Source organism: Cupressus sempervirens, chromosome 1 (assembly GCF_028749045.1).
Source record: "Cupressus sempervirens isolate cs-2001-9-10 chromosome 1, ASM2874904v1, whole genome shotgun sequence".
Classification (NCBI taxonomy): Eukaryota; Viridiplantae; Streptophyta; class Pinopsida; order Cupressales; family Cupressaceae; genus Cupressus; species Cupressus sempervirens.
Window position 1 is genome coordinate 618,490,770 of NC_143118.1, and position 72,089 is coordinate 618,562,858.

At 35.8% G+C, this 72,089-nt stretch overlaps 1 protein-coding gene across 3 annotated transcripts; it reads right to left on the minus strand.

The window, feature by feature from the left end:
- Positions 1-4,189: 4,189 nt before the first annotated feature.
- LOC149579429 (uncharacterized) lies at positions 4,190-29,529 on the minus strand. Of its 3 annotated transcripts, none has more exons than XM_089832660.1 (4): positions 29,063-29,529; positions 25,124-27,374; positions 4,815-4,895; positions 4,190-4,511 (listed from the first exon to the last, which is right to left on the minus strand). In XM_089832660.1, the coding sequence occupies exons 2-4, from the start codon at positions 25,269-25,271 to the stop codon at positions 4,354-4,356; spliced, it is 387 nt and encodes a 128-aa protein (XP_089688786.1). In that variant the 5' UTR covers positions 25,272-27,374; positions 29,063-29,529; the 3' UTR covers positions 4,190-4,353. The 3 variants fall into 3 exon arrangements, with proteins under 3 accessions (XP_089688786.1, XP_089688796.1, XP_089688776.1); XM_089832670.1 differs by having other exon boundaries at positions 25,124-25,817; positions 29,063-29,527; XM_089832650.1 differs by having other exon boundaries at positions 25,124-25,925; positions 29,063-29,526.
- Positions 29,530-72,089: the final 42,560 nt, after the last annotated feature.

Below are 72,089 nucleotides of genomic sequence, written 5' to 3' on the forward strand. Positions count from 1 at the left end.
ATTAACAGTCACCTCTAACTGACATGGTCTAACAAGTGCACCCTATAATTCACATCATGAGAACTCATAAACTTAAAACTCAATACCACAAATTTACAGATAATAAAAGTAGCGAGAAGGATAGAAAAGGAATATTATAGCCACGATATTGGTAGTTGTAACACCAAGGTCATTGTGGCAATGAATTGAAATAATGGCATTCTTAATGCCTGGAGTATTAACTTTGATTCCTGCAATCAATTCGTAGCATTCAAAAGGAAATAAATACCCCACAGTATCGCCAATGCCAATAGTGGTGGCTCCTGCCTTGATTACCTCTCCCAATATCTTGTACAAAAAAATTGGATCAATCCTGCCAGTAATTAAGTTCATCAATTTTTGTGACTTGATACCTCCACACTTTAAGCAGCTCAATAAGCTACATACAAAAAACTTGAGCAAGCCTCAACTAAAAAGTAATCTGTGTATAAGGGACTCCACTAAAAGTAATTGACATGTGGCACTGAATGAAGAGAAACAGACAAAGAGATCAGATTAATAGGTGAACACCAATAATTTTAGTTTGGCTACACCCACATGGTGGTTTCAATTTCTTAAGATGCCCCAATATAATCTAGGTATGAATATTTTGTACTGTATTTGTGAAAAGTCATATCTGCATCCTAGGCAATGCATTGTTTAAGGATGAAGGAGATTTTGATTTCATGTTGTTCTTGTTAAATACACATTGAACAACATGAATGAAAGCTTGTATATCTCTTATGATCATCCTACAGAAAGCCTCAGCCTTGATTAGTAGTTTGATTCTTATGAGTTCAAGTCCTTCAGAGTCTTGATGATTACAATAAAATAAATTGCATGAAAAGCGTTATGCACCCTCTTAAAAAATCCTCAAAGATTAGAAGTCTCCTAGTGAAAAATACTTCCGTAATGATTCAACTGATCTACATAGGTGTGGGTTATGAATTTGGTACTACTTATGCTTTAGGCTGCCTATTAATATGAACAATAGTATTACACACTCCAAAGCATGTAATCTTAGAAGATCATCTTGAAAGAAAAAATCTCCCAACAAGTGATCTGAAATAAATAAAAATGGCTAGAACCACCCAAGTGATTTTATTCTCATATATGAACAAAACCACTCACCGTGGGAACCCTATAATTTGATAGTTTGCAATCCTCCAGTGTTGAGCCTTCAAAAATCCAACTCTCCCAAGCATCAAAATTATGACTCACAAAGGTAAGCTCCATTTTCCTATCTACCTGTAATAAAAGTACAGCCAAAGTTAAATAAATTTTACATATTTGCATTAGACATTAAATCCAGAGATATTTTTCTAAGCAAACATAATCCAATTATTAGGACTGACAACATCTTTAGAATACAACCTATTATAATGCAACATAGATAAACAATAGCATGAAAAATATACAGTGATATACCTATTGACTCTGATCTCCAATGCTATAGGGTATTCAAAAAAAAAAATTATAACAATTCTAGGTTAAAGTGTGGTACCAAGATTAAATTAAGGACAACACAGAGTTCCAGAAAAGCTTGTCTGATAATATGATATATTGATTAATTTCTCAATATTGAGTCCTTAATGCATAGTAACAGCTGCAACATAATATAATAACTAAAACCAACAAAAGGTTGTATGAAAAAAAAACCCAAGAGAGAAAATAACAAAAATGATGGAGAGGTCACATTGGTTATCCAAGCAAAAAGAAACCAGAAGCCTAATAACACTAATGACTGCAAGTCTCATCTTGGGTGATTGCATTACCAAATGAAAGCACCTGAATTATATCAATCCTAAGGCCTTTTACCTAATCACCTACCAATTTCTTTGCATAGATATCTTGCACAGTTGCACTAATCAAAAGTAATTTTTTTACAGGAAAGTTAAAAACCATGTAAAGATTAAAAATGCCTATCATACGATGGGTGGTCCATAAATTCTTTCCATAGTGGAGTTCTTGTACAAAAAAGAATCAAAAAATGCCTACTAGAAGATCAAATATATTGTGCACGGCACATCAAACAATCCACAATGTACATAGCCTATTAATCATCAATTGTATTTAATAGATTAGTTTCCCAAATATGGAATCAGATTATCATTTTGATGTCAGTACTATGTTGATAATAATGGCAAGATGTTGCATGCTATAATGTTTAGTTGTAATCATACTATTCAAGGAACATGAGATTACTTAAATTGTAATACTAATAAGTGATTAATATAGCACTCAATATGTAGTAGGCCAAAAATTGGAATGTATAGTTGCATTTGACATATAGGAGTCATCCAAACAAATAAAGAAAGGCTCCACATTGTAAACCAAATAAGCTAGAATAGAAAATCAAATAGTTCACAATACCACATTACACAAAACATGGCCAAAGTTTGAGTATCACTTGAAAAACAATTATTCCTGCAAAAATTTGCCTCCACCTGCTATCGAACGTAGACCAACATGGTCCTACACAAGATCAACCAAGGGATGAATTTTTTTAGAGAAAATCAATACATTATAGATATGTACATGTTCTAACTGGTTTGCTAATTTGAAGGATTAAACTTTGGAAAATTTGAAGTTCTATTGGAAAATTTATTGTATCCAATTGTCTTGCTTTGGAAAACAACAAGAAATTGGGTAGCAGGATCTTTCTTAGTCACATTGGACATAGTATCTAGTTACCAACCACCACCTGGACCTCTTTGTCTGGATACATGGTATCCTAGTCGACCTTTTACACATAATGATATAACAAGTCCATCTTTCAGGAGGTCACTTATTGGAGAGTAAGGGACCTTACTAATCACAGTCTACTTCTCAAATGTTGTGTCCACTATTGACCCACCATCACCACCACCTCTATGCCTTGTATCCTTAGGTGAAGCAAACTATGAATGAGAACTAAGCACTTGATCTCTTCCACTAATGCTAGCACCCTTGGAACTTCATTTAAGTTATTTGATTACAAAAATTTTGTGTGATGACATTTTACAAGTCTAAGGATTAACAACTTCCCCTATTTGCACAATCAAAAACACTAATGCATTACTAATCAAAATTGACTCAGAAGAATGCAGTCGGTGGCACTTTATTGCAATGCATTTTTATAAAGAACAAGCTCTATAACAATCATTTATGATACATGGGGATTTTGTAGTTTTTGAGAAAGTCCAAAAGAATGAAAAACAAATACCATTGGATTCCTTGTGATTTTTTCTAACCAAATTCAAAATAAAATTGCAGAAGTTCTACTCATTTGTAAGAGGCATAAAAAGGTAGTTGGGTACTTCGGTGCAGAAATAGAAATGTTTGAGCAGTGCTTCCAACAACATGCACAAAAAGGGTAACAGTGCTTGGGTAATGCTTCAAGAAACATGCACAAATAGTAAGAGAGTGCAACACACAAAAAGCACTTAGACAAAGGGGGTTGATGGAATGAGGCTACATGCACAAAGACCAGCCTATATCCAAAAATTGTGAAAGGGGTTAAAAAAGAGTGTATCCTGAAACCACAAATGTTCCAATTGTTGGCCAACACACACACTTGTTGTATAGTCACAAATATTGTGATCATTCATGGACTTGAAAAAATGACACCATGTTAGAAATAGTGTTGTGCAAAAGTACTGCAAAATAGAGGAAAATGGACATGAAATACACATGATTTAAATAGCTACATTAAATAGCCCTTTACTTCATAAATCACTTCAACTCAATCATTACATTGTACAGACAACCTCATCATATGTCACTTGAACAAACCTATCATGTACAACATAAGGGACAAATACACAAAATTAAATCTTAAAATGTTACAATAGTACAAACCTCATGGAACACAAGTGGGATGAATATACATAATCAAGTATTAACCCTTTCCAACATTCCAACTTTATGATAATAATTTACTAGTCAAAGTCCAACAAATTGGAATGCAATGACTGCAAGTATTCTTAGGTATCTATTACAGGCAACCATGGGTTGGAAGCAAATTAAGAGAATTAGTCTTGTAGCCAGGAAAATGAGCTCAATAAACACTTTTGAGATGGTCATCTCCTAATGATCATGGATAAATATTTTTTAGGTTCTCTTACTTATTTTACAATATACTAACTATATTTCATATTGATCAACTCTAGAAAGAAACTGATTTGAAAAGAATTATCTTCGATGACACTACATCAATACTTTAAGAAAGGATACATGAGAGTGTCTTGTTTTCAAATTTGAACCCAAAACACATGAGGTAATAAAAATTGTAAGAAGGAATAGAACCAAATAAATGTAATCTCATGAGGGCACAACCCTCTATACTAGACTCTATTAGGCTACAATATGACCAATCAGCTTATAGGGTGATTCTAGAAGTTCTTTATTTTTCAAAGCATAAGTTGAACCTACCCAATTTATACCCGCATCACTTTCGATGTATTCAGAACTTTTCCAAGTGACCACATCAATGCTCCATATACTCTCATTAGCTACAATGACAATCAACAGATGGAATAAAATAGATAACAAGACAAACAAAAAACCAAAAGCATATAGTTCTAAACAAAATATCAGTAAGTATATAAGACACAGATATCAGTAAGTATATAGATTAGGAAAGTGAAGCAAACTATGGATCCCTAGTCAAGCATTATCTTAAAGCTTTATAAGACATGGCATGAAGGACCCAAAACTTTTGTATTCAGTTTTAAAAAGTAAATTGAGCAATGGCATTGCTATGCTATAGTTAAGAGACAAGTTGGTTCAATAATATAAAAAATAAAGATTATTACCTCTTTGTTTTCTCCTAATGTTGCTCTTGCCTACCCACGTCTTTTCCAAGCCTTGCCAATTGATGGATTTGATTGTATTGCCTTACCAACTACAAAACCAAAAAATTAAATCATTCAATGCAGTGACAATAAGAATTGATTGAATATTGATTGCCTGCCCACATATTTTACAAGTTGAGTTGGAAGAAAACCAATTCGTTGAGCATTGATTGAAAACCAATCCTTGAGGTACATCTACAAGCCATATCGACATGAAAGGCTCTAAACTTGAATTTGAACCTCAGTCTTTGTTGTTGTAAATAAATTTTCTGTTATTTGCACTAGAATGGAACCTAATGAATTATTAAAGGAATGAAGTATTTTAAGACTTACTCTAGTCATGGTGTTTACTATTTGTGTTTTTAGTGAAGCCAATTCAGTAAATGTAGGACACAGTATCACTCGTAGCATATCAGTGAAGTTAAAAATAAATTTAAGAAAATTTTGAAGTTATGATTTTTTATGTTTATGAATTATTGTTGATATAAACAAAAAAAGTTGAATTAGAGGTCAAGATTATGAAAAGAGTTTCTTAGAGCTCTAGTGTTTTGGCATGTTTGTTCTATTGAATAGAAAATGCCAACATTGAGGTTGAGAATTCTAGGTTATATTTATTTTTTGTGTTGAATAATGGATGGCAATAAATTTTGCAAGCCTATAACAAAGTTAATTATGTACTTAATTTCAGTGCCTTACTATTAGCTTGATGGGAAAATTGATAACACACTATTAGCATTATGTTATTTTAGTTTTTTGATCTCAAATGAATGAATTTCAGTAGAGTTCAAAACAATTTGAGCACTCAAACCTTGTTTCAACAAAATTCCCACCCATTTTGACAACTAGAACGCAACCCAATGGATCATCAAAGAATACTTGTCAGACATTGCTATAGTTTTTTGCATTTTTTATTTTTATTGTTTCTTAAGCCTATTCAGGCATATGAGTGAAGGTATGAAGTTTGATTCAATTGTTTTCATGTTGATTAAATTAACCTTAATTCGATTTCACTATAATGATAATACTCAAGATTATTGTTGAACCTTAGAGCTCTAGTGCATGTGGTATGTTTGTTCTATTAAAAAAATAGGGAATGTTGTTGTTGAGGCTTATAAATTTGGTGTTATACATGTTTTTAGTGTTGAGTAATAGATGCAAGCTATTTTTCCAAGTCCATTTGAAAGAGTCCATTGATGAATTCTAATTTATAAAAAGAAGTCAATACTCAACCAACTTCTAAATAGTGTCTTAGGATTAAAATATCTTTCCTAAAAATTATAGAATTTGTAGTACTAAAAATGGATGCATCATTTGACCATGGGTTTGTCTATGAGCACAGTGTTTGATGCAAAAATATACAATGACCGTGAATTAAAGAGCACAATCAATCGTGTAACTTAAAGCACATTGTGATATTGATATCATGATTTAACTCTGTAGTTTTTGAGTCAAACTCACACACATGATTCTTGAGAAGTGGTTCACAAGAACCCACCTCTTATAAGAATGAATGAAATTTTTAACACTAATTGCATCTAGGTGATGCTCACAGAGTTGAAGCACCAAAACTTATAGCGCGGTCACCTATCTTAGTGCTACTCCAGCTCAAGCACACATAGCCACAAAGTTTCCTCTAAGTTTAAGCCCACATTGCTTGAACCTCCATGTTCAAGTGCACTTGAGCTAGAGTGGTATTGGAATGGGTGACCTCCCGGGAAGTCCCAGACCTTTGTGAGCATCACCTAGATGTAATGAGTGCTAATTGTTCCATTCATTCTCATGAGATATGGGTTCTTGATGAAACATGGATCAATGTGTTTGACTCAAAAACTACACACTTGATTCCTGATAGCAATATCATAATTTGACTTGTGGAAAAATCTTCTACTTATCAGTTAAGACACATTATCTGAATCAATTACATAGAGAAAATAGTTTCTCAATAAAAATAGCTCATTAAGAAACATATGTTGTCTGAGCTCATTCTCATGTCTAGTGTACTTATATAATTTGAGCTTCATAACATTGATCTAAAAGTTGCACTTAAAAGAAAAATACTCTTTGCAAATAGAACTCCCAACCTTAAATCATGATATTTGCAAATTCAAAATATGAGTTCTCAAACTATTTGCCTAAGTTCTTTTTCAAAATAGCTATAATCTTCACTTTCCAAAATCGTCCTACATCAAACTCTTTGAGTTTAATAATACCAATTATTTGTTTTAATCTTAATTACATGGCATATTCTTTTCAAAAAATTCTTCCAACAATTCCAAGTTTCTCAATCACCTTTTTTTCACTACCTCATTTTCATACTCATCTACTTTTTCACCTCTGTAGTTTTTTTTTAGTAATTTGTAGATCCCTGGTTTGCTCTTCATATTGCCTATTATTAGCCCTTAGTTTCCACTGGACATTTTCATGCTTTGCGATCATCACCCCTGTGTTGGTAATAAATTATTTCTCTGCTTCCTCCATGTCACCAACCATATACTTTACCTTCTATTGCATTCATGTTTTGGTTTTGAGAATGATCTCTTCTATCTTCAAGACTACATGTTGGCTTTGTTGTTCTTTTTGTCTTATCCACTGTTACCACCTTAATTGTTTTGTATTTTTGCATCTCCATTTAATGACATTAGGGTTGACTCTTCCAAATTTCATATGATTATAACTTTCTTTCCTTTTTAGGTAAGGAAATTTCAATTCATTTTGGAATTTGTTAGGCGTTAAGTATAACAACCATAATTGGACACCGTTTGAGAATTTTCTTATAGTGCTTAATCTTCACACATTTAAAAATAATTCATACCAACTCATCATTTCATAATCAACATTTGTTCTTCACAACCCTAATTAGTTATACACATTCCCTTCTCCATACATATTTTTGTGCAACTTTTCCACCACAAATATTTTCTTAAAGGTCTCAATTTGTTTAATATTGATGGGCCATTGAATTGGAAAAGTTTTTTATTCAACATAACTATTTGATGAACTTTATATTTATTTGAATTTGTTGTCACGCCAGTCACTGTAACTAGTCATTTTGTGTTTACATTTGTTGTTGCAATAAGGGTTTAGGAATGATTAGAGTCATTCCATTAATATTTAAACCTAATTCATGGAGTGACAATTGTTGAATTGTAATATATAAAGATAACAATGCATATGTAGAACAATGCGGATCTAAGTGATCACAGTGAAGAACAGTGAGGGAATACACTGAAATTGGGTACCTGAATACAATAGTGGCTAATCTAGCCAAGCAAAGGAGGTCTTTCATGTTTGGGAACATTATGTGATGTTCATTAGATGGTGAATCCATCTTCAATTTTTTGCAGGAGGATCTAGAACTAGGAGATTGTGGAAGCCCTAGATAACAAGGATTTTAAGGCACAAATTGGGGGTTTTAATGTTGCATCCCCTTTGGAGTTAATTCCTTTTGCATACGGCCATTTTAAGGCATAACTAGTCATTGTCCAGAAGTTGGGTTTGATAAGAGGTCACTAGGGGGTACTTCCTTTGTTAATTTGAGCAATTTTGTGCATTAAAACATGGTACTTGTTGGGTTTAGCAGTATTTGTCCAAAGTAGTCACATAAAAATTTTTGATATGTTATGGAACTCTATAAAGGGTGTTCGTAAATGACAATGTCTGATCAAGTGTTTTGAGAAAAGCCAAGGTTATTTTTACTTTAAGTCTATTGCAAGGCTTTTAGACAACCTTTTAGGCCTTTTGGGTCAATTTGTGAGAATTTCTTGAACTGGGAAGTGGAAATTAAAGTCAAAGCCCTAGAATCCCTTGAGTCCAAGTAATTGGGAGTTTGTAAGATCATAATCATCAATTAGGAGTATTATAGAAGGCTTTAGCAAGTCAAGTTCCTAAAGCATTTGAGGATTTTGGATAGGCCAAGTGCCTAAACCTTTGAAACTTGTAAACTCTTATTGGTGTTTTGAATAGCTTCCACTCTTTCACTACATCAAAAATAGAATGGAGTGATCAAACACATAAAAGGGAAAATTGTTGAAATGGCTAAGTGTATAATGCATATTCAAAATGTAGCATACTATTACTAGGCAGAAGCAGTACAAACTACTATACACATTCTCAATTGATGTCCTAGTGAGTGTTTGCAAAATACTACTCCTAAAGAGTTTGGATAGGTCTTAAGCCTACCATTGATTATTTTTGTATTTTTGGGTATGTTTGTTTTGCACTAGTTAAACATAACACTGAAGAAAAACTAGATGTACAAAGTTATAATTTTAACTTTTTTGTCTATAGTGAAAAATCAAAAGCATATTGCTTAATTGATGTAACTGCTGATAAATTAATTGTTAGTAGAGATGTAATTGTTCATTAAGTTCTCCTCCAAGTCAATCTTTTGACTATCCACAAGAAATGCCCTGAACTTGTCTAAAATGGTTTGATAAAATCATCAAGGATGTGAAAAAAGACGAAAAAAAAGTGCTCAAATAAGACAAGTTGTAGAAGGAAATAGCCAAAGTTTTAAACCAACCCAATTTAAACAAGCCTCTGGGTAAACCAAAATGGGAAGTTGCTATGAAAGTAGAACTTGATGCCTTGACAAAGAACAACACATGGAAGCTTTGTGAATTACCTCATGCAAAGAAGCCTACTAGTGGAAAATGAGCGCACAACATGAAATATAAATCAGATAGGCCCATTAACAAGTTCAAAGATCCACTTGTTGCATCGACATAATAATGGAAAAGGATTTGTGAATTAGGGAGAGAGATCAAAATCACCTTACTGGTTCTAACAGTTGAGTTGACTAGCTATCCCTAGCTCTATGGTAGTGGATTGAAACCTCTATCCCACTGCACCAGCATGAGAACTACTGAAATGTTGCGAAGAAAGGAATGAAGAAAATATATCTATCTAGCGCACGAATGAATCTTGCCTGCACTCATACCTTACTAACTTCAAAAACTCAAACCCTAGTTGCTTCTTCGTCTTCGCTAGTTTCTGTAGCTTTCATGATGAACACCATCATCTTCCACAGATTGCATGTTGTTGGATCATCTCTCCATTTCCGCAATGTCTTCTCGATGAAATCTCACTCGCAGGCCTTATTACTTGCAAATTAATGAAATTTTTCACTTGTGAATGAATGAAATTTTCTCTTTTTTACCTGTGAATGAAACTTTTTCTTTTTTTGTTATAACATTGAGTTGGTCAAAATTCAACTTGGGAAAACATAGGTTGGTCAAAATTTTGACCAAACTGGGCCTATAATTATTATTTTTGACCAACGCGGGAATGAAAACAAAACATGAGGATTCATAGCTTTGGTTGAAAAATTTGATAGAAAAACAAGTGCAAAAGTATTAGTGACGAGTGATGGAACTAGGGGTGAAGGCACTCGTTGAATTAAGGTATGATTAAGAAATTAAGTGCATGTTTAATGTTCTTTTATATTCTAATCTGATAAAGGGGAGAAACATGAGTTATAAACAAAGTAAAGACTACCAACGAGTAAGGTCACCAACAAAGGTAAAGAGGACCCAAACCACAACTATGATATATATTATCCAATGTATACTATAAGAGATGAAAAAGCATATTAAATAAGATTAAAATGTATTTGTATTAAGTATTAACATTATTTAACAACATTGAGTAGAATCAAATTTCTAATGTTCTTGTAATAATAATATTCAGAATAATTATTATATGTAGTTTTATGTCCTATAAGAGCTATTTTGCTTTTATCTTTCTTCCCAGAATGTTCTTGCATGAAAAAGAGGGAGATTAAGAATCATGGATGAGCATTAAGAAAATAGAAGGACATATTTGCTTCAACTATTAAGCTTTATGAATGTTTGGAGCTTCTATGGATGAAAAGAGCAAGTTGGAACTTAGAAAGAAGTCATCAAATTTGATGTGATGCAAAAGTGTTCAAGGATATAAGAGTGGGAATTTTACATTGTGGGGCAAATAATAACCAATGTTTCATTCCCATGTGAACCATCTTTAGTAAAAAGAGATGTTCCATGACCCTCATGGGCAGATAGGTACTCGTCTAAGGATTTTCTTCCAAGAAAAGAAGGTTGGTACCTTACATATGCTATCAAATATTGTGTAGACAAGATTTCATTAGTCATTTGATGATCAGGATAAAGTGAGGATCTTGAAGTGAATATCTTTAATGATTGAGATTATGAGTATCCTTCTACATTAAGAGGGAATATGAGACTTCTTCAAAGACAACATAGGATCTTGTCTCAGAGGGAGTCTAGAAATACATCTATGTGACTGCATGATTTTGATGGGCCTACTCTTGAGTGCATCATGAGAAAGTATTGACTTATCACTGGAAAATCAAAAGAGTGATATCAAATTTAGAGAGAGTGAGTTCGACAGGCATCCTTGGGTGAAGAGAGTTTCTGAGGAAGTAACTAGAGGACCTGACTTACTAGGATCAATGTTCAGAAGGAGAAATTTTGAGATGTAATCCCTTGTGGATGATATTCTTCTCTATGAGAAGAAGTTCTGAGTGAAATTCCTTGTAATGTGCTCTCCCCTATAAGAGAGAAGTCTGAGGTGAACAACCTTTGTACCACCCTTTGACCGGGTTCATGATGGTTACTTTTCACATATGATATGTAATGAAAGGTAACAATCTTTCATTGACATATATAAATAGAAGGTAACCATTATAAGATGATATAAATGGTAAACCTATTATCATGGTTATTTGGGCTAGATTTTGTCGGACACCATAATAACGAATAGTCTGAAGTAACCATTGTAAGGTGGTAATCTTACAAATGGTAGACCTATTATCATGGTTCTTTGGGCCAGATTTTTCCAGACACCATGATAATGAACTTGTTATGGTTCCTTGGGTCGGATCTTGCCAGTCACCATAGTTGCTACTATAGACCACACTTAAGATGGTGTTTTTAAAAGTAATAGAAATTACTTCAATTGTATGTTATGAAAGGTGAGAAATTTAGTCTCTTAGTGAATTGAATATCATACTGAGATGATGTCTCTTCTTATTCTTGAAAAGCTAAGAGGGAGTGTTAAGGTTGTAGCTTGTGTCAGATTGATTTTATCATGTGATACCTTGTTGATGGTAAATCATCTTTAAGATAAATATCTTATATATAATACATTATATATATTATACATTATATATTATATAATAATATATTACATATATGGTTAATATATTAATATTACATATATGCTTAAAGATGAGTTATACATATAGTTATTTATTAACTAATGATGATTAACTATAGAGACATGTATCTTCATGAGACATGTCTCCTCCTCTCATATTTATGAGTCTTCAAATCTACATTTGGAAGACATCAATCACATTGGCAATGTTAGTACATTTGCAAAAACTGATTCATGTTACTTAACAAATATATGGCTTCAACCTCTTGGTTACAAAAAAAAAAAAAAAAGAATGCACAAACATGAATTTGAATAATAGGAAAATAAAACAAAAAATATAAACATTAAACTTACAAATCTAAAATTGAACAAATAATTACAAACAAACAAAACTATACATTTAGAATGAGAAGAAAATTGAACATTCCAACCATTCATTAAAGAAATTGATAAAAAGAGATTGAATTGCATCACAATCATGTACAACAATAAGATTATAACACTAGTAATAAATAAATCGTGACGCTAGATAGAGGACTATTAAAGAAATAAACCTATATTTGATTCTTATATAAACTTTGATATTAAAATAACAATATGAAACCATTCAAACATATAATATATATAAAGTGTCATTTTCTAAATGTTTAACAGGGTAATCATAGGTAAATAAAAAAGTACTTCAAAGTTTAAAAAAAAATTGGTTGGTTTGTAAGAGTGATCTAAAATGTTGAATTTATAAATTATCTACTTCAAAGTTTAAAAAAATTGGTTGGTCTGTAAGGGTGATATAAAATGTTGAATTTATAAATTATCTACTTCAAAGTTTAAAAAAATTGGTTGGTTTGTAAGGGTGATCTAAAATGTTGAATTTATAAATTATCTACTTCAAAGTTTAAAAAATTCACTAGTTTGTAAGGGTGATCTAAAATGTTGAATTTATAAATTATTTAGTTCAAATCCATTAGTTTTGTTTTTGGTATAAAAAATTTTAAAAAAAATTGGATGGAAGACATTTATATCTAAACTCCTTGAATTATACAAAAGTTTTAGACTGAGAAATGTGAATATCTATTATATTTTTGCTAGTAAGATTTTTCACTGATCATGTAATTAGATTTGGAATTAAAGGCATTGTATTAGACTGTTATTAATATAAGTTTGATGACATTACATTATTATTTGAGTAGACCATGCCAAGAATCTCTAAAATAAGAAGACCAATATTTAAAAAACTTGATTTGGCAACTATCAATTGTAATCCTTAAATTGATTGGATGAGATATCACAAAAACTTGATGATGTTAAAGTATTAATGAAGTGAACTATACACAGGAATCTTTGTAGGATGCAAGAGGAGAGGTTTTGAAACATGGAAAAACTCTTTGGAGAGAATTTCAAATTTCTTCTCTTAGAAGAAGAGCTAAGTAAAAAGCATAAGTATTGTCTATGACAATGACGAGAAGAACGAAGACTCAATGACATAAACAACTAAAAGGACAAAAAAACTATGAGTCAAATAAGAAAAGTCCTACTATTTGTTCTTGAAGAAAGAGAGGTCAAAATAATAGCTCTTCTCCTTGTAAAAAAGAAAAAGTTAAATAAGAAGAAGAAACCATGTGGTAGTTGATTTATGAATCAGGATTTTAAATCATTGACATTATTAACAAGTGGAATGAAGAAGAGATTATTTGTGGATAGACAAGGAATAAAGGAGCTTGATAATTGGTGGAGTTTTAAGGAAGAACCTCTCTCTCTCTAATCTATGTCATCCCCACCCTCACTCACTCTATCTCCCTCTCCTCTTCTCTCCCTATTCCTCTCCCTCACTCTCTCCCATTATCCACCCTCCCCCGCTCTCTCTCCCCTCTCTATGACATCTTCCCCCTCACCCTACTCTCTCTATCTCTGTCTTCCCTCCTCCCCTCCCTCACTATCTCCCTTTTTCCCTCTCCCTCACTCATCCCTCCCTCTTCTCCTCTCCTCTCTCTCTCTATCTCTCTCTCTCTCTCGGGTTACCCACTATTGGATTACGTACATGACTCAAGTCGCTTGCTTGGGTTGGCCCAGACTAGGTCGACCAACCTGCATCGCCCAACTGAGTTGCCAACCTGGGTCGACTAGTGAACTTGGAAAGCTTACTTGGTGAAGCAACTTGGTCACTTGAATGGGTCACCCACTTGGGTCGTTAGCCTTGGTCAACCTAGCCTATGTCACCCAACAATGTCAACCAGCCTGCATGGCCCAACTAGGTCGACCCAACTTGGGTTACCAAATTCAATTGCCTGAGGCTAGGTTTTCCAACTTGGTCACCCTAACCTAGGTTGGCCTAGCTTGGTTCACTCGACTGGGTCACCCCAGCCTAGGTTGCCTGATTAGATCGCCAACCTAGGTCAACTCCGCTTGGGTTGTCCGCATTGTTGACCCAACCTAGGTCGCTTGACTGGGTTGACTAGCCTAAGTCACCCATCTGAGTCACCTGATTAGGTTACCCACCCAGGTCACCAACCTAGGTCAACCCAGCTTGGGTCACCCACTTGGATCTGCCCAACCAGGGTTGTCACCTAGGTCAGCCCAACTAGGATCACCCAAGAAGGTCAACCAGTCGGGGTCACACAACTAGGTTGCATGTATGGGTCAACAACCTAGATCTGAAAAACTTGGGTTGTCCAACTAAGTCGATTAGCCTATGTCACTTAACTAAGTTGGCCTAACCTTGGTTGCCCAACAAGGTCTCTAGCCTAGCTTGACACTACTTGGGTTGACCGGCCTAGATTGCTCCAGCCTGCATTACCTAATTGGATCAACCACACTAGGTTGCTCAACTAGGTTGGCCCAACTTGGGTCGCCCGACTTGGTCACCCCAACCTACATTGTCCAACTCGGTCACCCAAACCTAAGTCACCTAACTGGGTCACCCAAGCTTGGGTTGCCAACCTAAGTTGACCTTGCTTGGTTCGTATAGGTTGCCAACCTGGGTCAACCCAGCCTAAGTTGTCCAACTAGGTTGGCCTAGAATGGGTTGCCTGACTAGGTTGCCCCATCCTAGGTCAACTAGCGAACTTAGCAAGTCTAATTGGTTAGGCATCTTGGTCACCCAAATGGGTCGCTAGTCTAGGTCACCCCAACCTTGGTCACCTGCTTAGGTCACCAACATGGGTCAGCCCCTGTCTGCATTGCCTAACTAGGTCGCCAACCTAAGTCAGCCCAACCTTGGTCGCTTGCTTGGGTCGCCCAATAAGGTCAACTAGTGTGGGTTGCTCGATTAGGTCACCTGCTAAGGCCACCTGCTAATGTCAACCTAGCCAGGGTCACTAAATTGGGTCAACCCAACCTAGGTCACCTGATTTGGTTGACCCACCTACGTTGCTACTACTTAGGTCCCCCTAACCTATGTTACCTAATTAAGTCGACCAACTTAGGTCACTTGATTGGGTCGCCCAACTTAAGTCACCCAGTTGGGGTGCTTGGCTTAGGTCACCCAACTAGGTTGCCAACCTAGGCCAGCCCAACTTTGGTAGCCTGATTGGGTCGCCCTGTTAGGTTGCCAAATTAGGTCGCCCTGATCGACCTAGCTTGGGTTACCTAATTGGGTTGCCAACTTGGGTCGCCCTAACCTCGGTTGTCAATATCGTTGCCAACTTAGGTCGGCCCAGCTTGGGTCACCCAACTTAGTTTCCCACCTAAGTCAGAATAACCTCGATTACCTGACTAGGTCAACCAGCTTGGGTCAGCCCAGCATAGGTCACCTACCTAAGTAGACTAGCCTAGGTCGCTTAATAGGGTCACTTGCCTAGGTTGGCAGCTTGAGTCGGCCTAGCCTGGGTCGACTACCTAGGTTGGCCTTACATGGGTCACCCGACTAGATTAACCAACTTGCATCGCCCGACTAAGTTGTTAACCTAGGCCTAACATGGGTTGACTAACTAGGTCACCCACCTAGGTCAGTCCAATCAAGATCACCCAACTAGGTCGACCAGCTTGGATAGCGCAATCAACTCACCCACCCACATGGGTTGCCAGCCTGGGTCACCAAACTGGGTCAATTGCATCACCTGATCAAGTTGCTCGACTAGGTCAGCCCAGCCTAGGTCACCCATTTGAGTCGCCAAACTAGGTCAACCCAGCTCGGGTCACTTGACTAGTTTGACTTGCCTGTGTCGATCGATTAGGTCAACTTGACCTGGATCACTTGATTGGGTGAACTAACACGAGTCGCTCGCTAAGGTTGTCCAATTGGGTCGCTAGCAAGGGTTGCCAACCAGGGTTGCCCCATTAAGTTAACCAAGCTTACATGGGTCGATGAACCTAGATCACCCCAACCTAGGTTGCCTAACTATGTCAGCCCTAGTTGGGTTTGATCAAATGCATCACCAACTTAGAATGGCTTGGCCTGGGTTAATTGAGTGGGTCAACTATCTTGGGTTGCAAGATTAGGTTACCACCTAGGGTCAACCACCGAGATCACCCACTTGGGTCGACCCAACCTAGGTTATCTGATTAGGTTGACCCACTTAGGTCACCCAACTGGGTTGCCAGCCTTGGTTGGCATTACCAAGGTCTACCAGCCTTGGCACCCCAAGCTACATTGCCTGACTAGGTCAACCAGCTTGAGTCACCTGATAAGATTGATCACCCTAGGTAACCAACCTAGGTCAAATCAACCTGGGTCACCCTACGGGGTTGTCCGACTAAGTCACTAACTTAGGTTGGCCTAGCTTTGGACACCCAACTTGGTTGCCCCAACTTGAGTCATCTAACTAGTTTGACAAGCTTGTGTCTCCCGACTAGGTCGACCAACCTACATGGCTCAATTAGGTTGGTCCATCTTGAGTTGACCAACTTGCATCCCCTGATTGGATCACCCGACTAGGTCGACCAAGCCTAGGTTGCCGACTAGGTTACTAACCTAAGTCAACCCAGCTTGGGTTACCCGAGGGGTCACCAGCCCTAGTAAGTTGACTTGGTCACCCAACTGGATCGCCAACCTAGTTAGCCCAGCCTTGGTCGCTTGCATGGGTTACTATCTTGGGTCGTCATCTTAAGTAGTTTGACTAGGTAGGCCTAACCTAGGTCACTCGACTAAGTTGACCAACCTGCATCAAATGATTAGGTTGCCCACTTAGGTTAGCCCAAGCCTAGGTCACCCACATGGTTCAGCCTAACTTGGGTCGCCCACCTAGGTCGTCAGCCTTAGTGTGCCTACCTTGGGTCAGTCACTTGGGTTGGCCTAGCCTAGGTCTCCTGACTAGGTCAATTAGCCTGCATCACCCAATTGAGTCACCAATCTAGGTCAACCTAGCATGGGTCACTCGTCTAAGTCACCCACCTTAATCAGCCCAACCAAGATCACCTGCCTAAGTTGGCCTAGCTTGGGTCACCTAACTAGGTCGACTAGCCTCGGTGGACAGCATGGGTCGCAAGCCTGAATTGACCCAACCTAACTCACCCAATAGGGTTGACCAATTTGCATCACCCGACTACGTCACCCTAATCTTGGTCGACCTAGCTTGGATCGCCCAACTTATATCAGCCTAACCTGGGTCGCCTAACTAAGTCAACCAACCTAGGTCCCCTAATTTGGTCACCAACAAAGGTCACCCGATTAGGTCAACCCACCTAGGTCACCCAATTAGGTTAGCAGCCAAGGCTGACATTGTCTAGGTCGCCCCATCTTGTGTTTCCTAACTAGGTCAACCGGCCTACATATCCCGACTGGATCGACTAACCTAGGCTACCCATGTAGTGCCTCTCCCATTCGACTTTTGTAAGTCATCCTGATGGATGCAACCTTGCTGATCTTTTGTTGTGATGGGATCATGATTGTGACCCTGAATGGTCTACACCGTTGAGGTCTTTCGATTTATGTTTCTGTATCAGTTGCTTTGATTATGCTTTTGACTGATCTATGAGATTATGATGTGATTCTTGGTTCACTGAGGTTTGTGTCAGTGGTTACTAGGATCGATGTGGTATCATGAGGTTGTTTCTTGATTACCTTGAGATGTGTGCAGAGATTGCATTGTGTACTTTTTACCATGCTACACTGGACTAGGTTCCTGTAGCAGTGGTTAGTCATGTTTATGATTGTGTTTGCTTATGTGTTTTAAATGCCTTTTTAATGCAGAGTAATCAATCATTATTAAATGCTTAAGTAATTAGAATGGATTGTTCTTGTTGGATTATTTGGTTATGTGTTGCAGACATTTACCTTGTTTTATTTTGATCTGAGAGATATATGTTCTTATGTGATGTTTTACATTTGAGAGGACCCGAGGGTCAGATGCTACACTTTGATTCCAGTATCATGGATTTTAGACTACTATGTTGTTCAATTAATCATATTGCATGATGATGCCATTTTGAGATGACAGTGTGTTTTATGATGATATCTGGTTATCTGGTATTTGGACATACCTCTGATTTTGTTATGTGATGGATTTAATGCTATGGTTATTTACTTCATTCCTGCATTGTTATGCTTTATGCGAACGTGAGTGATGTAAATAGATTATTTTAATATAATTAAATAAATAGTTAAATTAGGTGATTTAATGCATTTATTGCTTCGGCTATGTTATCATATGCAATTGCACTTGATCGTGTTGTTTAGTGTGCAGGATTATATCCCTGGCAGTGGCACATGGAGTTAGTGATTCAACCTTTCATATTTTACCAATGTCGTCCTTATATGGTCGACGTATCTTTTATTAAAATGTTTAATTTAAACCTTTTGATGATTATTAAATCCGAACTCATTACATTATGTGATTAGACCAGTAAGCGTGTCTGTGCATTTAGAGGTTCACATTATCGCGAAAGTTGTTAAGGTGATTTTTGTGTTTTTGGGTTTTCGAGCTTTTTAATTGTTTTATTTTAATTTCTGGCAGTTTTGCCATAGATGAATTCCTATTTATAGGAATAGCCTATTTTCGTTTGGGTCAATTCAGGGTTTAACTAGACTGGCTGGTTAAATGCCCTAATCGATTATTCACCCGAAAAGTGAATAAATATCCAAAAAGGAATTTAATTCCTCACTTTCAAATTGGAAAGTTGGAGAGTAAAACCCAAAATCCTCTTCATGAGGATTTACTGTTTTGTTCGTTGTGGGAGCTACGGGCGTGGGATCGTCACAAGGTTGAGCTCGTTGGATCCAGCTCGGGGAAACCTTGGATTGCTGCGATTTTCAGCCACTTCTACGAGCGTTTTATTTTATGGTTCAGATTTTCGTTTTGCCCTTTTGGCTGTGAGGTAGGGCTTTCTTGTTTTATTGTTTCTGCTCCATTTTTGCTTTTGTTTTTGGTAGCCGTTTGTTTGGAGGCTGAGAACTAGTGTTCCCCTCCGTTTCTGTATGCTAGTTCTACCCGGTTGGGCGGGTATGAACATTTCCCTATTTTTTGGGATGAGGGTTTGGAATTTTACGCCATTATGCTAGCCATTTTTGCATACGGTGTTCGATTCCATTGATTTTTGGATTTTTGGAGTTTTTGAACCCAAAGGCTAAATGGGTTTTAATTTTGAAGTTTTCCAAATTTTTAGAGTTTTTACCTCGTTTTGCATGCCATCCTATTTTCTCGAGTTTTCTTGGCACAATGTGGGTTGTGGACCTAGATGATCCATTTGGATATCAGTCAGACCACTATTACACTTTTATGTTGCATTGGGATGCGTGTTGCATCCGTACTCCCAACGTTGTGTTCGGTTGAGTGATTTTATACCTGTTATGATTTCTTTTGGACCTTTGCTTTTGTTTCGTGAACGCTAGGATTCATGTGGAATCCATACTCTCGGATTGAGGCCGGTTGAGTGAGTTCATGATGTTTGGTCTTGTTGCATCATTGGGATTCGTATAGAATCCATACTCTCAGATTGAGGCTGGTTGAGTGATTTTATGATGTATGATTTTATTGGCTTCGAGATTCGTGTAGAGTCCGTCCTTCCCGTGTTGCTTTCAGTTGGGTGTTTTCTTTGCATTGTGTTCTCAAATCTTGTCCTTGTGTTATGATCTTCGTGATGGTGGTGCGCTACACACGAGTACGTGCGCGTACATTTGTTGGGTGACTTGCGAGGCCCGATCTTCCGTGAATTTGCCGGAAGTTATGATCATTGGGGTTGGGATGGGAGTATGCATGCCCACGGGCACTTGTCGTAGGATGAGCATGGGTAGGGTAGGGTAGCATATGGAGGGGGCTTCTATCTCACAGCCTAGTGACCTTAGTCCCTTAGGGTTGGCGGAGGATAGGAAGTTTTAAATAAGTGATAACTAAATAAAATGTGTGAATATTAATAAAACTTAAGATAATAAAATGGTACTTTTGTGTATTGGCCCCTTCCGTTGAGGGAGTTGAGCTACACGGTGTATTGGCCTTCTGTTGAGGGAGTTGAGCTACACAGATCCGAGCTTGGGCTTTTCGATGCCAAGCGACTCTCCATGATGCTAGTCCCTACATAGTAGCGTATTGAATGTCTGACCAGGACCTGTACTCCTTGCATTGTCTTAGGTTCTTGGTTGCAACCATCATACTATCTGGCGTGAGTGTTAGCCATGGATGTTGTGTTTTATGTGTGTTTGTGGTTGGATCATTATCTCCATCAGCACGTCGAGTGTGGACCTACGGGTGCCACGTGGTTGGGAGGCGTAGCTACCTTCACCACTACTAGGGATCGGTGTACAGAGACGATCTTTTGTCCTAGTGCGACCGTTGCTGGATGTCTTCACTTGGTACTTCGGGTTCCGAAGTATGCTTTCTTGTGATTTATGCTTTCATTGGGATGCTTGTATATCATGTTTAGATGATGTGATTTTATTTGACGCATTCCCTTATTATGATGTTTAGCATATGATTAGATGATGTTATTTGATTTAGTAGTATATATGTTGCTTACTGTCGTTTAGCATGTGATAGGTGATGTTATCTACTGTAGGATTATCTTATGCTTTACTACTAGCATGTTAGATTTTCTTGTGCTTATATTGTTACATGTTTTTAGTAGTGACGTCCCTATTACGACAGTACCGACGATCTGGTCAGTGGCTTGGGATGTTGCGCGCAGGGGATGGCTAGGACCCACGATGGTCTTATGATGCTATTGACGGTTGGGAGGAACTGCGTACTTAGTTTGGTTGTTCAATTCATTGCGATGTTTATTTCAGTGTGTTCTTTGCTGCTATAGTTTAGATGGATAGATGTTCTCCTTTCTATGTTGTTCTTACACTCGAGTGTTCATTCCTCGAGCCTTTGTGGATCTGGTACTCTCTGGTGTGGAGGTTCTTTGCTCTAATTTTGGTCCTTTTTGCTTCTGGGAGTGTTTTCGTGTTTCTATGGGCGACATTTGTTCAGCATGGTGCAACACTTTAAAAAGTATCGCACGCCCATGCAAACTATGTCGTACGACACTGTAAAGTATCGCACGCCTTCTTGAGAAATGTCATACGACATTGGAAGAGTGTCGCACGCCTTCTTGAGAAATGTCGTACGATGCTGAAAAGTGTCGCATGCCTTCTTGAGAAATGTTGTACGACACTGGAAGAGTGTCGCACGCCTTAAGAAGTATCGCCCTCCCTTAGTAAAAAGTGTCGCATGGTTTTTGTGAAAAACCTGCGCGTGCCATCAGCGGGCACTTTTCTTCGTGATCTGATCTTTTTTTAGAGTGGTTTTGGATACCCTTTTGGGCGTTCTTCGACCCTATGCTGTTGCATTTTGAATTCTGTCGGTTTCTCTTTAAATCGATTTTTTGTGTTTCTGTTTGTTTCTTATACTTAAGATATATTTTAATATATGCGAAAAATCATTTGAGATAGGTTTCAGACCTCTCGGAGATAAGTTATGGCTTCTAGGAAATTTCTGGGCTTCAGAAATCCAGACTTAGCCAATTTTCAGGGCTTCAGGATTTCAAGCTTAGCCAAATTTCGGGATTCTGCATTTTACCCCGGCTTGGTGTTTTGTTGATGAGTGGTCTTTTCTTGTGCCCTCATCTTGTTGTGGTGGTTGTTGGCTTTTGTTTGGGTGTGTCAGTTGGGTAGTGGTGTTTGGAGATTCGTTGGTTGCCGAGATTGTGTTGAAGTCTTCCGTTGTGATCTTTGTGATCCCTGTATGATGTTGTCTTGTGCATTCATACTTGTAAAAAAAAATATCTTGGCTTGATTTGAATCCTTGTTTCCAAGGATCTTCGGGCGGGGCATTACAACCCCACTAGGTCAACAACCTAGGTTGGCCCTACTTGGGTCGATTGATTCGGTCAGGCATCTACCAACCTTGGTCAACCTAGCCTGTGTCACCCACTTAGGTCAGCCTAGCTTGGGTCGCTTGTTTGGGTCGACTAGTTTGCATTGTGCAACTAGATCGCCCGACTACATCAACTAGCCTTGGTCACCTGATTGAGTCGCCAACCTAGGTCAGCCTAGCTTGGGTTGCCCCAACTAGGTTGCCATCCTGAGTGAGGCAACTTGGTCACAACTAGGTCGCTAGCCTTAATCACCCACCTGGGTTGTCAACCTAAGTTGCCCACCTAGGTCGCTAGCCTAAGTCGCCCCATAGGTCAACTCATCCTAGGTTGACTAGCTTGCATCGACCAATTAGGTCACCCGCCGAGGTTGACCAAGCTTGGATTAGCCCAGCTTGGGTCGACCAACTTGCATCACTAGACTGAGTCGCTAACCTAGGTTGGCCCAGCATGGGTCGCCAACCTAGCTTGGCCAAACTAGAGTCGCCCGGCTCAGTCACTTGCCTCGATCGCCCACCTAGGTTGACCCAACTTAGGTCGCCTAACTAGGTCACCAACCTCGGTTGGCCCAACTTACGTGCCCTAGTAGGTCACCTTAGCCTTGGTCAACCCAGCTTAGGTCACCTCACTAGGTTGCACTAGCCATGGTTAGCCCAACTTGGGTCGCTAACCTAGGTTGGCCTAGGTTGGCCTAGCCTAGGTCGATCGACTAGGTTACCCACCTGAGTCGCTAGCCTTGGGTGCCCACTTGGGTTAGCCCAACCTATGTCGGTTGACTGGGTTGACTTGCCTTGTGACCTCTCTCATCCTCCTATAACCCTCTATCTCTATCTCTTGCCCTTCCTCCTATAACCCCCACTCTCTCTCCTTCTCCCTCCCCTCCTTGTCCCTATCCTTGTCCCTCTCCCTCCCACATCTTTCTTTCTCTTAAAACCCTCTTTGTCCCTCTCTCCCCTTTTATCTCCTGCCCATCCTCCCATAACCCCCTCTTTCTCTATCTTTAGCTTGCTTTCTCCTACACCCCCCTCCCTCCCTCTCTCCCCTTTTATCTCTTGCCCATCCTCTCTCTCCCTTCCCTCCTCCTTTTATACCCTCTTTCCCTTATTTCCCTCTCACCCTCTTTCTCCCCCACTTTCTCTGCCTTCCTTTTCCTCTATCCCTCGTCTATCAACTCTCTCTCCCCTCCCTCCCTCCCTCTCTACCCCTCTATATCTCATGTTGCCTCCTGCTCCCCCTCTCCCCTCCCTCCCCCTCTATCTCCTACCTCCTCCTCCCCCTCTATCTCATGAATCCTCCTCCTCCCCCTCTCCCCTCCCTCCCCCTCTATCTCCTATCTCCTCCTCCCCCTCTATCTCATGCCTCCTCCTCCTATACCCATTTCTCCCCAACCTCTCCCTCCCTCCTCCTCCCTCTCTATTCCTTGCCTCCTCTCCCTCTCCCTCCTTCTGTTCTCTCTCCCCCACTCTCTCTCCCTTCCTCTTCCTCCATTCCTCTTCTATTGACTCTCTCTCCCCTCCCTCCCTCCCTCTCTCTCTACCCCTCTATATCTCATGGCCCCTCTCCCCTCCCTCCCCCTCTATCTCCTACCTCCTCCTCCCCCTCTATCTCAAGCCTCCTCCTCCTATACCCATCTTCCTCTCTCCCTCATCTCTCCCCCTCTATCTCATGCCTCCTCCTCTTATACCCATCTTCCTCTCTCCCCTATCTCTCCCCCTCTCTCATGCCTCCTCCTCTTATACCCATTTCTCTCCCAACCTCTCCCTCCCTCCTCCTCCCTCTCTATTCCCTTGCCTCCTCTCCCTCTCCCTCCTTCACTTCTCTCTCTCTCTCTCTCTCTCTCTCCCTCCCTCCCTCCCTCCCTCCCTCCCTCCATCCCTCCCTCTCTCTCTCTCCCTCCCTCTCCCCCTCTCCCTCTCCCTCTCCCTCTCCTTTTGCTTGAGAACATAACTACACCCATTTCAAATGACATACTTAAATAAAGAATCATAAGAATTGCAACTAATTAAAATAGACATAACTGCACCCATTTCAAATGACATACTTAAATAAAGAATCATAAGAATTGCAACTAATTAAAAAAAATTAAAATTGAAATTGAAAAGAAAATTAATCATTTCAACCATTCTTCATTAAAATAGTTGATACAAAGTGATCAAAGTGCATCTAAAAACCATGTAACCTAATAATTTTATAATAGTAGCAATAAATACATAATAAATTTAAGAGTCTAATTTCATTTTTCTAAACTTTAATATCTCTTCAACATTTTACTAATTAATATCTAATCTAGTCTATATGAAAACAATAAAAAAACTAATATTAAAACATTGGAATACCTTAAATTGTATGATATGTTTCTTCATTCTATATCTAGTAAATCCATAGAAGGCTTCAAGTCGGACACTTCTTCAATAACAACTTTCTTCAATAACAACTTTCAACTGATGCAAACGTCCTCCACAACATACTAATTAATTGAATAACATAAACACAATCTTTAATTGAAAAATATTTCCTAATCCCTAGCAAATCACAGTCGAATCATACATAAAACCATTTTAAGAATAAGAAAAAATGTGTTTCCAACTTCTTGCAACCATAAAGAAATTTGACAACACCAAAGGTATTGCAGACTTGGCGGGTCCATACAATAATCCTATGAGGTAATTAAAAACACTACTAATAATAATTAGGAACAAGCATGTAGGTTGCCTAATTAATAATAATAATAATAATAACAATAACTGGAAACATGACAATTAATATTTAATCTAATTATACCCATAATTGCATGAATTCCCAAATGTGAATTCATGATTGCCAAGATGAATAAGTTGAAATTAATTAGGAAAACCAAATCAAAATGTAATTGAGCGTGAGAAGAAAACCTGCTACACGAGTGCGCCATTGCCAAAAGAATCTTGCAAGGGAATAAGACTTGACGGAATAGTGCAGTCCATATTGCACCAAAATTTCTGAAATAGATTGATCAAATTCATTTGAAACTGCCGCGCAAGAATTACGGATTATTACCATTGTGGACCAAACAGAAGAATCAAGAATTGCAGGATTAAAGATTAGTTGGAAGAGCCGGGCTAGTATGGATTGTTAATTCTGATCCAAAATATTGATCGAAAAGTCAAAACCTTTTAAAACAATACTATAAAATTTTCATGGGCGAATTCTTATGGTGAAGAGTGCCATTTCTTGAAATAATCATTTGGCGGGATTAAAGATCACTGGCAGAGTTGTAGCAGGGACAATGGCAGGGAAGTATGACAATTAGAGAAAAAAAATCTTAATTATCTCAAATTGGGTCACGAACATTTTATAATACAAAATACAGTAGCTTTATTCTCCCGCATTTGATACTTTAAAAAAGTCAAAATCTAATAGACTTAAAGCATTTCATAGAAACGCATATGAAACAATTGACCTGTCTCCAAGAAGATTGTACAGTCGCCTGATAACTGCAAAAACACTTTCATCTGCAGTCATATAGCAGAAACATTGCTGCATCTGAATCACTGCGAAAATACTTTCAATTTAGTCCCCTCAAACATCGTTCTCCCCAGCTAAAAACTGGCCCATTTTCACAATCATTTGTACCACTATGTTAGAACTGATTCCAAGAGCTGGGGACTGTTAAAGGATGGATATAACTTTTACAATTGATGAAGGACAGAGCACCTTCATGGCAAAAAGTAATAATAAGTAAATGAAAAAAAACAGCATTTTACGGATTGTAGAAACAACTATTAAAGAAATGCTTCCAACCTTCATACAAAAGTAAAATAATGGGCAAACAAGAAAAAGAAGAACGAGTGAAGAATTAGGCCCAAGATTTCATAGAAATGGAAAACAAGATCTAACATCACTTTCAATTTAGTCACCTCAAACTCCATTTTCCCTAACTAAAAACTGGCCCATTTTCACAATCATTTGTTCCACTATATTAGAACTGATTCCCAGAGCTGAGGACTGTTAAAGGAAAGAAATGACTTTTACAATTGAATAATTAATTGTGAAGAACAAAGCACCTTCATGGCAAACAAAAATAATAAGTAAACGATAAAAACGAAGTCTAGCATAATCACTGATTGTAGAAGCATCAATTAAAGAAATGCCTCCAAGCTTCGTAGAAAAGTAAAATAATGGGCAAACAAAAAACAGAGACTAGCATATTTTTCTTCTTAGTTCATAAGGGTGATTATACTAACAATCTCATGGAAGCTCAGGCTATTTTATATGCTGTGGAACAGTGTTGCTTGCGGGGATGGAGTAAGATTATCTGTGAGTCTGATTCTCAGGTGGTGGTGAACATGCTTTCTTCGCAAGAGCTTGAGGATGTTAGTTGGCAGCTGGCCACTATTGTTAAGCAGATTCTTTTCTTCTCTTCAGGAAACTATTCTTGTGAAGTGTGAGCTTGATGGTATGGATCCGGTTGATCTTGCTATCTGTAATCGCCTCAATTTTCATCTGCAGGATGGGGCTGCAGCTCATAGGTTTTCTTCTATGTCCAGGCAGCTTTACCATCAGAGGAAGGGTCGGGTTATAACCGGGATGGGCACTGGACTCCTCCTCCCTGTGGAGTTCTAAAAATTAACACTGATGGTTCTTCCCGTGGGAATCCTGGTTCGGCTGGTATTGGCGGAGTGGCTCGTTGTAGTTCTGGGGATGTTAAATTTTTCTTCTCAGTTCATAAGGGTGATTATACTAACAATCTCATGGAAGCTCAGGCTATTTTATATGTTGTGGAACAGTGTTGCTTGCGGGGATGGAGTAAGATTATCTGTGAGTCTGATTCCCAAGTGGTGGTGAACATGCTTTCTTCGCAAGAGCTTGAGGATGTCAGTTGGCAGCTGGCCACTGTTGTTAAGCAGATTCTTTTCTTCTCTTCCTCTTTTCAGTTCATTAGGTTCACGTATATTCCTCGTGAATGGAATAGAACTGCTGATTGTTTAGCCAAATGGGCATCTAGTCATGATCCGGGTTGGAATATTAGGGATAGGAGGCAATTGTCCTTTGAGATGGTGCAAGAATTTGATGATCTTGTTGCTCAGGATCGACCTCCTTGTTGAGCTCTCCTTGTTGTATTCCTTTCTGTCTTAATAAATTTTTACCCCTCTTTTTGCAAAACTAACAGTAGAAAAATTAATTGAAGAATTAGATTCAAGATTTCATAGAGAAGAAAAATAATGACTAAACAGAAAACAAGATCTAGTATGAAGAATTAGGACCAAAATTTCATAGAAGAAAAATAATGAGAAACTGAAAACAAGACCTAGCACAGAAATTAATTGTAGAAATACAAATTGAAGAAAATTTCTAGCCTCCAGCTCATTAGCTACCCTCTCACATTTACAAGAAAAATCCACAATGTAGAAGACAATTATTGGACAATATGCTATTGATCAAGTTGAAACAGACTTTGTGAATACTCCAGATTAAAATTTTACCTGTAGACAAGACAGAGCTGATGAAGATGGCCTATTCCAGAGTATCTAGGCCGAGTCATTTGGTGGTTATAAACTAAAACTCCTGATTGAACACTGGTTTGTAGTAGAATTTTCAAAGAAGGCTTAAAACACCATGAAATTGTGTGGGAACGTTTTATAAAAATAGAAGTGATTGAATGTAATCTTAAGATAAGCATGGAATTGCAAGTCCTCCATGAGAGTGATAGAAAGACAAGGTAGAGAAGATCAAGAATTACATAAAAATCAATCAACTTCAAAACATCAAGTTAAATAGTGGTTTTTCCATATTGAAGGAGATTGATAATTTCTTAAAAATCAATTTCCTTCAAAATTATCAATAAAAATCAAAGGGAATTGATATTTTATTGATTACAAATGCAAGCTCCATCATGAGACCTTGATAATCATAAGGTACAGCTCAAACAACATTGAGATTGCATAACAAAGAGCTGGGAAGTTCCAAGCCCCGTTTTAGCTATGGCACATGCATTTGATGTAGAGGTATGAACAAGTGAATTCTCTGTCTCTAAAATCACATAGCTGACAAATACCCACCAAACCAATAGATACAGAATAAGCATTAAACAAATAATCTTAGTTGAAAACCTCATGGCTAAGGAGTACACACCAAAGCAATAGCCATAATAGCCATATGGATATTTAATGGAGAGTCTAATCAAGTGAATCATCTACCCAAACTATGGGCAAGAATAGAAAGCTTGACCCACATGTTTAAGGAGTACATCCCAGTCTAATAAAGAATAGATACAAAAACCCAGTCTAATAAAGAGTAGATACAAAACCAATAAACATAGTACGGGCATTGAAGGCAGGGTATGACAAGTGAGTCTTTTCGGCCCCAAAGCATTATGGGTAGGAATGTAAGAAGTATGAGCCTAGTTGTAAGCATTTAAGACATGGTATGAATAAGTGAGCCATCTATTGGCAGAAACATAGAAAGTGTGAGCCTAGGATCAAAATAAAGACACCAGCAAATATAGGACTCCTGAAACAAAGTTTAAATGATAATTTCAAGTTGTATCATGCTTATAATACAAAGAACAAACACATAAAGCCCAAAAAAGAAATCAGCACAATGTGCACTTGTGAGAAAAATCCATGCAAGGAAGGATACAACTAATACAGGAAAGACTTAAAAACCCATAAATAAGTCCTTACAATCTTCTAGTTATGAATATTAAGAACACATCAATATGCAAGGAGGAACCAAACATTGAGAACAGAGCAGAGTGTAGATAATTAACCTCTGTAATATTGTTAAAAACAATTCATAGGAGACTAAGGGTTGTATTATTGAAGAAAAGGAAAAGTTAAGAAGAGATATACCATTCCATGATCCCGCAATTCTTTCAAAGTTTCGACATAACTTACGATCAAAGGTTTACTGCATTTTCTGGCACAAATGAAAACCCCTCATCGTCGAATCTATCTTTCATCATTTCTACATCAATGGTATTGAAATATCACATGGGCTCTGATGTCTTCCACGATTCTGCTATTCTTTTCCTGATTTGTACACAAAAAGAAGCCACTCGATCTTTCCTTTCAATTCACAGTAACATAGCACTTCACCTTCATCCCCTTTCACTACAATCCGATCCATGCGGTCCAAAACAAATTGTTTCTTCCTTTCTTCCACAGACGAAAATTGCAAAATTCAACACGAAAGATGCAATGTGGAGAAACATAAAATCGTAACATGAAAAAATAGAATGCCAAACAAAACCCCAAGAAAATACATTCTGCCCCTGTTTTGCCCATGAACGGCCCATAAATAGATAGAAGAGGGTATGCAATAAAGCTTTTTCTTAACTGTAATATTAAATTTATAAAAAAGGAAAAAGCAAAACGCAAGACCGTTACATAAAGGTCCGTTTGAGTTCCAGTTAGGAAAGAGAGAACGTGTGCTTTGTCATGCTTCTTTAATCATTTGAATGGATGATAATGTTTATATTGAGTCGTGTTTCTTAATATTATATAAGAATTCATAAAAATTAATGTATTCAAAATATTTACTAAGAATTCATAAAAATAAATGTATTCAAAATATTTAGACATTTGACAATATAATTTTTAATATGATATTTGAAATGAAATGTAATTAAATAATAATAATTTTATTTCTTTTTAATTTCTATGATCATGAAAAAAATATAAATAAATAATATATTTTTTAATTAACCAGTCATCTAAAAACTAATCGTGAAGGAATATGAAATAAATCATATATTTAAAAGATTTTTTGTTTCTAGATTTAATTGTGTGCTTGTTTGCATCAACATATTTTCTCAACATATTCTTTTAAGAGACTATTCAAAGGTTAAGTTCTATTATCAAGATTGAGATAAACAAAAAATGTCAAATTATATTAAAGTTAGCGAAATGAAAAAAATATGTGTGGGAAGTTCAATGTTGGAATACAAGGCTCCAAATGGAATATGGAATTTTAGTTAGTAGGTATGAATTCGAGGTACGAATGGGGCCTTATGGATGGATGTCATCAATAGGACATACTTAAGAAGGTAAGTTCTCCTTTTGCTAGGTGGGTAGATAAAGAATTGAGGAGTTGATACTCGGTCCCAAGTTCTAAGGAAGAGCATGTGTTTGTAGTGAAAATATCAAATTAATTGCACAATTATGAAGTTAGGGAAGTGGCTTATCAACCCTATCCCAACAATTAATTCAAATAAAAATTTAATATAAAGAGTAAGCCTTAATGGCAAGATTTTTTAATATTTATTAATAGGTGTGAATGAATAAGACAATGAAGGAATCAATTTTAGGGAGGTTGCACAAAATAGGGTTTGAACTATAGTCTTCAATTTGTTTTCTTTGTTTCTCTCTAGCCTAGTTGCAATGAAGGTTGGAATTATCAGGGAGGGAGGTTGTGGGCTATGTTGTGTGCAAACGAATATCTATAGGTTTCTTTTGTCTTCAGAGTATCATTCTATGTGACACTACGATAGATAGAGGTGCCTTTTTTGTTATAAGTTGTGGATTGGTTTTTGTCTATTCCTTAAGTTGTGAGAGGGGGCTTTACTCTCTCAAAAGATTCTTTAGTTTTCATATGTATAGTGTTGGGAATTCATCAATACTCTATAGTGTATGATATTGGGGGAAATGTTTTGAGCAAGTTTATGTCTGTCGAGGGGTACATGATAAGAAAAACTTATAAGGTCCATAAGTTTAATGGTTTCTTTGAACAAAGCCAAGGCAAATTGATTTTGTTGCTTCAACTAGATTCAATTGTGAAGGATGTAAATTTCCTAAGGACACGTAATTTTCTTTTCAAGTACTTGGTGGGCATAGGACCTTGAAGGGGATTTAGAGATCATGAAATCATAAATTAGATAAGTTTCATAATGGTTTTTTCTTGCTTCGTAGATCATAATAAGGCATTTAAAATGGTTCTTATTTTTAGAATCAAGTGAATTTATTCATCAAGTTGTGGAACACTAGAATTTGCAACTTCCATCTAGGGTCCATGTGTTGGTATGACTTCCTCAGTCCTTATTGTAGTTCTATCCAAAGGATATCATGCATGTGAGAGCATGAATTTTGGAAAATTTGGTGGGTCCATTATAGATGGGTGAACCCACAAAATTGGTTCCCAATTTTTTTCATGAAGAAAATTTGGTTGATTGAAAAAATATCTTTTTAAGATGAATAAAAGAGCGATTTCTTGTGCTTGTATCTATCTTGAGCTTGGTTTTAATAAAGAATTACAAAATTTAATGGAAAATCATGTTAGGTCCACTTTATGTGTGTAACATCTTGACTATGAAGCTCTACCTATCTAGCATGTCATGTATTCCATGATTATGAGCATTTGTAGAAAAATGGTATGAAATCTAGTTATAGAGGGAATCCTTGAAGAGATGTTCCATCTAATAAAACCCCTCATGTGCAACCAATAAAGGATAAATAATAGGAACAAGTGACAAAAAGAGAAAATGATAAAGAAGGATTTATTCTGGACCTTCAATGGGAACAAAGGGTTGAAGAGAAAACTCAAGGGAAAGCAACCTAAGAAGCTTTGTAACTTCTTTTGACACCGCATAATATTTTAATAAAAAATTGATGAACCCAAATTGTATGCATGCATATACCAATCTGTTGGAGTTACAATAGATGGAGGTTGAAGTGATTGAGAATCAAATTAATTTTGAAGGGGAGGACATCGTGGCTCAAGAGGAAATTGATAAGCTCACGGGTGATATGTGTAATTTGGATTTTTCCCTACCTCTTGAAGCAGGTGCACATGATCTAAGTGATGTTAGTGAAAATAAATCAATTATTAGTTTGAATAAAAATAATTTAAAAAAGAATAACCTATAAAATTCTAATAATATTTCCAAAAAGAGAAAAAGATCAAGATAATAAAAAATTGATCAAAGATAATCTACTGAACTCATGGGTTGTTAAGACCATTTATCCTACTTCTAAAATACTTTGAAATGACAATATTATGGTGAATGAAATTGGATCGAAAAAAAATCCTAGACAAAAGGTCATTAGGGAATTTATTTTAGAACTCATTCTCCAATTGAGATAATTATCCAAGAAACTAAGTTATTTGTGAAACATCTAACAAACATTGCTCTAGGACTCTAGTGGACGAGCACTGGAAGTTCATTATTGTTGAAAGAAATTTTGAATTGGTTTCTTTCCTATGGGGTATTCATAAGCTCATCCTTTGTAGGTGGATTTCTAATACTTATAATTCTCTTTCAACGATCACTTCTAGTTTTGACACTAGAGAAATACTCATATTTATGACCAATTTTTATTATTTAACTAATATTATTGAAAAGACTAGAATTATTAATCACATTAGATATGTGATATATTTTAATTCTCTAACCACCCTTAATTAGGTTTCCACTTTAGTCCATATAATAGGTGTTGATTCCCATATTTATTTTGTGATCTCCTAACAGTCTTTGGGCCCTTAGATTAATATTATAAGTCATGTATTGATTCAATTTATTGTAAACTCAAACTAAGCCTTATTTCTAAGTGTGCTCCTCTATATTTTCTTTCTATCAAATAATTTATTTCATCAACTATCTTTTATATCTTTAATTTGTATCTTCATGACCTATCTGAACCTCTAAATGAGTTGTACCTAAAAATCTTGCACCATCTAACTTTTTGGCAGCCATATCCCAAAGTTGATCCTTCCTTGGTGGCTATAGGATGATGATGGAATTTCATTCTGGGATATGGGTCTAATGGCATTACATCCTTGAGGATTGAGACCCAATTTTGGCTTAAGGTTTTCGTAGGAAATTTCATCCTGTGGTGGATTTAACTAATTTTTAACCCCCAAAATGTGGATTGAGAAAATAATTCCCCATATCAATCATCATTTTAAAATAATTTAGAATCTATAAATAGGAACAATAATTTACTATCATTTTTTCACTCATTCATTATCAAGAATCAACCAAGCAATTAAGTGATCAGATTTCAACAGTGTTCTCAAGGTCTCCAAACACTCCTTGGTCTCCAGTTCAAAAGAAAATGTTTCTCCTTTTTTATATACCATTATAGAAATCTATAACATACATGATATACTTTTGGATATTTTTAGAGGTCAGGCTATTAAATTTACACCTAAGATCATATCCAAAGAAGCATTACAAGTTCAAGGTATGAGATAATTTTATTTCACTTTCCTTATTTCATTTCCTTTAATATTTAGGGTTGTATCCCAAATAAGAGTTTGATTGAGGTAAAACCATTTAACCAACCTTCATCCCCATTTTTATTTATGTGGCAATAGGTTATGAATGTGTTAGATAAAATTTTAAAAGATCAGAAACTCTCACAATATACCTAAAAAATTTAATCCAAAATACTAGGTACACAATTTCATTTTGATTCTATACCTAGGGATAGTGTGTTCCTACCACATACCCTCCATATCCAAAAAAATGTTGGTAGAGAGTTAGGCTATAATATTAAGGTCTTACATCTACATTTACAGGTAAATATGGGATCCTAATTTTTAGAAATTTGATATGTAGAAGCATAATCTCTCTCTCATTTCCAAGTGTACACAAACCTTCTCTAATCTCTCTTTACATCTACTTTTTAATAAAATTAAGTAAGTTACTAGTTTGATTAATTGTATTATATATCTTCTTTTTAATTCTAGTAAATGGTGTCAAACACATAATGATCCTAAAAGAATCAATATTGTATTGATATCCATCTTATTAAGTGGTGGTGTAATCACCCACTTAGAGATCCTTGGAAGCAAGGATAAACACATAATAATATTTTATTTTTTTATTAATAATTACATAATAACATGTTTACAAAAATCATAAGATCACAATGGAAGACATAACCAACTAAGAAAAGATCTCCAAGCAGTCACTACTTACCAATTCATATTGTCCACCTATGTAAATTAATCAAACAATTTTTTTTCTATTAATCATTCTAACATTATATGTGGTGTTCATTTTAAAGCCCAAATACAAGTTTCTAGGTGATTAATCCATACAAGTTCATGTTCCAAATTAAAATGTTAAGAAATAAGATAACATCCAAAAATGTCCCCAAAATAACCAATAGGTGATTTTTACCAAATAAAGAAGAAGAAAATGCCAAAGGGGTACCCAAAACACTAGGCCACATCCTCCAAACAAGTCAAGAATTATATGTTGTATGAGGAAAGATAATTATCTATCAACATCATACAATAAAAATCTAAGAGGCATGTAATAAACTAGTGAACATGATGTGACTCTTATACAATAAAACTCTGGACTAAGAGTGATGACCTTTTCTATCGCACAATAGAGCTCTAGAAGGCATGGAATATAAATATGGTATGCATGCAATAAAATATAAGGTATTATTTCATCATATGACTTTTATCCTTAAATGAGTATGGCCAAGTACCTAGATTACATGCAAGACACTAGACAAATATCCACATCATAAAAAGAAAACTAGAAATTAATCCATAAGGCAAATATTAGCTTAATATTTGCTAAATCTATAAGGAAAATATTCTCTTAAAGAAAATATGAGGATGAATCAAGCCTTTTAGTTCCTCTAATTTTCTCCTCCTAAGTAGTAATGACATTAAAACATTCCACCAAAATCTGAGGAAAAAGAGATTTAAAAGATCTCACATGAGAGTATTTCTCAAGTATCAAAATTGTAAGTGATCATTAAAAGAGAATATGTATTAGAAACCCAATTACAATCAATGAACTTATAAAGATCCCATAGGAAATAAATCCCTTTGGCATTTCCTTGGACACTAATAAACTTTTAGCTACCTCTCTATTAGAGCCGGGGTAAATGTTAGCCGTGTCTTCCACAAATAACTTAAATTCCTAAATAATTATCACATTTGGAGAATGAACTCTAGTAAAATCCAAAATAACCTTTTGTTTATGTAAAGTTTCAACCATCCTTGCATTTATAAATTTATTATTTTAGAAGGTTAGTTCATGGGCCTTCGAATTTGATTCTTTATCTAAATCTAAATAATACAGACTAGAGTGGTCCCCTCTAGATCCTAGGTGGACTAAAAGTAATTTTGATGGGGCTTCCAAGGGAAACCTAGACACTCAAGTGGTTTGTGGTGGCTAGGTCAATGGATAAGAACATTTTAGCTTTTAGTGCAAGAAAATCATAGATGACACAAACAACCAAGCTAAGTGCCTCACTACAATTAATGCAATTTTTTTATGAATCAAGCTTGACATTCATAAGCTACATCTTTAGGGAGACTCCAAGATTGTGATAATGGTATTAAAAAAGGAAATGTGGATGCATGGTACCTCGACAAGTATATTAAGAAAATTAGAACTTTATTAGAAGTACTTTGTGAATTTAGAGCCTCTCTAGTTCCTAGGGTGGCTATCTCTTTAGCTGACAAATTATCCAATATAGGGGTGGTAAGGTCTATACAAGAAAATTTTAAAATGAAAAAAAAATCAATGGCATCCCACTATATGATTTCAACATGTTATTAATCAACGATGAATAAAAATAACTATGGTGTAATATCCCTTGCAATTCTGATTTTACTTTTATGATTTCTTAACTTGAGAATTTCGTCAAACACTTTACACATAAGGGATATATTGCAGATCTAAAATATAACTTCTTTCTAAATGCAAAACTTTAATAAATATGCTTGCAAAGAACTCCAAAACATCTAACAATGAAGATGTAAATGTTTTGTGTTTTTTTGAAACGTATAGTACTAGTTACAAATGAGAAAATATGCATCTACAACAATAGGACATTAGGGCAAAAAATTATGATGTAAAACTCTGATATAAATTAGATTACTAATAATTTCTAAATTCTTAAACATGCCCTAAGATATTCAAATCTATCCTCCATGCAATGCAAAATGAAATGGATAGGTGTAATGCCCCACCCCGAGATCCTTGGAAAAAGGATGAATATATATATATATAAAGAAAAAGCATGGAATTAAACAACATCAACATGAAATTGATCAAAAGGTCACAACACAAAACTTAACCAACCAATCCAAACATCTAACAATCTCCAAGTGTCACTACATACCAACACATTCAAACTGACAGTGAGAATAGACACAATTACAAAACATAGAATCTTTGATCTAGTGAATCCTAGAAAGGTGTGTAATCCTAAATGGTACTCAAAACACCTAAATGTGTTTCCCTAAAACCAATAGAGATACCCCCTATTTTTCGTGTGAGGAAACACAAACCTCCAAACTTGCGCAAGAGAATACTTCTTCGAGTGAGGAAGTAGCTCACTACATGTAAGAAACTACTTTCTTGTGCAAGGAAACACAATTACCACACAAGGAAATGCTAAAACTAGCCACCAAAACTCTCAACACTGAGACCAAATCTCACATGAGAGAATTCTTAGCTTCGTATGAGTGAATGTTATGCCTCGCATGAGAGAGTACATTCTTGCACGAACATTTACCGCTCTCCATGTGAGGGAATGGTTTTCTCACATGAGAGAATGCATTCTTGCATGAGGAATCCCATCTTTGACATGAGGTTTGACAAAAACAAAATGGAAAGCATAAAATGAAGTAAAAAGAAGAATAATTCCTCTACACTGGGGAGTATTGGATCCACAATTATTAGGGCTCAAACACTCGAAAGAATGCAAAATAATTAAGCTTGCTAGAAAGGATGAGTTAACCATCTAACCATCTAATCCATAGCATCTAGTGAACATGAAAAAAATTAGCATCACAATGAACATACATGAGCATAAATCAACTATCTCTATAAACTAAAATAATATGAATCATAGGGAACATAATCTAGAAGATACAAAGAACCATGTGAGCATCCATCTCTGAAATTGAATAGGGAGAAAGACCAACTCTATATGCTTGTCCTTAGTAGTGATAAACATAGCTATGCTCCCAACCATGTGGAACTCATAGGTCCACTCCTACCTTGTTGATGGAGATAATGATTTGACCTCAAACACATGCAAGACAATCATCCAAGGCTGACACTTAGGCAACTAGTATAGAGGACTAAAACCAAGATCATGAGATAATGCAATACAACAAGTCCTAGTTAGACATTCTATGGGTCTACTATGTAGAGACTCTGGTGGACAGTAGGTTGCTTGGCATCACGGAGCCCAAGCTAAATATTGTGTGAAAGTTCTCCCTCGGGAGGTCATCACATTGTGTCTCTAGACAATAGTTGTATAGACACATGCCCCCAAGTATACCACTAGGCCCATACCCTCAAATCAACTGCCAGGTACTCACATTTTAATTAACTTAGTTTTATTACCCAGTAATTTATTTGGTTATCACTTATTTAGAATCTTCTTCACACTACCTTGTTGGGAGGTAATTGGGATAGCGAGAGAAGCCTTGCCACACGTTTACCTTACATACCCATGCTCATCACATGATGAGTGCTCATAAGCAATGCAGTTTCCCAACCCAACCCCAATGAATCATAACTCCATTGATGAAAATCGAGAGTTTGAGCCTTGTAAGCACTTGAAAAATGCACGCCCACATGCTCATGTGTGAGCACACCAAAAACATGAAGATCATAAATAACAAGGGCTGGATGAGAAACAAAAGACACAAGTAAACAAATCACTCAACTAGCCTATACCTAGTAGTAAAGATTCAATGTGAATCCCAATTCAATAAAAAAAAATACATCAAGGGTTAGAAAGATATCCCTATGGAAAATCTAGATCCATGACCAACTACAATGCCAAGAAAACTCAACAATTAGGGCAGCACACAAATTGAGGCAAAAGCCCAAAATTCAAAAACCTCAAAATTTAAACCTATTATGTATTTGGGTACAAAAGCCACAACTATCAAATAAATTATGGGTTCACACTCTGTATGCAAAAAAGGCTAGCATAATAGCCCAAAACACCAAATCCTCATCCTCAAAAATAGGGAAATGTTCATACCTACCTAACCTAGTAGAGCTACCAACCAAAAATGGAGGGGAACACTAGTTCTTGACTTCCTAACAAATAAACACAAAAAACAAAAGCAAAAAAAAATTTGAAATAGTAAAATAGTAGAGCCCAACTTGACAACAAAAAGGGAAAATATGGGAACCGAAGCAATAAAATAAAAACCTTGAAGAAACTAGTAAAATTCATGGTGATCCAAGGTCTCCCCAAGATGGATCCAATGAGACCAACCTCGCATTGATCCCATGCCCATAGCTCCTACTATGAACATAATAGTATTTCCTCTTGAAGAGGATTTGAATTTTTCTCTCAAACTTTCTAATTCAAAAGTGAGAAGCGAGAAGTAAAATTCCTTTTTGGATATATATTCACTTTTCAAGTGAATAAAAGGATTAGGTTGATCAACCAGATCACCTACTTAAACCCTTAATCAATCCAAACAAAAATAGGCTATTCCAAGTAATTGGAATTCAACTAGGAAAAAGCTATAGGGAATTAAATAAAATAAGATAAAGCCAAAAATTCCGTTAAACTATTAAATCAAAAAAATCCTTAATAACTTTCATGCCAAATGTGAACCTCTAAATGTACAGACATGCTCACAGGTCTAATCACATAATGCAAATGAGTCTAGATTTATTAAATCACCATAGAGTTTAATTAATCAATTAAATAAGATACTTCGACCAAATGGGGATGACATTGGTTAGGTAAGCACAACTAAATCACTAACTCTGTGTGCCACTATTGGGGATATAAATCCTACACTAAACAACAAAATCAAGTGCAGTAGCATATAATACTATAGCCTAAGAAATAATGTACAAAATCACATTAAATAACCATTTGTTTAATCACATTAAACCATCTATTTAAATTACTCATTGCACCATAAAACATCACAAGGAAAGAATGAATTGAATAAGCATAGCATCAAATCCAAGTGTTTATAATCCAATAAGTCCATGATATAATCATAAATAGAGTATAAGTTTGAATACAAATAACTAGATATCATCATAAAGCATCATGTCACATCAATACACATCATCATGCAGATATGATCAAACTAAACTTGACATAGCATCTAACATCTATATTACTGGCAATCAAAATATAGTATCTAACCATCAGGTCATCTCAAATGTCATCCAACATGAGTATCAAAGTATCTCTCGAAATCAAAATATAACAAGGTACAAAATGCAAACACAAAAGGCACTACATCTAGTGTAGGGCATCTCCCCTTTTTTATGCTTTTAAGTGTTTTTGGGGTTAGTTTAGTTGTTTTTGGGTGTGTTGAATAAATTTCAATGGGTTGGATGTAAGGTTGATCAACCATATGTTTGTAAGAGCCTATAGTGTTCAATAGGTGAAAAGTTGCTAGAAGTTGTTATTTTGGCTTAGAATAGTGAAACTTTGTTCTTTTGATGTAGGATGGATTTGGGGGGTGATCTAAGAGTTGAGAGGTGATTTAGGACCCTATGTACCTTATCTAGGGTCAAGGTGTTCGCACTCAACCATTGAGTTGTCAAAATGAGACAAAATGCTCATTATGCAAAATGTTGCTACCAATTTTGAAAAGTTGCTCAAGCTATTAGAAACAATAGTTACCAATATAATTGAGAGGGAGGAGGGGGGGGAATCAATTATATGATAATTAAAAAAATTATCTTCTTAAACAATCTTGACCAATAAACCTATGTAAACAACAACTACAAAGAGACACTCATACACAATTACACTAGATATGTTGACTAGGGAAACCCTTGATCAGAGGAAAAACCCTAGTGGGAATGATCCCCACAAAATGATGTACTAATATGAATATTCCTTGTTAGAGGATGGACCTTATTAGGAGTCTATTACAACATTTAGTGCTAAGTGTTCAACGAGTTTGACTCAAAAATCATACGGTTAAATTTGGATAACAATATCACAATTTGACTTGCTATAGAAATTATCTCCTACTTATCAACTTGTGACCAGTTACCATAGGAGTTCCAACAGGTTTACAATTTTCTAGTCCAAATCTTTTCAACGAATCTTTCAAATGCTTGGTCTGAGAAACAAAGATTCCTTCTTTGTTTTGAACAATTTGTAATCCTAAGAAAAATTTCATTTCTCCTATCATACTCATCTCAAATTCATTCTTCATATCTTCTAAGAATTTGTTACTGGCTTCATCATTTCCTCGAAAAATGATATCATCAAAAAATCCAATGATTATTAACAAACTATTTTCTATTTCTTTTAAGTATAGGTTACTAAATGCTATTCCTTTAGCGAATCCAAGCTTTGCTAGGTATTTATCTAACCTTGCATACTAGGTTCTAGGTGCTTGCGTTAATCCATACAAGGCTTTCTTTAATCTGCAAACCATATCCTTCTGTTCTGTCAAAGGAAAACCTTCTAGTTGCTCAATGCAAACTTCTTCTTCAAGTTCTCCATTCAAGAATGCTAACTCAACATCTATTTGATATACCTTGAAATTTTTATTTGCTACATATGTCATGAACATTATGACTACTTCCATTCTTGCTACAGTTTCATATGTTTCATCATAGTCAATTCCTTCTTGCTGAGAGTAGCCTTTGCATACTAGTCTTGCTATAATTCTTATTGCTTCTCCTTGTCCATTCATTTTATTTTTGAATACCCATTTTGTAGCAATCACATTTTTGTCCTTGGGTCTAGGAACCGATTCCCATGTGTCATTTTTTATTATATGTTGAAGTTCTTCCTTCATTTCTTTTATCCAATGATCATCCTTGATTGCTTCATCTGCATTTTTTGGTTCTACTTGAGATATTAGGCATAGTTCTTCATTGATTCTACTTCTCATTACTCCTTTTTCTTTACTTCCTATTATCTAATTAGTAGGATTATTTCTCATCACATTCTTATTTGGGGTAGGAGTTGCTTCTTCAACTCTTATTTTAGGTACTATGCTCTATTCTTCTCTTACTTCTTCATTTTGCATATTATTGTGCAAGTCATTGTTAGTCTTGAGAAATAATTCATTACATCTGTTGGTTATACCAGAATAATCATCTCCATCAAAGTTATAATCCATCACTTTCTCTTTGGTGCTAGACTTTTCATCTATTCTCACATTTGCACATTCTACTATAGTTTGTTTTCTATAGTTGAAACATCTATAAGCTTTACTTTTTAATGAATAGCCAAGAAACATACCTTCATCGCTCCTTGGATCAAACTTATCAACATCATCATCTCTTTTGATGTAGCATTTGCTTCCAAATATTCTAAAATATTTGACTAATGGTGATTGACCAAACCATAACTCATAATGTGTTTTCTCCATACCTATTCTAATTTGTACTCTATTCAATGTGTATACTACCATGTTGACTACTTCTCTCCAAAAATTCTTTGGTACATCATTCTTGAATAACATAGCTCTTGCTGCTTCAACAATTGATCTATTTCTTCTTTCAGCAATCCCATTTTGCTCAGGTGAATGAGGTGAAGATAACTGTCTCCTGTAGACACCTAAAAATCCTTTAGAAAATAAAGTATTTTTATTTTCTGAAAAATTCCTGATGACATCATCATTTATTAATTAATTAATTATTTAATTAATTAATTAATTTTTATGCCATTAAATCCTTTTATCTTAATTAAAAATATTTAATTAAGGAATGCCTCCCAAAAATGTTTAAATCTTATTTAAACATTATTTCCTTATTTATTAATTATTTAATTAATAAATTGACCAAAAATCCTAAAATAAATAAAAAATTTATTTTTTTCCCAAAACTTGGCCAATTTCCTTAAGACCACTAACCTCTTCCAAAATCTTCTAATCCTTCTTTAATTTTGATTAAAGGCTAATCCCATCATTTCTTACCCCTAATCCCAACTCAAAATATTTAATTAAAATTAAATATTAATCCTCATGTTTATTAAAAAAGTTTTAATAAATATCTCCTCAACCCAAACCCTTGAAATAAATAAAACTTTATTTATTTCCTAAAAATCTAATTTATCCTCATCCTAAGAAGTTCTAGACTCTTCTAGAAAGTCTTCATCCTCATCCTAGGAAATTCTAGACTATTCTAGAAAGTCTTTATCCTCATCCAAAGTCTAGACTCTTCTAGAAGATGTCTTTAAAACTAATCCTAATCCCCTCCTAACCATGTCACATTCCCTAAACATGGGTTAAGACTTACTAACCCAAGCCAAAGTTAATAAATATCTCCTCCTTCACCTACCCTCATTAAATGCCATCCACTTGCCTATCCCTAAGCTAATCCTAAACCATCCTAATCCATCCTCTAATCATTTGCACAAGCCTAAGAAAGCTTAAAACCTTCCTAATCAAGTCCAAGTCGAATTTGCTCTCATCACCCTCAAAATATCTCAACCATAAAACTTTATGAAGTCCACTAGGCCATAAATGACTCTTACAAGCCCTTTTATTGCTCTTACAAGTCATTATGAGGGTCTTTATGAAGATTTTATCCCTTGAGCCTCCTTTGTTGACTCATCCTTCCCCTTTCCTCCATCCTCTCACCATGTGACATGTGTCACTCCTTGATTGGCTATAAGGAAGCACAATCCATGTGCTCTCTTCTCATGCAATCTGAGCCCTCCATGAGCTTTTTTCCATCCTTGCATCTTAGCCCTCAATCCCTCAAGCCTCTTGCCTATAAATTGGATCCTTCCCCTTTGCAAAATAACACAATCCATGAAGTAAAGTTATAATGCTATTTTGAGAGCCAAATCCATACTAAAGCCATCTATCCACACCAAAAATCCACAATCATCCATTGAAGCCCTTTTTGAAGCATAAAGCTTGAGCATACATCCTATCTATTTAGACAAAGCTACTCAACAAGAGAGCTTCTTATTGAGAGAGCCCACTAATGGCTCATATTCTCAATTAAGAGCTCATCTTAGTCTATCTTGAAGTTTATGAATTTTGTTTAGTTTGTAGAAGCTTTATTTAAATTTGGTTTCTATTAGCATACTAACATTTTTCATATACATCTCCTAATTCCATGTTCTTTGCAGTAGATATTGAATTCTCTAGAAGTGAATTCTCCTCCTTTATTAGATCTTAAGCTACCCACATCATTTCTTTATCAAATCTTAAGGTGGTGTCAAACTTTTCAATATTTTCCATATTCTTCATCATCATATTTTGCCAATATAGCTTCTCATAGATTCATCTTCCATCATTCTAGCATCTTGGAATGTGAAAAATAGATTTTGTAATCTAACTCTTTTTGCATGTGTATCACCCTCATAATTAGCTTCTAAGGTTTTCCAAATCTCATGAGATGTTTTCAGTTGTTTTACCTAGCTATACTCACTTTCAGGTAGAGCTCACAATATTGCTTCTCTTGCCCTTATGTTGCACATAATTACTTATCTTTGTTCCTTAGTATATTTTTCAAGATTGTCTTCTTCCACAATATTTTTAGGTGCCTTGGTTACAAGCCAATATCTTGGAGCCATGCACAAAAGATGAGTCTTCATTTTATCCTTCTAGCTATCTTAATTTGTGCCATCAAATCTCGAACTTTCCTTTTTGAACATTTCCACCATGGATCTCCCAAAGTTGTTAAAATTTCTCTTCAAGGACCTGATGCTCTGATACCAATTGTTAGGAACAACAGTTACCAATATAATTGAGGGGGGGTGGAGGGGTTAGGGTGTGAATCAGTTATATGACAATTAAAACATTTATTCTCTTAAACAATCTTGACCAATCAACCTATGTAAACAACAACCATAAAGAGATGCACATACACAATTACACCAGATATGTTGACTAGGGAAACCCTTGATTAGAGGGAAAACCTTGGTGGAAATGATGCCCACAAAATGATGTACTAGTATGAATATTCCTTGTTAGAGGATGGACCTTATTAGGAGTCTATTGCAAAATTTAGTACAAGATTCTCTATTAGGAGATTCTAACACTGTTGGGAGTTGTAGAAGGCAGTTGAACCCACTGTCCAAACAAATTTAGGATCAAATCAATGAATCCAATGTCCAATTGACCTTGGTACTATTCCTTTCAGAATAATAGATGTGTAACAATCTTTTACTTCTTCCTCTAATCTAGTATGTCAAATTCCTTCACCTTCAAATTATGAAATTAGATCTAGAACTCTATTATTAGTAATAGTAATCCTTAAGGTTAGTTACATGCATTAGTAAGTCACTTTAATCTTCTACTTAGTAATTCACAAGTATTCACTTCTTCACTTGTTCACTTGTTGTGTAAAATATGAAAAACATCTTTCCTTTATACCACACTCAATAAAAAATCCTTCAATTGGCTTCACACTTCATTGTCATACATTAATTAAATAAAATACACATTTAATCAATGTTATTGGCTCACAGTTATACACAAACTTTCACATGTGTGACTTCTATACATGCACAATCTCGGATGTCATCAATGGTCAGTAAACTATCTTCACCTCACTATGCAACCCTTCACTGGAATTGTAATGAACTATAGCAATCATGCAATAGGAACTACTTTCTTAATACTTTGTTTCTATATGGTTCTTTGTAAATCAATCATATCTTTTATACATTATCGATTCAGGTTCTACGCACTTGTCCATGTAACAAATACACATTGTAGTATGCTCTGGTAACTACAAATCATCTTATAAGTAATATAATATTCTCAATATAGAAATCACAATAATTTTCTCTATCAGTCATTTACAAACTTATTACTATGTTGTCATCAATGACAAACAAAGTTATAAATATATCATAACAATGTTCTACAATGCTCCCCCATAGCATCAACATTCATGCTAGCACAAGAAACTTTGACAACTTTTGCAAGAATGGAGCAACTTTTGGTTAGATCAATTATAACCACCCATGCTTGGGATACAAGAATGGATTTGATTCTTGAAGAAGATGAATGGAATTTTGGATTGCATTTATTATTTTTTGTACTTTTGTGCAGACTTATGCGGTTATATTGTGCTAGAACTGTATGGTTTCTTGTTGTTGTATGACTTGTACAGATTGGTGGAGTAGATCAGGACCATGAGAATGTAGAGAGTTGAAATAAATTTCATTGTTAATAAGTAGTTTGCTTCCAAGTTACTAGTGTGTAGAGTTAGGAGTTTTTGAAGGTTACTACTTGTACAAGACAGACAAAGTGTTGTTTGGAAAAGAAATGGCTCTAACTTAAGAACCCACCAGTGAAAATGACTAAAACCATGGGGGAAGTAGGGTAAGAGTTTGTATATAGAAGTTTTTTTTGTGTTTCTGCAATCAGTTCCTTGGTTCCAATGACAAGCCCTATGGCTGACTATTGAACATAGGTGAGGCAGGATAAGGTAAATATTACTTTAGCATGTGTGCCCATAGCCTTGTGAAAAATAACTATTGAGGTCCATGGAAGCCATAGAAAATCCCCTAATAAGATTCAAAGGTTGAAGGAGTTGAAATAATGGTTAAAAACCATTGTGGAAATTGTTTGTGCTCATTAGTCCAAAGGCCTAATTAATGGGCTTAAAACTAGGGCCTGGCAAAAACTAGGGTTATCGGTGCAACTAGAAGATAAGATTTTGGATTTTAGAAATACTTACATGTACCTTGAATATTTTCAAGGAATTATGTGAGGTCATCTTAAGGTTTTGGATGTTGGAGCTTAAAATAGATAAATTAGGCCTAATAAGGGCTAACCAACTAGGTCTCTTAAAGGATTAGAGATCAATTAGATTGATGAAGGGTCCAAAAGTGTGGGAAAGGGTTCAAAGTGACTCTAGATGGTAAAGAAGACTAGTAAGTATCTAAGGGAATGTGTGGAGAGACCCTAGGAAGAAGATTGGGCATTCTAGGAGGGAAGACTAAAGAAGAAGACTGGGTATTTAGGAGCTAGTTGGACTAGTTCACCCTTGTAAGCTTGGAATCTTACAAAGATCAACTATACCTTGGAGGAGAAGTTGAGATCCTAACTAAAACACGATCCTAAACCATTGGATGGTTAGGGCAAGAAAAGGAGCATTTGGAGTGAAGAAACCCTAGGATACCCAAGTCATCTATATCAAAGTGGTATCAAAGGCAACTTTTTGGTTGGTACATGTTTGACAAAGAAGGAACTCAAGGAAACCAAGAAGTTGATAATATGTCACCAAAGACAATGAGAAAGGGTGCCATAGTGGACTTGGTCAAGGACCTATTGGCCAAGCCAACTAGGTAGAGACAAAGAGCAAGAAAAAGATTGCAAAATGGGGAGATGCAAGTGATGAGGAAGATGAAGGCCTCATAGGGGAGACAATAGAAAGTAAGGAGGAGGTGGACTAGGATAAGAAGGTGTTCTTGGAAGCCTTTAAGTCACTCAACAAGGATATTATGGAACACATTCCTTACTATAGTGGTAGCCTAAATGGGGATGAATTGTTAGATTATTTGGAAGTCATTGATAACCAATTTATCTACAAGGAAGTGGAAGAGGAAAAAATAGTCAATTATGCTAAGGCTAGCTCAAGGGATCAACATTGGTGTGGTAGAACAAGATGCAAGATGATAGGGTAGCAACAAGGAAGAAGAAGATAATAGCATGGGAAAGAATGAAGATTAGAATCAAGGCTCAGTTCTTGCCTACTGACTATGAGATCTAGGTGTATCAAAAGCTACCAAATCTAAGGCAGAGGGATATGATAGTAAGTGCTTACACTAAGGAGTTCAATAGGTTGAGTCTTAGAGCTAGAAGGAAAGAAGAAGAGGTGAAAAAGGTAGCAAGGTACCTTAATGGCTTAAGGCAAGGGATCCAAGCTGAAATCACTATGATAGCCCCTGATAGCATGCATAAGTGTTTCCAAATGACACTAAGAGTAGAGGATAAAGCTAGTGGAAGGAATGAGTCTTATCAAAGGGGAGAAGGAAATAAAAATAGAGGGTTTAGAAGAATAGGCAACTTTGGAAGGGGGAAAGGTCCTAATAAACTTGATGAAGGATAGTCTATTGATAATAGTGGTGGTAACCAGTATAGGGGATCCTTCCAAAGGGGAGGATAGAGAGGAAGAGAGCCTCCTAGATGTAAATTTTAGTCACAAGGAAGGTCTAACTTAGTCTTTATTGGCAAGTGCTATAACTACAACCAAGTAGGACATACAATGGACGGATGTCCTAACAAGGCTAGTTCCACTTTAATGGGGAAAGGAGAAATCAATTCATTCAAGAGGATGACACATAGAGTGTTACTTCTCTCATTTCCAAGGTAGGGCCAATAGTTGATGGAGAGAACCTAATGCTAAGGAGAACTTTGTTGAAGTTTCCAAGTGTTGCAGAGCCTCCACAAAGGAAGAATCTATTCAAGACAACTTGTAGGTATTATGGGAAGATTTGCAAGGTAATAGTGGACTCTACATCCACTAAAAATATAATGTCTACTGAGATGGTGGATAAATTGAAGTTACAGAGGATACCTCATGCCTCTCCCTATAAGGTTTCATTATTGAATAAGGGATGAAAAATAATGGTGAATAAGCAAAGTATGGTTGAATTTGAGATTGGTGAGTATAAGGACAAGGTCCTATGTGACATCATGCTAATGAATGCATGCCACTTACTCCTAGGGTGTCCATGGAAATATGATGTCAAAGCTATCCATATGGTGAGAAGAATTACCTATGTGATCACAAAACAAGGCAAGAAATTCCAAATGGATCCATTGCAAGAACCTAGTGAGGAGAAGCATGTAGGAAGTAGTGTCATGTTGTTGAGTAGGAAAGAGTTTCTAAAGGATATGAAGAAAGAGAAAGGGGTTTGTTGTGCAATGATAGTGAAACCAAAGGAGGAGACCAAGGAGAAAGCCACTATGCTACTAGAGGTACAAGAATTGTTGGAAAGGTACCATGACATAGTGGATAATGAGTTTCTAAGTGAATTACCACCAATGAGGGATGTGAGTCATCAGATTGACCTTATAATTGGATAGAATTTTCCAAACAATCCAACCTATAAGATGACACCAAGCCCAAATGTAGAGATAGCAAGATAGATTCAAGATTTGTTGGATAAAGGCTTGATAAGGAAGAGTTTAAGCCCATGTGTTGTACCTATAATACTTACACCTAAAAGAGATGGGACATGGAGGATGTGTATAGACTCTAGGGCTATAAACAAAATCACAATCAGATATAGGTTACCAATGCCTCAAATAGAAGATTTAATGGACAATTAAGGAGGTTCTTGTTACTTTTCCAAGGTGGATTTGAAGTCAGGACATCACCAAATAAGATTAAGGCCTGGTGATGAGTGGAAAACATCATTGAAAACAAATGAAGGACTCTATGAATGTCTTGTTATGCCCTTTGGCTTTACAAATGCACCTCACACATTCATGAGGCTTGTGAATGAAATGCTAGCAGATTCCATTGGTAAGTTTGTAATTATTTACCTTGATGACATTTTGATATTTAGAAGGTCCAAGGAGGAGTACATGAAGCATTTGGAGTTGGTTTTGAGGAGGCTACATCAAGAGAAGTTGATGATCAATCAAGAAAAGTGTGAGTTTATAAAAACTAAACTAGTTTATCTTTGTTTTGTAGTTGCTAATGGATGTATAAAGATGGATCTTGATAAAGTTAAGTCAATCTTGGAATGGCCTACACCTAGGTCCATAGGGGATGTTAGGAGTTTCCATGGTTTATCCTCCTACTATAGGAAATTTGTAAGGAACTTTAGTAATGTATGTGCCTCTATCCTCAACACCATAAAACGTTGGATCAAATGTTAGTTTAAATGGATAGTAGTAGTAGACTAAGGATTTTAAATGTTGAAGAAGAGGATTGTAGAGATATCTACCCTTAGGTTCCCTAATTTCAAAAATTTCTTTTGGTGGTGTGTGATGCTAGCAAGTTGGCCATTGGAGTTGTATTAAGCCAAGAAGGACACCTTATATCTTTTTTCTTAGAAGAAGTTGAATGAGGTTACACAAAAGTACCTCACCTATGACTTGGAATTATATGATATGGTGCAAGCTCTCAAAAAATGGAGACACTATCTCTTACCTAGGGAATTTGTGGTCTACATTGATAATCATGCTTTAAGTTTCCTAAGTGGGAAGGACAAATTGAATCAAAGGAACTTGAAATGGGGAGAATATTTCTAGGCCTATACATTTGTTATCAAGCATAAGAAAGGAGTTAGTAACAAGGAAACAAATGATCTAAATAGAAGAGTCTTTATTATACAAGAGATCCAACTACAAAGCATAAGATGGAAGATTTGAAGGACCTCTACAACTTCAAAGAAGCCTATGAGGCATGTGTGCAATTCCAATAGGGATTCAAGGTAGACTTTAGCGAGTTTGTGTTGTAGGAAGGTTTACTATTTAAGGGACACCTTATGTGCATGCCCCAAAGCTCAATGAGGGAGAACATTGTGAAGGAGAAACACCAAGGGAGTTTAGGAGGACACTTTGGAGTGGATAAAACTCTAAAACAAGTCAATATGCATTACTATTGGCCTAAGATGCAATCTAATATAAGAAAGTTTGTGAAACAATGTCAGATCTACTAGAGAGTAAAAGGAAAAAGCAATAATAGTGGATTGTATCAACCACTCACCATACCTTGAAGACCTTGGGAGTGTCGTAGTATGGATTTTGTGTTGGGGTTGCCAAAGACAACAAGGGGTAATGAAAATGTCTTTGTGGTTGTGGATCATTTTAGCAAGATGGCATACTTTATTCCATGCAAGCAAACCAATGATGCTTCTAAAATTTCAGGCCTATTCTTTAGGGAAATTGTGAGGATTCATGGATTGCCTCTAAATATTGTAAGTGATAAGGATAAACAGTTTGTAGGTCACTTTTGGAGGACCCTATAGAAGAAACTTAGCACAAATTTGTCTTTCTCTTCAGCCCACCATCCACAATCAGATTGTCAAACATAGGTGGTGAATAGGTCACTTGGGAATTTGCTAAGATGTTTAGCTAGGAAGCATGACTAGTCATGGGATCATATCATAGGGCACGCTAAATTTTCTTATAATGACTTCATCAATATGAGCACTAGTGAAAGCCCTTTTTAAATAGCATATGGGGCTCATCCTAGAGGTATCTTAGAGTTAAGGGATCTTAGCTTATCAGAAAAAAGAAGTGCACAAGAAGAGTCATTTGCAGTACAAATGAAGGAGCTTCATGACCAAGTCACCAAAACTTTGCAAAAAAAGGGGGAAAAGTACAAGGCCAAAGCTGACCAAACAAGAAGATATTTTTAGTTCAAGGTAGGGGATCTAGTCCTTTCTTACCTTAGGAAGGAGAGCCTACCCAAAGGTCAGCCAACTAAGCTACTCATGAAGAAGATAGGCCCATTGAAGATTTCTCACAAATATGGAAAGAATGCCTATGAGGTGAAGTTACCTCCTAATTCACCAATATTCAATGTTTTTTATTTGTATCTATAAGAATTTGGCTTAGGCCAAAATTCACCCAAGACCAAGGAACTCAAACAAAAGCACACAATAGACAAAAATAGACAAAGTATGATCAAAATGATGATATTCATTCAATATGCCCACTTGAGAGTACACTAGGAGTGCCTGTATATAAAGGCCTTGTTATCAAAATTTTACTACCTACGAAATTTTGTCTTAACAATCATTACTAGTTAGTAATTGCTTTCATTTGCCAATGATCATAGAAACAGAAAAAGTACATTGCATTGATGAAATGAGAAAGTTCTTTATTTGTATTAAACAATGACAAGTTTCATTTTGGAGTTTATACATTAAAGAATTAAAGCACATGTACTGAATAAAAAAATGATCAAAATCTCTCACACAATGCCGTGAGAGTAGCTTAGTCTTCATAGTTCTTGTGCAAATAAAGAACGTATAAAAGCAGAATAAATGATACAAATGAACATGCAAGAGTATAAGAAAGGGAACTAGCCATTTCCTGGGGGTATATGGCTGGTCTGAGCCCACATTCCCGAAGATGCCTTGTTGAAATTGAGCTCTTCCTAATTCCTTAAGCATCCAACTCCTGCAAAAAGTTAAAGAAAGGTATAGGTTAGATCCATATGGATCTAAGCAATGTATGATTCTACAAAAATATACATGTACACTTGTACCATTTACCCATGATCCTAATTTGAACAGGAATAGTGAACTCAATCAATCACGAAACAGCAATATCAGAATCTGAAAATCAAAACCATGTATACAAGTGACTTTATTGCTAACATGTTTGTGCCATGTGCAAAAAATATAAATAGTAACAAGCTAAATTGTTGATGAAGTTGTTCATAGGTGTCACGAGCCCATGCTTGAACCCTATAAGTCAACTTAATCAACAATTTTTATCTAGATGCAGAAAAAAGAAACAATGCAACCAACATTCTAGTAATGATTTTCCTTTTTCAGCCAATTGCAATGAGGTTAATTTTGCTATTAAAAGTTCAAGCATAGAGTTTTCAAAGAGAAATGGAAATTTTAGAAGATCAACATCCAAGAAAAAATGCACGTAAAATGCTATTACAACAGATTGATTATTGGAAATATGCAAATGCAATAATGGAACATAACAGCAGAAGCATAAAATATGAAGTTGGCTTTTGGGGGGGGGGAATCAGATCGGACATGTTGTACAAATGAGTTATGCAAAGAGAGAAACATAGAAATTAAAATAATTGTTGTGATAAGTGAGGATTGTATGTGCCTTCTTGGAACTTGCTAGAGATATCTAGACTCATAATATATTTTAAGTTATTGGAACTAGCAAGAGCAAACATTTAAAAAAAAAAGAACCATGTGTTGATCGCTAACAACAAAGGAATATTCAGTCACAACAAAAGGAGAGAGGGAGTTCAGATGAAATGAAGCCACTACAAATGGATTTGGATAGTGGAAAGGATGTTTTATTCCAAGGAAGTATAGATGTCTTATGGGTAGACAACCTGAAGATTGAAGTTTTAGAAGCGAAGTTAGAACACTTCCCTTCAGAATTCTAGGTCGAAGCTAGACAACAAACTCTAGGGTTGCTGAAGATAGAAAAGTCTTCTAAAAATATGCTTGATTGCACAGGCTCCAAACAATCAATGGAATTTTCAAAAAAGGATTCTATTGTCGAGTTTGCAAAAAATAGTTACCGCTTATCGTATTATTTTCCCCAATTCAGAGAAGCATCTTACTGAAATTGCAATAGATCTTTTCAACAAAATTGTTGCAAGCTTACAGAATCATGAGGAAGGAGTGGTGTCTACCACAAAGCTTATTTCTTCATTGAGAGTTATTTCATCAGATGTCAGGAGGATGGATGAAGTCTTACCTGAGGCATGCCTTCCTGATTATGCTATTAAGGCTGCAAAGACTGCGATCAAACAACATGTTTCAGATATGTTCGGTCACCTTTATTCACAACTAATAGGAGATACGGTAGCCCTTCAGTCATAGCAAAGCCATGGTGGATTCAAGAAAAAAGAGAAACAACAATTCTTTTTATAAGTGGTTCCAAAACAAAATGAAGATCTTTCAACATGGCAAATAAACCCTACTCGGGTTTTGAAAGAAATGGCGTATTGAAACAATCAAACCAGTAAAACATGCAATGACATGTATGTATTTTTTGAATTTACATATGTAAGCCCTCATATTAGATGAAATTATAAGGCAACAAGTGAATGCAACAAAGAATGATAAATTGTACCTCCAGCAAGTTCATTACTGACCGCCAATTCAAAGAAAGTAAAAGAAATCCTTGAGTAAACAAAAATCTTTCATAGAAAAGCCAACAAAACTTCTTTATGGCAGCCTTGAATCAGCAAACCCTTCATCTTCTTCACCATTTGAAATTTCTAAAATGAAGAAATGACAAGAGTTTAGGTTTCTTTCATCATTTTATCGGCCCTTTATCATTTTGAAAGATCTTTTAAAGTCCACGGGGTATTTGATGGGGTTTTTTTTTTTTTTTGAATTTTTTGTGTTTAATTTAAGAGAAGGGAAAGGTTTTATTCAATACCTTATGGGTAATTAATTTGTTTCTTTTCCTTTTTGCATATATATGCCACATTGTAAAGAAGATGTATTTGAATGACAATTTTATAAGTCATTAAATATATATTCTTTTATTTTAAATGCAAAAAGAGAGGAATTGAATTAGTTCCATATTTTATGGTCTTGACTGAAAAGGTTAAAGCTGGAAACATGAGGAACCTTTTTAGGAGGAGGTGTGGAGGTCGAATTTGACTTTACCCTATTGGTTTATGGCTCTTTATGACTTGTTAGAGCATTTTTTGGGTGGTTTTGATGAGTCATGGGGTGCAGTTGTGAGCTAATGAAGTCTTAGACTTTATTGGACTTCATTTTGGAAGTTTCTAAGCCCTATTTTGGAGGCTATAATTCTGCATACGACCCAAGAGGTTGGGTTTTGTACTTAATGAGTTTTAGAGCTCATTAGAAGTTAGTTCTGAGTTATGCAAAACAGTATTGAGTGATATTTTATCCTAAGTACTGTTATGTGCTTTTTGTGTAACTATTTTGAAGAAAAGTTGAATATATGACAAGAATTTTACAGGTTCATTTTGGAAAGGATTTTCAAACCTTAATATTTTTTCAGTGGTACTATGTAGTTTTTTCTGATTTGATAAGGTTAGTCTGTGAATCCAAGGGTTCCTTGTTAATCTGTCTCAGTTCATACCTTGTCACTGAAGTGTATTTTGTCTGCAGGTCACCTTTTGTGTTTGTTTCATTTTCATCTTATTAAGTTAAAAATTTCTATTTTTCTTAATGAGTGAGAATCAAAATCTTAATGTGAAACACTGTTGCAGGCCAATATAAAGTTTAAGTGCTTATTAGTGTTTTTCCTGCATTTTGATGGTGAAATAGTTGTTATTAGTTGAAACCTTTCTTTAAACATATTTGGTGCATCACCTTTTAGGAAGTAGTTTTTTTTTTCCATTTTGTAATCTTCCTTAACCCTTTTCTCAGCAAGAAAGTAGTGTTAGTAGAATCAATCAGGTGATTTCCCATAAAGGAGTCGGCCTAGAATCCAGAGGTTCAGCCATTGACAGGTTACCCATAGCCTTTGGTTGTTCCAATGTTGCCCTAAATCATCAAATTTATATTGTAATTTGATAGGGTGCAAATTTAGGTGACAACAGGCCTCATTAGAGCTTCTAGAATGCATAGAAGTTAGTATCATGATAAGTCATACAACCAAGCACATGTCCACTAGATATAGGTTATCCTTTATTAAGTATAGGATTAAGCATGATGATGTGAGGATAAGCCTACAATGGTGTAGCACACAAATCAGTGGTGTAGAAAACATATGCTAAATTAGGAGTGTAGATAACTATGTTGTCAACATGACAACTCAGTGAATGATGCAAACTCCTATGTTGTAGACACCATGTGCATAATTAGAGTTGCGTACATCAATGAGAGTACACAAACTCCTAAATGTCTCACCTAAATAAATAATTAAATAATGAAAAATAATTAAATAATGCATTAGCCTAAGTAAAATTAAGTGTAATAAGTACATACTTATTTACACCAACACCCCGCCTTAAGTGCAACTTAGGGGAATGCCCTTAAGCTTACAAAAACTAGGATGCAATGCACTATGGGTCTTGGATACTAGGCCATGTTAGGTACCCATGTACATAATGATATGAAATCTCTCATAAAGTAGATAAAGAAGGAAAAACTCCCCCTAAAAGAGAGATGCATAGTGATGCATGGATAGATGGAGTAATCAAGATCCTCTCCATTATGACATACATCTAGTATATACATAAGAGAAAAATAAGAAGAGGAAGAGAGATAAAATAGGCTCCCCCACCCACCCACCGCCCCCCCTCCCCCCCCAACCCCCCCCCCCAAAAAAGAAGAAGAAGAAGAAGAAGAATGCCTACCAATGACTACTCCGATGAAGATTGATCCAAGACTACATAATGGTGTTCCTCCCCTTAGGAAGAAACAATGTCAAAGGTACAAATGAAACGCTTCCGATATGTGTGGAAAGAATCCCATGGATAAGTAATGTTTCTGAAACCTACTCAATGGTTGAAGAACCTATCCCAAAGAACTATCTATCTCTACAAATGATGAAGAACCTTGTTGCAACTGCTGATCATAAGTATCCACAATCACTTCAACGTTTAACGATCGATCATGTAGAGAATGAACAAGAGAGTCAGATGGAGCCCTCATGAAAATTTAAGAAGGTGCTTTTGCATCAAGAAGAAGAGTCAGATCATCAATACTATCCCCCAAATCTGTCACTGAACCTATATCTGGAAGACTAGATGTACCTTGTTATGTTGGGCCAATGTATGCATGTTGACTAAACTAATGAAGTGACCTCTCACTTTAACTATCGATAGAACCCCACGTGTCTGAATTTGTTGAAGCACTATCACTGGTGTCATTATTAGTTTCCACACTATATGATGCACGAAGAGGATTAGAGGACAAGCTGGGTGAACTTTCCTCAAAGTAAACATCCTTCTCCACAAAATTCTAATGTGTATCAGGATCTAGAAGTCTGTATGCCTTCACACTGTCTTCATAACCAATGAAAGTACAAGGCCAAGATGACTATGCCTTGCATCCCTTGGAAGATCTCTTTGCCCATGCTGGACAATCGAAGACTCCAAAGTGTGTCACAATAGGTTTTTTTCTGCAAGGAGTCTTGCCATCTAAGGCTAGATGAGGAGAACAATTAAGAATGTGAGTGGCACTGGAGATTGCTTCGACTTCTAATGATGGATCTAGAGACTTGGCATGAATCATGCAACTTGCCATAGACTTAAGAGTTTGGATCCTCAATGCTACAACATCTGTCTTATATGAACTAAATGCTAGAGGAGTCTGAAGATCAATACCCTAGAGTCTACAAAAGTCCATAACTCTTTTGTTCACATACATGCTTTCATTATCCATTTAGAGTACTTTGATGGCTTTCCTAGATTTATGTTCTACATGAGTCTTGAAGGCTAGAAGTGTGTACAACACTTCATTCTTGTTATGAAGAAAATAGACCCAAGTAAACCTTGAATAGTCATCGACGAAGGTAAGAATGTAGCAACCCTGGCTAAATGCAAAAGGACTTGCTAATACCATGTGAACCATTTGTAGAACACTTAGTGCTCTTGAAGACTTCCCTCTCTGTAACTTCCCATTTGAATGCATATCCACTAAATCTGTTGAACATTCACCCTTAGAAAAGTTGATTTGAGGTAGACCTTTGACCATTGGGTTTGTACTAAGTTGCTAAAGGTAGCAGAAGTCAAGATGACCATATCGCTCATGCCATAATTGCATGTTTGAATTTGATTGAGATAACAAGGCCTTTGAAGGAGACTTGGGCACAAAATGAGAGAAAGAGTATAACCTTTTGTTATGATTCACTTTCCCCATTGCAACCAAGGAATCATCTTTAAGACTATGCATCTTTACTGAATCTGGAAGGAACTTGACTCTATGTCTATCTCTGAGGTGAGTGATTTGGTAGATTGAAAGGAGATTTGAACTTAGGTTTGGAACATAGAGAACATCTTGAAACTCTCCATTTTCCATCCCCCCACTTCCTTTCTCTTCAACTTCCATTTTACTATCATTTCCCATGAAGATGTGTGGTACCTTGGACTACTTCATTGAAGAAAAATCCTCCTTTGGAGAACCCATGTGATATGAGGCACCTGAGTCAACTATCGATTCCTTTGAAGAGTTCAAATTAGCCATGAGTGCTTGCCCTTTGCCCTTTGAATTTGAAGATGACCCTTTATCCTTATACGCATTAGGCAATGGAACATTATGTTTCCTCATGATGTTGGTCAATTCATCAATCTTTTTGACATAACACTCATGCTCTTCATGACCCGATTTCTTGCAATAAGCACACTTCTTCTCGTTATTGTTGTCCCCCTTCTTATTGGAATTTGAGGACTTGCCTTGTTGATTGGATTGTGGTGTTTTCTTTTATGCATCCTCTAATTTGTTCTTCCATTTCTTCTTACCCTTTCCTTTATTTGAAGATTGTCCAGCTAAATTTTGAGAACCCTCATTGGCCACCAATGCTTTAGACTTAGGTGATTTGAGAATCCCCATTGATTTCAACTTCTTTTCTTCATCATCCAATAGTTTAGCATATTAATCAAAAGTGACTTTCTTGTAGGTAGACCCTAAGGTAGTCTTTGAGGTGTTAAAAGAAGATACAAATGTGGAATACTTCAATGGTGGCTTGTTATGTATGAGATAGATCAGTTTATCATCTTTTATAGAAGTCCCACAATCAGTAAGCTTTTTCCTTAGCTCATTCATGTTGATGATGAAATCTTGTATTGAGTCATATGACTTAGGATCTAAGGAGATAAGCTCATCTTCAATTTTGAACACATCCTCTTCAGACACTTTACCATAAAAGGTTTTCGAGGGCATTCCAAGCTTCCTTGGATGTAGAACACTTCTTGATCTGATACATGATCTTATCATCAACCCCCAAACATATATCCCCTAGGGCTTTTCTATCCATTGCTACCCATGCTGAAATATCACTATTTGAAACTTTATCACCTGCTAGTTTAGGAAGAGTGCCATCTACATATTGTGAAACTCCATTATGCATTAAGTGATACCACATTTTGATTGACCATGTAGCATAGTTATGAGGAGTTAATTTTGGAAACTTAAAGTTTCCCATCATGTAGAAAATGAAAGAAAAGTGCAGAAAAGAGAGAACAGAACATCAAGAAAACCCCCCCTTTTCACTAAATCAAGAAACCCCCCCCAAAATAGATGCTTTGGGCACTTTATCAGTAGTGAGATTACAATGGGCCACTTGCCAATTTTGGCCTTTGTGGACTTCTAATTTTAATTGTCACAACCTCTTAATGGAGTAAAAATCTAAAACTTTACAATGTGCTACAATTCTAAAGCATTACAAAGCAAAGAAAGGCCCTATTACTGAAAGTGACACTTTTGTCCACACAACCTTAGAATCTAATAGTAGATCTAGAAAGTAGATAAAAAATAATGCACTTACAAAAAAAAGGAACCTATTTTTGACTCCAGATGTGCCCATGTAGAGCATTTTAAGTTGCAAAATGTAGGATTATGCAAGTGTAGTCACCAAAAATGCAATTTCTAAACAATCCATGCACCAAATCTAGAAAAAAGCTGCACCACTAAAAAGTTTGGAAAATTCTACCCAATTTCAAAAAAAAATACACTTGATTTGGAATCTGGATGTCCGAGTTATGGCCTCCCAAAGTCAGACTACAAAATTGAAAATCAATCTGGAGAGGGGTTGCATCAATGAATGACAGGGCTAAATTTGATAGTCATTCAAATATCATAGCAGTTGTAATTTGGCTTGGAATGACATCTAGATAGACATCAAATTTAATGCATCAAATTGATGATGTAAGCAAAAACTAAACCCCTGCTGACATGGTTGTACGACTTTTTGACATGGCACTTGTACTATTATATGGAAATGTACAGAAAATGATAGCATGTCAGGTGACATGGTGTTAACATATTTTTCTAGCCATTGATGATGTGGCATCTAGTTGGATCCGCTAACATGTGATGTATGTGGCAGGTTTCCATGTGTCAGATATTGATTGGTCGTTGATGAGTTGATGTGGTACTTCGCTGGCTAACTGGGGTGCACACTGGGCTTGCTGACTCTATACTTTGCATCATCTATGACCTGCTACATGGCAACTTTGGATTGGTCACGTGGCAAAACAGAGGTAGGTGATCTAGCTTATGAGGATTGAGCCACATATCAAGGGATTGTTGGGTAGCAGGAGGTAACAGAAGAATGTCACATGGAAAATGTTGGGTCGTGTCACGTGTCCAAAGTAGACTTATCTTCGCTATTACCAAATTTTGTGTTGGTTTACTGTCAAAGTTTTTCACTAGTCAGAAAAAGTGCGGGTTTAATCCCATATTTTTTGGGATATTGAGCCTTGTACTAGTTAAATAGCTCACACCATGGATTACAATGCAAAGTAACTTGCCAGACTTGCTTTGAATGCTAGTAGAGAAAGGGGCCCACCAAATTTAGTAATACCAGAATTTGTGTGGCCATTGGTCTATGTACTCTATAGTGCCTAGATTTAGTAGGTATAGCCCAAAAATTTGATGAAGCCAAAACAAATAAACCTTGCAAAATAAAAAATTACATCAAAAATATAGAGTCAAGCCATGTTACTGCCTGGTTTGGCCAAAAAAATTTCTCTACCCTGAATTAAATTTCAAAAATAAAAGTGAAAATGCAAAGAATTAAAATAATTATAGATCTGAAAAACCAATTAATCAAATCAATAAAATGATCATACTTGAACTGTAAATCAGGGCCTCTGGGTTTCGATTTGCAAAAAAAAATGGCTCACAATCAAATTTCACCCAACATAGTCAAATTTATAGTTGATCTTCACCAAATTAATGCTTTGGATGTAATGGTGAGGTTAGATCTGGCTCTAGATGCTCCTAATTTCTGTAGATCCTCTGGATTCGGGTCAAGGTGTTGAAGCATGAATGATCTCAAATGACTATGTGTAGAGAATCTCCCTTAGAGCTCTAATACCATGTAAGAATTTGGCTTAGGCCATAATTCACCTGAGACCAAGGAACTCAAACGCAAGCACACAATAGACCAAAATAGACAGAGTATGATCAGAATGATGATATTCATTCAATATGCCTACTTGAGAGTACACTAGGAATGCCTGTATAAAAAGGCCTCAAAAGAGCTTCTAGAATGCATAGAAGTCAGCATCATGATAAGTCATACAACTAGGCACATGTCTACTAGACATGGGTTATCCTCCATTAAGCATGGGATTAAGTGTGATGATGTGAGGATAAGCCTACAATGGTGTAGCACACAAATAAGTGGTGTAGACAACATGTGTTAAATTAGGAGTGCGGATAATTGTGTTGTCAATATGACAACTCAGTGAATGATGCAAACTCCTGTGTTCTAGACACCATGTGCATAATTAGAGTTGTGTACATCAATGAGAGTACACAAACTCCTAAGTGTCACCTAAATAAATAATAAAATAATGCATTAACCTAAGTAAATTTAAGTAAGTATAATGAGTAAATACTTATTTACACCAATAGTATCCCTACAATGGGCCACCCTTAGACTTAGGTCAATCCACTCTTGGAGCTCTAGAGGATGAGGACTAGGTGAAAGATTTTCCTACTCCAACATCTATGAAATTGGATAGTATCATGGATTCTAAAATCCTTCGGAAGACTAGGAAGGGTAACTACAAAGAGTAACTCATCAATTGGTAGGGACTACCTAATTCTAAGGCTACTTGGATAACAAAGGTTGACATTTTGAAACACGGGGTCACCATTGAAGACCTCCTAATTCAAGGGACTTGAGTTTTTGTCTTAGGGGAGTATGGTGCAGGGTACCTCCCCTATTTGATGTGTTTAAGTGTTTTTGCGGCTGGTTTAGTTTTTTTTGGGTGTGTTGAATAAATTCCAATGGGTTGGTGTGTTGACATGCTGACATACCATTTTCTTGTAACAATTCTAAGGCATACTTTCTTTGAGTTAGAAAGATCCCTTTATCAGATTGAGACACTTTAATCCCAAGGAAATATTTCAAGCGACCAAGGTCTTTCATTTTGAATTCTCTGGACAAGTTACCCTATAGAGCCCTCATTTCTTTAGAATGATTTCCTAAAACCACCATGTCATCCACATATATAATAAGTGCAATGATCTTACCTTGTTATTTCTTTAGGAATAAAGTGTGGTCTGAATTGCTCTAATGGTAACCAAAGGCTCTCATAGACTTTGTCAATCTTTTGAACCACACCCTCAAAGATTGTTTCAACCCATATAGTGACTTTTTTATTATGCACACCTTCCAACTATGTATTTTTGGTATCATGCATTTGGGTGGGAGTTCCATATATACTTCTTTAGACAAATCTCCATGTAGAAAGACATTCTTCACATCAAACTATTGTAATGGCCAACCCAAGTTCACAGCTATAGACAACAAGACTCGTACTAGATTGATTTTAGCTATAGGTACAAATATCTCTATATAATCGATCCCATAGGTTTGGGTATACCCTTTTTCCACTAGTCTCACCTTAAAGCATTCAATTGTACCATCTGCTTTGTACTTCATAGTATAAACCCACTGACATCCAACTAGTTTCTTCCCTGGTGGATGGTCAACAAGTTCCCAAGTTTTATTTTCTTGCAATGATTTCATCTCCTCATTCATAATAGCTTTCCACCTTTGGTTAGCTGAGGCTTCCTACACATTGTTAGGAATAGATGCAGTAGATAATTGATTTACAAATGACTAATTTGATTCTAGAAAATGATGGTTAGATACATAATGACTCATGGGATATTTAACTTTACTAGAAAGTTTGGGTTCATATGTGGGTTTATGGATACCTTTGGTGAGACACTGTGGTAGTTATTTTGTAAATGGTTTAGGAACATCCTAGGAAGTGATTGGTTTGGTGTATTAGTTGCTTGTGGGGTGAGGGACTTGGATGGAGGTGGATCCACAACTTCAGTTTCTGGGTGTTCATCACTACTTTGATCCAAAGTTATACCATACACCTCCAACTCACCCACTTCTTGATTAACAAGTTTAGAGAGTTCCCCTTCTTCAAAGATGTCCAAGTTACCCACATCATCAGAGATGTGAACATCCACATCTTTAGAGATGTGATCATCATAGTCTAGAGTCTAAATTTCCTTCTAGTACTCCATTTGAAGTTCAAGTTTAGAGGAAAAATACATTGAGTCTTCATTAAAAACTACATCCAGTGTAATAAACATTTGTTGGGTTGGAGGATGATAGCATCGGTACCCCTTTTGATAAACAACATATCCTAGAAAGACACATCACAATGCTCAAGGAGATAACTTGTTGCACTAATGCTTATGGAGGTGTATGGATGCTAAACAACCAAATATGTAAGGAGGTAAATTTGGGACAGCTAGAGAAACAACTACCTTAGTGAGAGCCTATGATGGTGTCTATAAATCAATAGTGCTAGAGACTACCTAGTTGATCAAATATGCCATAGAGGTAAGTGATTTTCCCTAATAGGACAACAACATATGGGCTTCTATCAATGAAGCATGGACAACCTCCAACAAGTGATGAATTTTCCTCTTAGCCACCTTGTTCTATTGAGGTGTACTAGAATAAGTTGTTTGAGAAATAGTTTTGTGTGCTTCTAGATACTACTGAAGTTCATAACTCAAATATCCACCTCCATTGTCACTACGAAGAACTTGAACTTGTGCATTCTACTGAGTATGAACCATGTTATAAATTTTTTGAAATAAAAAGTTCACTTCATCTTTAGACTTCATTAAACACACCCAAGTCATCTTGGTACAATCATTAATAAGAGTAACAAACAACATGATCCACCCAAGGTAGTGACTTTGGACAGACCCCAAACATCAAAATGTATGATCATAAAAGGAATCAAACTTTTATTCAAAGTTAATGGAAAAGAGGCACAATGGCTTTTTTCAAGTTCAAAAACTTCACATTGGAAACAAGAAAAATCAAAATTTGCAAATAAATTAGGAAATAGTTTCTTTAGGTAACCAAAGGAAGCATGCCTCAGACATCAATGCCATAACCAAGTTTTAGATTTTTGCTTCTTCCCCTCAGAGCCATCCACTGTTTAAACTTGATACAACTTGTCCAAAATCTTTGACACCAAGTCCAAGTAATATAACTTCCCTCACCTAACACCACAACCAATCATTTGCCCCATTTGGATATCCTTAAGCACACAAAAATTAGGCCAAAAAATTACAACACAAAGTAAAACAGTGGTGATTTGGGAAACTAACAACAAATTGTAATCCAAAGATGGAACAACTAAATTAGAATCTAGATTCAAAGTATCAATAAGAGGTAAGGATCCTTCTCCAATAAATGGGGCCAAAGAGCCAATGGCAATGGAAACAAATTTTTGTGAGGACGATTTAAGGGATGAGATCTATCTAGAATCAAACATCATATGATCTATAGCACCAAAATCAATTATCCATGCACTATTAGAAACAAGTGTAGACATATTTAAAAACTTAACACCATTACTGGCTACTATTGCTAATGCTAAGATCTATCCAACAACATCATCCTCTATCTTTATTTCAGCAAACACAACACTGGAGGTCTTCTTGGAATTCTTCTTCCATGAATCATGGCTATGATCCCACCATTCTAGATATCCCACAAGTTCAAAGCAGTGACTTTTGGTATGATCAATTTGATTGCAATGGGTGCATTTGTAGGTGGGTTTATCAGCACCATTAGTGATTTTAGGCAAGCTTTGAGAAGGCTGGTTCTAATTTGATTGATTTTGAGTCACCATGGTTGAAACTTTAGTCTTTTCTAGTTCTCCAATCATTATTGTGCATCAAACAGATTCATAGTAGACAAATGTATAACATGCTTCTAATTCGAGGATAGGCTTCTTCATAGTCACAACCTAATCCAAAAAGAAAAATATGTACCCTTTATCACTAAACTAATTTTTGATAAGATTCAACATCGTTCTCACTTTCCATGAAATCTTGGTTAATTCTCCATAATACACAAAGAGTGTTTTGCCATTCTATTTGGTAGAGAAGTCCCTCTGATTCAAGTTAAACACCTGAAATTCATCTTCTCTATCATAAAAATATTTAGAAAGAGCTTTCCAAATATCTTGAGTGGTGGGTAAGTGAATGTATTGCTTCATAGTTTCTAAGGACATAGATATCAACAGTCATCCCTTGACCTTTTGATTGTCTGCATACCACTTCTCATATCTACCATGCTTCTTCGTAGGTGGTTGTGAATTAGCACAAATGAAAGAGAGTTTCTCCTTCTTAGAAATATGCATCTCAATGATTTAAGACCAAAAATCATAGCTTATTTCATTGAGTACAATCCCTACATTGAACAATGAACCTTAAAATTGAATAATAATGGGAGCAAATTTAGTTGAAAATATTTCTGAATTTGAATTGGCCATGGTTCAATGAAGGGGTACAAATGATTCAAGTTTTGAAGCTTTGATACCAACTTAAAAATTAGAAATTGAGAAGAATAATTTTTCGTTCTTATTTTTACAATGAATCTATACAAGTACATATACATCTTCTAGATCCTACAATCAAACTATGTGCCTTATGTATATAGCTACATTGTCTACAGGGTAGAAAAGAATCAGAGATCAAGATGGAAAGAATCAATCTAATATTGCAACACAAAGCTCCATAAATGATCATCCTATGAATGGTTTGTGAAGCACATATAGGAGAATCCATAGGGTATTTGATAGATTGATAAGTGAATGTAGTAGAGTGAGGTCACCAACAAAAAAGAAAATCAAATTGGATTAGGTTCACTATGGGACAAATGTTGGTGTGCATGTTGTTGGTTACCCCAAGTAAATGCAATCAAACCCTCTAATAAAAAAAAGAGGCAGTTTCTTTATATATGGTAAAGATGCATGGATGATGAAGTGATATAAGTTTCTCAATCAAGAATTGGTGATTGTTGGTCACCAAACATACCACACATGTTTATTTATACAAACTAAAACAAAAGATTAAATGAAGATCTCACATATGCATAGGATGAACTAGAAATTAATGGAGTCTCCATAGACACCAAATTTCAAAATCCTTACCAGTTAGCGCTGTGGAAATACCAAGGAGGTCTATGTCCACTTGAGCCAAAATTCTTGAACTCATTGCAAAAAAAAATTCAATTTCTCTACAAGAGAGTAGGCAGGTTCATTGCAAGAGAGTAGGCGGGTTCATTGTTACCTTATTAGATATATCATAGATTCAGATGCATTTGTAAGGAGGGCCCTATCAATTGGTGTTGAAAATAAATATGAACATCATATATCAGAGGAGACACTCTTTTAAACCAAGAGTTGGCTCTAGTTCACAATGATATGAAGCATGGTAAAATCCTAAATGTTGGAGACTGCTCATATTCATCACTCATGTAGAAGCGTGAACAAATAAAGGTGATGTTCCAAAACTAGATAAGGTTATGCTTGGACGAGTCGTGTGTTTCAAATGTGATGCTTACCCTACTAGATGAAGCAATACTATGGGATACAATTGACATTTGTCAATTGATTTTATATATTCTATCTAAAGTAGATATGGAAAAGTATCGACATGGAAATATTTGGTAAAAATTCATAAATTTATTAGAATACTCTAATATTTTATTCTGAGCATGTAAGGTTGGGGGATTTCCTTAGAAAGAAAAAATTATATTCCCAAGAGTATTGATAAAAGGAAACTAAGTAAAGATGTGTTACTCAAATATTTTTGTGGGAGATTTAGTTAAGTTAATTTTTGAGGGATGGAGAAGGAAAGAGATTATTTTCCCACTTTTCAAACATTTTCTCTCTCCCCAAACTTTCTCTCTCCCTATGCTATTCTCTCTCCTCGTACCAAAACTTCTAGAAAGAGGTTTGAGTTTGGATTGCTTTCTCTCTCCATGTACTCAAGCTTTCTCTCTCCACATACTCAAATCATCTCTCACTACGTACTCAAACTTTTTAACCTAATCCTAACACAAATTTTCTAGCCCAAAATCCAACTTTAAAACAACCACCGGCTGAAAATAAAGTTCACAAATATAATCTGGAAGACTGGTTTTATCTGTAGGGAAGGCCATCCTCAAAAATTATATAGGCATCAATTGGCCAACTCAAAGGATTCAAAATTAAACCCAATCTCATGGTAGTTCTCATACTCTCTTGTGAAGAGATGAAATATGCACATTAACTATTTGACAGAGTGCCAAAAATGGAAATGAAAAATGATCACTCCATAGGGTAATGGAAATATTCAACCCAAGATGCTAACCACATGTTGAATTTCTCATATGCATGACCTAGTAGATAGAAAATGGGAAGATTATTTGCAAGTTTAATTGGCAGGTTGTAGAGACTAAGGTGATGGTAGATGATCATCATAATGAGAAATGAGTGGGGTATAATAATCATCACACATGGAAGGTAATGTGGCATGTAAAGTTGTAGTCAACAAAGAATGCACTCTTGACAATGAGTTGTTTGACAAATTATCAAATATGAAACCAAGGATACCAGAGAGGAGATGGAAAAGATAGTGAACTATTTGATATAATGCTTGAAAGTTGACTTGCAGTACCTTGCTACTGGACACGTACGTAGAGTGCTGAAGTGTTTGAGGATTTTCCTAAAATATTGGGTTGTAATTTCTAGCAAGAAACTTGTATTGATGTAAGGGGGCCTTCATGTAAATCAATCAAATTCCCAACCAAATTAGATCAATGGATACTAAGCCATGATTTTCACTGGCAAAACATTGCTAGAAGTGCCAAATAAATAATTTGAGCAACAGTGAACAAGAAATATAGTAGTGAACGGTAAAAGCTGACCCCCTTCAATCTAAGCACCAATATCCTACATGCTCATGAAATGGATTTAAGTATAAACCTCTTATCAACATCCTCATTAATATACACATACAATGTGAAGAGAAGTGAACCATTTGACAAAATGCCCAAATGTGGATACGAAGTGTAGAGCATTGAGAGGACACAATACTAGTTCAGCAAAATCACTCAAAATAATATTTTTGAAGGAATAATTTCATCAAGTTAGTCACGAGAATTTGCTAAACAATGAGGAACATTGATCAAGGGATTTAGTAAGCAATACTATGAGGTACAAATTCCAAGGTAAGGAGCCTCCCATGATATTAACAAGCATGCTTCCTGAGATATTAGATACAAAGATGGGACATATGGAAATTGTAGACTTTTGGAAGACAATGAGAAAAGAAGATAAATCACCTCTAGCACAAGGAACATTACAAAGTGGTCTAGCCCATGCAGGAGGACACCCACCTACAATTCAGTTTGCGGAACTAGTTTTGGAATGTGTCAAGGCATATGATCAGAATTCAAGGGACATCAAGACCTCAGGAGCTAATATCGTGGTGAGGCTAGATCCAGTGTCTATTTCCATCACATTTAGATTTCCAATAGGAGAAGAATTCATAGAAATATCTAAAGAAGGTGCCCAAGGATAATTCTATTAGAATAAGAAAACATGTCTGAATGTCATTGCTAGGAGTTGGCTAGATCAACCTAGAAGAGGATAGTCAAAGTTACCAAGAGTGCTATGTAGAAATATCTTTAATGAAGACATTTCTGATATGATAATTCTTCTAAATAGAGTAGTGGGAAATCAGACTACTGAAGATTTTCAAGATTGGATGTTTTTGTAAATTAGTACCATCACCACTAGAAAACAATTTATAGACTGGGGAGAAATGATTAGTGATGTCCTTCATCACTAGTTAGTTGGATTCAATGTGAGTTAGGGGTTTTGCATGTCCTCGTACCTAATGTATGCAATTTCTAGTATGAAGTCATGGCCTAGTCTTAATACTTATGGGGAGTATAACTTAACCACGAAGATTTATAATTATTACCCCTAGTTTCAATTAAAACAAAGCAATGCACACTTCTACAAGGTGAATGATGCTTCTTCTATGCTCACAACCAGGGAGCTACTGGGAGATATAGGACTCCAAATTTCTCTTGAAGTAGCCAGTCTCATCAGTACTTATGGTAACTTCTTCATAGAGTACCCCCAATTCACTTACATCCACATTGGAGGTTTTCAAGATTGTCCTCTCATGTTGCCTCACTTCATAGATGATAGGTTGGTGCTTTTAAAAGTTTGCAAGCAAATTGGTCAGGTAAACAAAAAGTGTAGGAAAAAAAGATCAATACCTTTCCCAATCAGTATTGGGCACTATAGTTGTCTTTCTTGTTTAGATGCTTAAAATATCGAGAGATCCATGGTGAACATAACTTTGCACTCTTTCCATAGTCATTTCCCATTTGATGGCAATGAGTATGTTAAAAACAACTTAGCACTGGGACTTGGCTATCTCCATTTCCCTATAATGGAAGATTATTTGGAAAATTGTGAAAATGACTTTGAAGTGAGGAGAAGGGACTGGATGAGATTCATGGTACAACAATTTATTGATTACAAAATGGGATGAGATGTGACAAGCATAAAAGAGGATGAGTTAGATTTAGTTGATCCTTTCTTCTTTGAGTGGATATAGTTGTTAGAATTTTCATATATTAATTAGTCTCTACTAGAATTGAAAGACCTCAAGGAAAGGACCTTCTTTGTGATTCAAAAAACTAGAAATTGGTTAAAGAATCTATGACTACTAGATCAACATGAAGAGGTAGTGCAAAGAAAAATAATAAATCCTAGGAAGGTACATCAATTTCATCCATTCCATCTTTTATCCCTACTTCTTATGGTTCTTTACATAGCACACAAGATGGAGATGATAGTGAAGATCTAGATAAAGGATTGATCTAGTTTCAATATGTGAACTCAATGTAGTCACTAGGAAGAGGAGATCAAAACCCAAGGAGAAGAATTTAAAACCAATTCAAAAGATGATAGATGAAGCTCCCAAGATGAATGCTTTACCATCATCATTCATAGATGAGATAATTCAATCCATAACATCCCCTATACGCTTATTGTCTCTTGAAAGTGTAGAAGCAACTCAAGAGGTGCCAGTTGTAGAAAATGTACATAACTTGGATTTATCATCTATAGTCCTAAAGGTTCCTTTAGTAATCGACACATCTACAAATACCTCAACATCTTGGTTACAAAAAAGTTTAGAGAGAAAGAAGAAAAGGATGATTCAATTGGAAGCACCAAATTTGGATGCCTTGGCTGATTTAGTGTATAAAGGTGTGAAGGTAAAGAAGACTAGAATGGATTCTAGACTGGCAGTGAATCCTACCTTAGGAAACCTATTTTTTGAAATTGCACAACCAATCATAGAGAAGGACATAAATGAGACAAACAAAGCTGATTTTAGCATAACTAAAGTGGATCTAGGTCAAACTACTCATGAAGGAAGAAAGCATAATTTTCAAGTGTCAACTGTTGTCCTGATGGTGTAGTCAAGGAGAGATAAACAAACAAAGAATCAACTCAAATGTCAAGTTCAAGCCCTTTCTTCATGCATCTGATTGATGGTTGGTGATTCCTTTCCAGATCCTAGCTCATCTACAGAAATCACAGGAGATCCCAAGAAAATGTTTGATGAAGAAACCATCCAAGACATAAGAGAATGCCAAACTTATTATAAGATGGTGAAAGCATGGATAAAATGTATGAAAGAATGAACATCAAACCTATTTAAGGAGGTTAACGTTACATATGCTAAAGAAGATCATATACAACAAAACATTCAAATAGAGTTAACAATTCTGAAGAGAAATTGATGCTAATTTAGTAGAGATTAAAGGAATGGATAGTGATATAGTCAAATCATTGAAACTAATCACCAGTGGAGAAGAAGAGAAAATTGACATATGGCTGGAAAACATCAGATGGAAGAATGATAGCATGAATCAAAAATTGGATGAAGGAGAACAATTCTTAAACTCCTGTAACTTGCTGAAAAAGAAGGCCTTGGGGAATAAATCAATAATTGTAGAAGGTATCCTTATTAGCAAAAACATTCAAGATCCAAATATATCTTCCATTTTGGAATGCATAGAGGTAAAGATCAACACCAAACTTGGTAGTAAACAAAGTTTAGATGCTAACATTATGATAAGATTAAGCAATCTCTCAATGACGTTGGACTCCTATATTCAAAACTAACCAGGTTACATCCTAGAGTTGGATGAAGTTAGAAAGAGACATGATCTATGCAAGCTGAAAATGTAGAGTTTAATCATCATTAAAAACAAGGCTTTGGCACAAGTCATCAAATCATTTAAAGCATACAAAGAAAACTTGACTCAGCTACTCATAGCACCTATAGATCAAAGAGCAAGCTTAGGAAATATCATTGAAAGTTAGAAGTGGATATGTCTAAAGTTGTCTCAATTTTTTTTTTATATATTTTGTAAAGATGTTAACTTTAGAATTAATTTTAGTTTTGGTTGATGTCTTAGCTTTTTCTAACTATAGTTAAGCATTGGAAGTTAGAGTTGGTTATAAACTATCTTTAGAGTTGTCCAAACTCTAACTTTTTGAGTAGTTACAAACCCAAAAGGTTAGTTATTCTAGAATAGCTATAAATTTATGAGTCTCATTGTAATAAGGTACTTTTTGGACTTGGAGATAGGGAACACTTATGTTTTTATAACAGGGCAATTTTTGGAAAGTGTGTACAATTGTTGTTCTTATAATCAGTCATTTCTTACATTCTTAGTGCTAAGAAATAAAAGAAAGTGCATTTGGCATTCTCTTTTCTAATGTATCTTAATTTTTGAAGTTTTGATTCATTCGTATGATTATTTTCATGGTATGGTGTGAGTATTCATGAATTGTTGAATTAGCATTATGTTAATGATAGCTCTTAAGCATAGTTCTTGATTGCTTTCATTAACAGTTTACATTGATTTTATGGAAACATTGAAGTCATGTTGTGCATTCACTATTAATGGTTTCCTTTTTATATTCTGAGTTCTAATTATCTTTATTGAAAAATCAAAATTTTATCTTAGGAGGGAGCTGCCCCTCTAAATGCAAAGGAAGGATGGATATCAAGGGCCTATCCAACTATTGGAGAAATTAATTTTCCATACACTCCATTGGGCTAAATTTCATATTTTATAGGTGACAAATTTTTTTACCAACAAGATGTAATAATTTTTCCTTTTGACAAAGGTAAAGGGGGTGCAAGGGTTTGAAATGTTTTTGATGAAGGGGAAAGTGAGAAACTATTTCAAGATCTAGTTACCAAAATTTAATGGTCTCTACTTGTGATTATTTAAAGTAAAAATCTAGATAGATAAGAAGTTTCAATTCTTATTTTTCCAACAGTGAGAGGATATCGGAGGGAGTAGAATATTTCTTATGCGCTATCTATTATAGGGAATAGAGGGGTAAAGTTAATTTATTTTTATTTTCTAAAAAATTTGATGGGCATGTAGGATAAAAATAATCTTTGTGTAGTCTTTAATGAATATTCAAAAATAAAGAGAGATTTTGCAGTAAATTTGTAGGTTTATCTATTGATTTCTCTGATTGAGTTCACTATATTGGTTATCTCATTTTGAGCACCACTCTGTATTAAGTTAGATTAGATATTGTGTATAATATGAATTGGGTTGGTTCATGTGTAGTCATGTTTTGAAAATGAAAGTCTTTAGTTTCCTTTTTCATTTTGTTGTGATTAGGAAAGATTATATCTATGATCCATTAGTCATTTATATGTTTTTCACTGGATCTTTTAAGTTACTATCTCTAACAAGGAATCAAGGGGGAAAGTTAATTTATTTTCATTTTTTGAGTAGTTTGATGGACATGCAAAATAAAGATAATCTTTGTGTAGTCTTTATTGAGTATTCATAAATAAAGAGAGATTTTATAGTAAATATGTAGGTTTATGTATTGATTTCTTTGATTGAGTTCAATCTAGTAGTTATTGCACTTTGAGTATCATTCTGTATTAAGTCAAATGTCAAGTGTAATATAAATTTGTTGGTTCTTGTGTAGTCATTTTTCAAAAATAAAAGTCTTTAGTTTCCCTTTAGATTTTGTTGTGATTGGGAAAGAACATAACCATGATCCATCAATCATTTATATATATTTCATTGGATCTTTCAAGTTACCATCACATTCATTCCATGTTGGTGGATGAATTTTAGGGCACCTTCATGTCTTTAGGTGAAAGGCATATTTAGTATTTCATTCATTACAAACTATAAGAGGGAGTTGTACCTTTTAATTTAGAGGAAGGTTAAAAATGTCATAGTAACCTATCCAATTGTTAGTAATGTTTCTACTTCAACTTGGGTGTT

Bases quoted from the DNA above. Each gene is read 5' to 3' on its own strand.
- LOC149579429 (XM_089832660.1), bottom strand. From the start codon at position 25,271: ATGGTAATAATCCGTAATTCTTGCGCGGCAGTTTCAAATGAATTTGAT. The intron at 4,896-25,123 runs GTTTTCTTCTCA...GTAGTTGGTAAG, and splicing joins ATGGCGCACTCGTGTAGCAG to GCAATACAATCAAATCCATC. The intron at 4,512-4,814 runs GTAATAATCTTT...TTGTCATTGTAG, and splicing joins CATTAGGAGAAAACAAAGAG to CTAATGAGAGTATATGGAGC.